This window comes from Diplotaxodon limnothrissa, linkage group LG6, assembly GCF_057381915.1.
Source record: "Diplotaxodon limnothrissa isolate DT_005_m linkage group LG6, D_limnothrissa_male_GT1.1, whole genome shotgun sequence".
In the NCBI taxonomy this organism is placed as follows: domain Eukaryota; kingdom Metazoa; phylum Chordata; class Actinopteri; order Cichliformes; family Cichlidae; genus Diplotaxodon; species Diplotaxodon limnothrissa.
The window spans coordinates 9,921,980-9,994,068 of record NC_140601.1 but is presented as its reverse complement, the minus strand read 5'-3'; the positions used below and the strand labels follow the sequence as shown (position 1 = coordinate 9,994,068).

Sequence of the window (72,089 nt, the reverse complement as noted above, 5' to 3'; positions counted from 1 at the left end):
AATTGAAGACATACATACAGACATAAACATTATAAGACATAAAAACAAGTCAAAGATATTTGCAACAAACAGACCTCAGTGCAAGAAAGTTACTTAACAGCAATTGAAGACATACATACAGACATAAACATTATAAGACATAAAAACAAGTCAAAGATATTTGCAACAAACAGACCTCAGTGCAAGAAAGTTACTTAAAAGCAATTGAAGACATAAATACACACATAAACATTATAAGACATAAAAACAAGTCAAAGATATTTGCAATAAACAGACCTCAGTGCAAGAAAGTTACTTAACAGCAATTGAAGACATACATACAGACATAAACATTATAAGACATAAAAACAAGTCAAAGATATTTGCAACAAACAGACCTCAGTGCAAGAAAGTTACTTAACAGCAATACAAGACATAAGTACAAATATAAACATTACAAGACATAAAAACAGGTCAAAGATATTTGCAACAAACAGACCTCAGTGCAAGAAAGTTACTTACCAGCAATACAAGACATAAATACACAGATAAAAAATTACAAGACATAAAAACAGGTCAAAGATATTTGCAACAAACAGACGTCAGTGCAAGAAAGTTACTTACCAGCAATACAAGACATAAATACACACATAAACATTACAAGACATAAAAACAGGTCAAAGATATTTGCAACAAACAGACCTCAGTGCAAGAAAGTTACTTAACAGCAATTGAAGACATACATACACACATAAACATTATAAGACATAAAAACAGGTCAAAGATATTTGCAACAAACAGACCTCAGTGCAAGAAAGTTACTTACCAGCAATACAAGACATAAATACACACATAAACATTACAAGACATAAAAACAGGTCAAAGATATTTGCAACAAACAGACCTCAGTGCAAGAAAGTTACTTAACAGCAATTGAAGACATACATACACACATAAACATTATAAGACATAAAAACAGGTCAAAGATATTTGCAACAAACAGACCTCAGTGCAAGAAAGTTACTTAACAGCAATTGAAGACATACATACACACATAAACATTATAAGACATAAAAACAGGTCAAAGATATTTGCAACAAACAGACCTCAGTGCAAGAAAGTTACTTACCAGCAATACAAGACATAAATACACACATAAACATTACAAGACATAAAAACAGGTCAAAGATGTTTGCAACAAACAGACGTCAGTGCAAGAAAGTTACTTACCAGCAATACAAGACATAAATACACACATAAACATTACAAGACATAAAAACAAGTCAAAGATATTCGCAATAAACAGACCTCAGTGCAAGAAAGTTACTTACCAGCAATACAAGACATAAATACACACATAAACATTATAAAACATAAAAGCAAGTCAAAGATATTTGCAACAAACAGACGTCAGTGCAAGAAAGTTACTTACCAGCAATACAAGACATAAATACACACATAAACATTATAAAACATAAAAGCAAGTCAAAGATATTTGCAACAAACAGACCTCAGTGCAAGAAAGTTACTTACCAGCAATACAAGACATAAGTACAAATATAAACATTATAAGACATAAAAACAGGTCAAAGATATTTCCAATAAACAGACCTAAGTGCAAGAAAGTTACTTACCAGCAATACAAGACATAAGTACAAATATAAACATTATAAGACATAAAAACAGGTCAAAGATATTTGCAACAAACAGACCTAAGTGCAAGAAAGTTACTTAGCAGCAATACAAGACATAAGTACAAATATAAACATTATAAGACATAAAAACAGGTCAAAGATATTTGCAATAAACAGACCTAAGTGCAAGAAAGTTACTTAACAGCAATTGAAGACATACATACAGACATAAACATATAAGACATAAAAACAAGTCAAAGATATTTGCAACAAACAGACCTCAGTGCAAGAAAGTTACTTACCAGCAATACAAGACATAAGTACAAATATAAACATTATGAGACATAAAAACAAGTCAAAGATATTTGCAACAAACAGACCTCAGTGCAAGAAAGTTACTTACCAGCAATACAAAACATAAATACACACATAAACATTATAAAACATAAAAGCAAGTCAAAGATATTTGCAACAAACAGACCTAAGTGCAAGAAAGTTCCTTACCAGCAATACAAGACATAAATACACACATAAACATTACAAGACATAAAAACAGGTCAAAGATATTTGCAACAAACAGACGTCAGTGCAAGAAAGTTACTTACCAGCAATACAAGACATAAATACACACATAAACATTATAAAACATAAAAGCAAGTCAAAGATATTTGCAACAAACAGACCTCAGTGCAAGAAAGTTACTTAACAGCAATTGAAGACATAAGTACAAATATAAACATTATAAGACATAAAAACAGGTCAAAGATATTTGCAATAAACAGACCTAAGTGCAAGAAAGTTACTTACCAGCAATACAAGACATAAGTACAAATATAAACATTATAAGACATAAAAACAGGTCAAAGATATTTGCAACAAACAGACCTCAGTGCAAGAAAGTTACTTACCAGCAATACAAGACATAAATACACACATAAACATTATAAAACATAAAAGCAAGTCAAAGATATTTGCAACAAACAGACCTCAGTGCAAGAAAGTTACTTACCAGCAATGCAACACATAAGTACAAATATAAACATTATAAGACATAAAAACAAGTCAAAAGATATTTGCAATAAACAGACCTCAGTGCAAGAAAGTTACTTACCAGCAATGCAACACATAAGTACAAATATAAACATTAGAAGACATAAAAACAGGTCAAAGATATTTGCAACAAACAGACCTCAGTGCAAGAAAGTTACTTACCAGCAATACAAGACATAAATACACACATAAACATTATAAAACATAAAAGCAGGTCAAAGATATTTGCAACAAACAGACCTCAGTGCAAGAAAGTTACTTAACAGCAATTGAAGACATAAATACACACATAAACATTATAAGACATAAAAGCAAGTCAAAGATATTTGCAACAAACAGTCCTCAGTGCAAGAAAGTTACTTACCAGCAATGCAACACATAAGTACAAATATAAACATTATAAGACATAAAAACAGGTCAAAGATATTTGCAACAAACAGACCTCAGTGCAAGAAAGTTACTTAACAGCAATTGAAGACATACATACAGACATAAACATTATAAGACATAAAAACAAGTCAAAGATATTTGCAACAAACAGACCTCAGTGCAAGAAAGTTACTTAACAGCAATTGAAGACATACATACAGACATAAACATTAAAAGACATAAAAACAACTCAAAGACCTGTCAAGAAAGTTACTTACCAGCAATGCAACACATAAGTACAAATATAAACATTATAAGACATAAAAACAGGTCAAAGATATTTGCAATAAACAGACCTAAGTGCAAGAAAGTTACTTACCAGCAATACAAGACATAAGTACAAATATAAACATTATAAGACATAAAAACAGGTCAAAGATATTTGCAACAAACAGACCTCAGTGCAAGAAAGTTACTTACCAGCAATACAAGACATAAATACACACATAAACATTATAAAACATAAAAGCAAGTCAAAGATATTTGCAACAAACAGACCTCAGTGCAAGAAAGTTACTTACCAGCAATACAAGACATAAGTACAAATATAAACATTATGAGACATAAAAACAGGTCAAAGATATTTCCAATAAACAGACCTAAGTGCAAGAAAGTTACTTACCAGCAATACAAGACATAATTACAAATATAAACATTATAAGACATAAAAACAGGTCAAAGATATTTGCAACAAACAGACCTCAGTGCAAGAAAGTTACTTACCAGCAATACAAGACATAAATACACACATAAACATTATAAAACATAAAAGCAAGTCAAAGATATTTGCAACAAACAGACCTCAGTGCAAGAAAGTTACTTACCAGCAATACAAAACATAAATACACACATAAACATTATAAAACATAAAAGCAAGTCAAAGATATTTGCAACAAACAGACCTAAGTGCAAGAAAGTTACTTACCAGCAATACAAGACATAAATACACACATAAACATTACAAGACATAAAAACAGGTCAAAGATGTTTGCAACAAACAGACGTCAGTGCAAGAAAGTTCCTTACCAGCAATACAAGACATAAATACACACATAAACATTACAAGACATAAAAACAGGTCAAAGATATTTGCAACAAACAGACGTCAGTGCAAGAAAGTTACTTACCAGCAATACAAGACATAAATACACACATAAACATTATAAAACATAAAAGCAAGTCAAAGATATTTGCAACAAACAGACCTCAGTGCAAGAAAGTTACTTAACAGCAATTGAAGACATAAGTACAAATATAAACATTATAAGACATAAAAACAGGTCAAAGATATTTGCAATAAACAGACCTAAGTGCAAGAAAGTTACTTACCAGCAATACAAGACATAAGTACAAATATAAACATTATAAGACATAAAAACAGGTCAAAGATATTTGCAACAAACAGACCTCAGTGCAAGAAAGTTACTTACCAGCAATACAAGACATAAATACACACATAAACATTATAAAACATAAAAGCAAGTCAAAGATATTTGCAACAAACAGACCTCAGTGCAAGAAAGTTACTTACCAGCAATGCAACACATAAGTACAAATATAAACATTATAAGACATAAAAACAAGTCAAAAGATATTTGCAATAAACAGACCTCAGTGCAAGAAAGTTACTTACCAGCAATATAAGACATAAATACAGACATAAACATTACAAGACATAAAAACAGGTCAAAGATATTTGCAATAAACAGACCTCAGTGCAAGAAAGTTACTTACCAGCAATGCAACACATAAGTACAAATATAAACATTAGAAGACATAAAAATAGGTCAAAGATATTTGCAACAAACAGACCTCAGTGCAAGAAAGTTACTTACCAGCAATACAAGACATAAATACACACATAAACATTATAAAACATAAAAGCAGGTCAAAGATATTTGCAACAAACAGACCTCAGTGCAAGAAAGTTACTTAACAGCAATTGAAGACATAAATACACACATAAACATTATAAGACATAAAAGCAAGTCAAAGATATTTGCAACAAACAGTCCTCAGTGCAAGAAAGTTACTTACCAGCAATGCAACACATAAGTACAAATATAAACATTATAAGACATAAAAACAGGTCAAAGATATTTGCAACAAACAGACCTCAGTGCAAGAAAGTTACTTAACAGCAATTGAAGACATACATACAGACATAAACATTATAAGACATAAAAACAAGTCAAAGATATTTGCAACAAACAGACCTCAGTGCAAGAAAGTTACTTAACAGCAATTGAAGACATACATACAGACATAAACATTAAAAGACATAAAAACAACTCAAAGACCTGTCAAGAAAGTTACTTACCAGCAATGCAACACATAAGTACAAATATAAACATTATAAGACATAAAAACAGGTCAAAGATATTTGCAATAAACAGACCTCAGTGCAAGAAAGTTACTTAACAGCAATACAAGATATAAATACACATTTAACAGCAATACCAGACATAAATACAGACATAAACATTATAAGACATAAAAACAAGTCAAAGATATTTGCAATAAACAGACCTAAGTGCAAGAAAGTTACTTACCAGCAATACAAGACATAAGTACAAATATAAACATTATAAGACATAAAAACAGGTCAAAGATATTTGCAATAAACAGACCTCAGTGCAAGAAAGTTACTTAACAGCAATACAAGACATAAATACACATTTAACAGCAATACCAGACATAAATACAGACATAAACATTATAAGACATAAAAACAGGTCAAAGATATTTGCAATAAACAGACCTCAGTGCAAGAAAGTTACTTAACAGCAATACAAGACATAAATACACATTTAACAGCAATACCAGACATAAATACAGACATAAACATTATAAGACATAAAAACAGGTCAAAGATATTTGCAACAAACAGACCTCAGTGCAAGAAAGTTACTTACCAGCAATACAAGACATAAATACACAGATAAAAAATTACAAGACATAAAAACAGGTCAAAGATGTTTGCAACAAACAGACCTCAGTGCAAGAAAGTTACTTAACAGCAATTGAAGACATACATACACACATAAACATTATAAGACATAAAAACAGGTCAAAGATGTTTGCAACAAACAGACGTCAGTGCAAGAAAGTTACTTAACAGCAATTGAAGACATACATACACACATAAACATTATAAGACATAAAAACAGGTCAAAGATGTTTGCAACAAACAGACCTCAGTGCAAGAAAGTTACTTAACAGCAATTGAAGACATACATACACACATAAACATTATAAGACATAAAAACAGGTCAAAGATGTTTGCAACAAACAGACGTCAGTGCAAGAAAGTTACTTACCAGCAATACAAGACATAAATACACACATAAACATTACAAGACATAAAAACAAGTCAAAGATATTCGCAATAAACAGACCTCAGTGCAAGAAAGTTACTTACCAGCAATACAAGACATAAATACACACATAAACATTATAAAACATAAAAGCAAGTCAAAGATATTTGCAACAAACAGACGTCAGTGCAAGAAAGTTACTTACCAGCAATACAAGACATAAGTACAAATATAAACATTATAAGACATAAAAACAGGTCAAAGATATTTGCAACAAACAGACGTCAGTGCAAGAAAGTTACTTACCAGCAATACAAGACATAAATAGACACATAAACATTATAAGACATAAAAGCAAGTCAAAGATATTTGCAACAAACAGACCTCAGTGCAAGAAAGTTACTTACCAGCAATACAAGACATGAGTACAAATATAAACATTATGAGACATAAAAACAGGTCAAAGATATTTCCAATAAACAGACCTCAGTGCAAGAAAGTTACTTACCAGCAATACAAGACATAAGTACAAATATAAACATTATAAGACATAAAAACAGGTCAAAGATATTTGCAACAAACAGACCTCAGTGCAAGAAAGTTACTTACCAGCAATGCAACACATAAGTACAAATATAAACATTATAAGACATAAAAACAAGTCAAAAGTTATTTGCAATAAACAGACCTCAGTGCAAGAAAGTTACTTACCAGCAATATAAGACATAAATACAGACATAAACATTACAAGACATAAAAACAGGTCAAAGATATTTGCAATAAACAGACCTCAGTGCAAGAAAGTTACTTACCAGCAATGCAACACATAAGTACAAATATAAACATTAGAAGACATAAAAACAGGTCAAAGATATTTGCAACAAACAGACCTCAGTGCAAGAAAGTTACTTACCAGCAATACAAGACATAAATACACGCATAAACATTATAAAACATAAAAGCAGGTCAAAGATATTTGCAACAAACAGACCTCAGTGCAAGAAAGTTACTTAACAGCAATTGAAGACATAAATACACACATAAACATTATAAGACATAAAAGCAAGTCAAAGATATTTGCAACAAACAGTCCTCAGTGCAAGAAAGTTACTTACCAGCAATGCAACACATAAGTACAAATATAAACATTATAAAACATAAAAACAGGTCAAAGATATTTGCAACAAACAGACCTCAGTGCAAGAAAGTTACTTAACAGCAATTGAAGACATACATACAGACATAAACATTATAAGACATAAAAACAAGTCAAAGATATTTGCAACAAACAGACCTCAGTGCAAGAAAGTTACTTAACAGCAATTGAAGACATAAATACACACATAAACATTATAAGACATAAAAGCAAGTCAAAGATATTTGCAACAAACAGTCCTCAGTGCAAGAAAGTTACTTACCAGCAATGCAACACATAAGTACAAATATAAACATTATAAGACATAAAAACAGGTCAAAGATATTTGCAACAAACAGACCTCAGTGCAAGAAAGTTACTTAACAGCAATTGAAGACATACATACAGACATAAACATTATAAGACATAAAAACAAGTCAAAGATATTTGCAATAAACAGACCTCAGTGCAAGAAAGTTACTTAACAGCAATTGAAGACATACATACAGACATAAACATTATAAGACATAAAAACAAGTCAAAGATATTTGCAATAAACAGACCTCAGTGCAAGAAAGTTACTTAACAGCAATTGAAGACATACATACAGACATAAACATTATAAGACATAAAAACAAGTCAAAGATATTTGCAACAAACAGACCTCAGTGCAAGAAAGTTACTTAACAGCAATTGAAGACATACATACAGACATAAACATTATAAGACATAAAAACAAGTCAAAGATATTTGCAATAAACAGACCTCAGTGCAAGAAAGTTACTTAACAGCAATTGAAGACATACATACAGACATAAACATTATAAGACATAAAAACAAGTCAAAGATATTTGCAACAAACAGACCTCAGTGCAAGAAAGTTACTTAACAGCAATTGAAGACATACATACAGACATAAACATTATAAGACATAAAAACAAGTCAAAGATATTTGCAACAAACAGACCTCAGTGCAAGAAAGTTACTTAAAAGCAATTGAAGACATAAATACACACATAAACATTATAAGACATAAAAACAAGTCAAAGATATTTGCAATAAACAGACCTCAGTGCAAGAAAGTTACTTAACAGCAATTGAAGACATACATACAGACATAAACATTATAAGACATAAAAACAAGTCAAAGATATTTGCAACAAACAGACCTCAGTGCAAGAAAGTTACTTAACAGCAATTGAAGACATACATACAGACATAAACATTAAAAGACATAAAAACAACTCAAAGATATTCGCAATAAACAGACCTCAGTGCAAGAAAGTTACTTAACAGCAATTGAAGACATACATACAGACATAAACATTATAAGACATAAAAACAAGTCAAAGATATTTGCAACAAACAGACCTCAGTGCAAGAAAGTTACTTACCAGCAATATAAGACAAAAATACACACATAAACATTACAAGACATAAAAACAAGTCAAAGATATTTGCAATAAACAGACCTCAGTGCAAGAAAGTTACTTACCAGCAATACAAGACATAAATACACACATAAACATTACAAGACATAAAAACAAGTCAAAGATATTTGCAACAAACAGACCTCAGTGCAAGAAAGTTACTTACCAGCAATACAAGACATAAATACACACATAAACATTATAAGACATAAAAACAGGTCAAAGATATTTGCAACAAACAGACCTCAGTGCAAGAAAGTTACTTACCAGCAATACAAGACATAAATACACACATAAACATTATAAGACATAAAAACAGGTCAAAGATATTTGCAACAAACAGACCTCAGTGCAAGAAAGTTACTTACCAGCAATACAAGACATAAATACACACATAAACATTATAAAACATAAAAGCAGGTCAAAGATATTTGCAACAAACAGACCTCAGTGCAAGAAAGTTACTTACCAGCAATGCAACACATAAGTACAAATATAAACATTATAAGACATAAAAGCAGGTCAAAGATATTTGCAACAAACAGACCTCAGTGCAAGAAAGTTACTTACCAGCAATACAAGACATAAATACACACATAAACATTATAAAACATAAAAGCAGGTCAAAGATATTTGCAACAAACAGACCTCAGTGCAAGAAAGTTACTTAACAGCAATTGAAGACATACATACAGACATAAACATTATAAGACATATAAACAAGTCAAAGATATTTGCAACAAACAGACCTCAGTTCAAGAAAGTTACTTAACAGCAATTGAAGACATACATACAGACATAAACATTATAAGACATATAAACAAGTCAAAGATATTTGCAACAAACAGACCTCAGTGCAAGAAAGTTACTTAACAGCAATTGAAGACATACATACACACATAAACATTAAAAGACATAAAAACAACTCAAAGATATTCGCAATAAACAGACCTCAGTGCAAGAAAGTTACTTAACAGCAATTGAAGACATACATACAGACATAAACATTATAAGACATAAAAACAAGTCAAAGATATTTGCAACAAACAGACCTCAGTGCAAGAAAGTTACTTACCAGCAATATAAGACAAAAATACACACATAAACATTACAAGACATAAAAACAAGTCAAAGATATTTGCAATAAACAGACCTCAGTGCAAGAAAGTTACTTACCAGCAATACAAGACATAAGTACAAATATAAACATTATAAGACATAAAAACAGGTCAAAGATATTTGCAACAAACAGACCTCAGTGCAAGAAAGTTACTTACCAGCAATACAAGACATAAATACACACATAAACATTATAAAACATAAAAGCAAGTCAAAGGTATTTGCAACAAACAGACCTCAGTGCAAGAAAGTTACTTACCAGCAATGCAACACATAAGTACAAATATAAACAGAAGACATGAAAACAGGTCAAAGATATTTGCAACAAACAGACCTCAGTGCAAGAAAGTTACTTAACAGCAATTGAAGACATACATACACACATAAACATTAAAAGACATAAAAACAACTCAAAGATATTCGCAATAAACAGACCTCAGTGCAAGAAAGTTACTTACCAGCAATACAAGACATAAATACACACATAAACATTATAAGACATAAAAACAAGTCAAAAGTTATTTGCAACAAACAGACCTCAGTGCAAGAAAGTTACTTACCAGCAATACAAGACATAAGTACAAATATAAACATTATAAGACATAAAAACAGGTCAAAGATATTTGCAACAAACAGACCTCAGTGCAAGAAAGTTACTTACCAGCAATACAAGACATAAGTACAAATATAAACATTATAAGACATAAAAACAGGTCAAAGATATTTGCAACAAACAGTCCTCAGTGCAAGAAAGTTACTTACCAGCAATACAAGACATAAGTACAAATATAAACATTATAAGACATAAAAACAGGTCAAAGATATTTGCAACAAACAGACCTCAGTGCAAGAAAGTTACTTACCAGCAATACAAGACATACATACAGACATAAACATTAAAAGACATAAAAACAACTCAAAGATATTCGCAATAAACAGACCTCAGTGCAAGAAAGTTACTTAACAGCAATTGAAGACATACATACACACATAAACATTATAAGACATAAAAACAAGTCAAAGATATTTGCAACAAACAGACCTCAGTGCAAGAAAGTTACTTACCAGCAATACAAGACATAAATACACACATAAACATTACAAGACATAAAAACAGGTCAAAGATATTTGCAACAAACAGTCCTCAGTGCAAGAAAGTTACTTACCAGCAATACAAGACATAAATACACACATAAAAAATTACAAGACATAAAAACAAGTCAAAAGTTATTTGCAACAAACAGACCTCAGTGCAAGAAAGTTACTTACCAGCAATACAAGACATAAGTACAAATATAAACATTATAAGACATAAAAACAGGTCAAAGATATTTGCAACAAACAGTCCTCAGTGCAAGAAAGTTACTTACCAGCAATACAAGACATAAGTACAAATATAAACATTATAAGACATAAAAACAGGTCAAAGATATTTGCAACAAACAGACCTCAGTGCAAGAAAGTTACTTACCAGCAATACAAGACATACATACAGACATAAACATTAAAAGACATAAAAACAACTCAAAGATATTCGCAATAAACAGACCTCAGTGCAAGAAAGTTACTTAACAGCAATTGAAGACATACATACACACATAAACATTATAAGACATAAAAACAAGTCAAAGATATTTGCAACAAACAGACCTCAGTGCAAGAAAGTTACTTACCAGCAATACAAGACATAAGTACAAATATAAACATTATAAGACATAAAAACAGGTCAAAGATATTTGCAACAAACAGACCTCAGTGCAAGAAAGTTACTTACCAGCAATACAAGACATACATACAGACATAAACATTAAAAGACATAAAAACAACTCAAAGATATTCGCAATAAACAGACCTCAGTGCAAGAAAGTTACTTAACAGCAATTGAAGACATACATACACACATAAACATTACAAGACATAAAAACAGGTCAAAGATATTTGCAACAAACAGTCCTCAGTGCAAGAAAGTTACTTACCAGCAATACAAGACATAAATACACACATAAAAAATTACAAGACATAAAAACAGGTCAAAGATATTTGCAACAAACAGACCTCAGTGCAAGAAAGTTACTTACCAGCAATGCAACACATAAGTACAAATATAAACATTATAAGACATAAAAACAGGTCAAAGATATTTGCAATAAACAGACCTCAGTGCAAGAAAGTTACTTACCAGCAATACAAGACATAAGTACAAATATAAACATTATAAGACATAAAAACAGGTCAAAGATATTTGCAACAAACAGACCTCAGTGCAAGAAAGTTACTTAACAGCAATTGAAGACATACATACAGACATAAACATTATAAGACATAAAAACAAGTCAAAGATATTTGCAACAAACAGACCTCAGTGCAAGAAAGTTACTTAACAGCAATTGAAGACATACATACAGACATAAACATTAAAAGACATAAAAACAAGTCAAAGATATTCGCAATAAACAGACCTCAGTGCAAGAAAGTTACTTACCAGCAATACAAGACATAAATACAGACATAAACATTACAAGACATAAAAACAGGGCAAAGATATTTGCAACAAACAGACCTCAGTGCAAGAAAGTTACTTACCAGCAATACAAGACATAAGTACAAATATAAACATTATAAGACATAAAAACAGGTCAAAGATATTTGCAATAAACAGACCTCAGTGCAAGAAAGTTACTTACCAGCAATACAACACATAAGTACAAATATAAACATTATAAGACATAAAAACAGGTCAAAGATATTTGCAACAAACAGACCTCAGTGCAAGAAAGTTACTTACCAGCAATACAAGACATAAGTACAAATATAAACATTATAAGACATAAAAACAGGTCAAAGATATTTGCAACAAACAGACCTCAGTGCAAGAAAGTTACTTAACAGCAATTGAAGACATACATACAGACATAAACATTATAAGACATAAAAACAAGTCAAAGATATTCGCAATAAACAGACCTCAGTGCAAGAAAGTTACTTACCACCAATACAAGACATAAGTACAAATATAAACATTATAAGACATAAAAACAGGTCAAAGATATTTGCAACAAACAGACCTCAGTGCAAGAAAGTTACTTAACAGCAATTGAAGACATACATACAGACATAAACATTATAAGACATAAAAACAGGTCAAAGATATTTGCAATAAACAGACCTAAGTGCAAGAAAGTTACTTACCAGCAATACAACACATAAGTACAAATATAAACATTATAAGACATAAAAACAGGTCAAAGATATTTGCAACAAACAGACCTCAGTGCAAGAAAGTTACTTAACAGCAATTGAAGACATACATACAGACATAAACATTATAAGACATAAAAACAAGTCAAAGATATTCGCAATAAACAGACCTCAGTGCAAGAAAGTTACTTACCACCAATACAAGACATAAATACAGACATAAACATTACAAGACATAAAAACAGGTCAAAGATATTTGCAACAAACAGACCTCAGTGCAAGAAAGTTACTTACCAGCAATACAAGACATAAATACATACATAAACATTATAAGACATAAAAGCAAGTCAAAGATATTTGCAGCAAACAGACCTCAGTGCAAGAAAGTTACTTAACAGCAATACAAGACATAAATACATACATAAACATTATAAGACATAAAAGCAAGTCAAAGATATTTGCAACAAACAGTCCTCAGTGCAAGAAAGTTACTTACCAGCAATACAAGACATAAATAGACACATAAACATTATAAAACATAAAAGCAAGTCAAAGATATTTGCAGCAAACAGACCTCAGTGCAAGAAAGTTACTTAACAGCAATACAAGACATAAATACATACATAAACATTATAAGACATAAAAGCAAGTCAAAGATATTTGCAACAAACAGTCCTCAGTGCAAGAAAGTTACTTACCAGCAATACAAGACATAAGTACAAATATAAACATTATAAGACATAAAAACAGGTCAAAGATATTTGCAACAAACAGACCTCAGTGCAAGAAAGTTACTTACCAGCAATACAAGACATACATACAGACATAAACATTATAAGACATAAAAACAAGTCAAAGATATTTGCAACAAACAGACCTCAGTGCAAGAAAGTTACTTACCAGCAATACAAGACATAAGTACAAATATAAACATTATAAGACATAAAAACAGGTCAAAGATATTTGCAACAAACAGACCTCAGTGCAAGAAAGTTACTTACCAGCAATACAAGACATAAGTACAAATATAAACATTATAAGACATAAAAACAGGTCAAAGATATTTGCAACAAACAGACCTCAGTGCAAGAAAGTTACTTACCAGCAATACAAGACATACATACAGACATAAACATTATAAGACATAAAAACAAGTCAAAGATATTTGCAACAAACAGACCTCAGTGCAAGAAAGTTACTTACCAGCAATACAAGACATAAATACCCATTTAACAGCAATACCAGACATAAATACACACATAAACATTATAAGACATAAAAGCACGTCAAAGATATTTCCAACAAACAGACCTCAGTGCAAGAAAGTTACTTACCAGCAATGCAAGACATAAGTACAAATATAAACATTATAAGACATAAAAACAAGTCAAAGATATTTGCAACAAACAGACCTCAGTGCAAGAAAGTTACTTAACAGCAATTGAAGACATACATACAGACATAAACATTATAAGACATAAAAACAAGTCAAAGATATTTGCAACAAACAGACCTCAGTGCAAGAAAGTTACTTACCAGCAATACAAGACATAAGTACAAATATAAACATTATAAGACATAAAAACAGGTCAAAGATATTTGCAATAAACAGACCTAAGTGCAAGAAAGTTACTTACCAGCAATACAAGACATAAGTAAAAATATAAACATTATAAGACATAAAAACAGGTCAAAGATATTTGCAACAAACAGACCTCAGTGCAAGAAATTTACTTACCAGCAAAACAAGACATACATACAGACATAAACATTATAAGACATAAAAACAAGTCAAAGATATTTGCAACAAACAGACCTCAGTGCAAGAAAGTTACTTACCAGCAATACAAGACATAAGTACAAATATAAACATTATAAGACATAAAAACAGGTCAAAGATATTTGCAACAAACAGACCTCAGTGCAAGAAAGTTACTTACCAGCAATACAAGACATAAGTACAAATATAAACATTATAAGACATAAAAACAGGTCAAAGATATTTGCAATAAACAGACCTCAGTGCAAGAAAGTTACTTACCAGCAATACAAGACATACATACACACATAATCATTACAAGACATAAATACACACATAAACATTACAAGATATAAAAACAGGTCAAAGATATTTGCAATAAACAGACCTCAGTGCAAGAAAGTTACTTACCAGCAATACAAGACATACATACACACATAATCATTACAAGACATAAATACACACATAAACATTATAAGACATAAAAACAGGTCAAAGATATTTGCAACAAACAGACCTCAGTGCAAGAAAGTTACTTACCAGCAATACAAGACATAAGTAAAAATATAAACATTATAAGACATAAAAACAGGTCAAAGATATTTGCAATAAACAGACCTAAGTGCAAGAAAGTTACTTACCAGCAATACAAGACATAAGTAAAAATATAAACATTATAAGACATAAAAACAGGTCAAAGATATTTGCAACAAACAGACCTCAGTGCAAGAAAGTTACTTACCAGCAATACAAGACATAAGTACAAATATAAACATTATAAGACATAAAAACAGGTCAAAGATATTTGCAATAAACAGACCTAAGTGCAAGAAAGTTACTTACCAGCAATACAAGACATAAGTAAAAATATAAACATTATAAGACATAAAAACAGGTCAAAGATATTTGCAACAAACAGACCTCAGTGCAAGAAAGTTACTTACCAGCAATACAGGACATAAATACACACATAAACATTATAAAACATAAAAGCAAGTCAAAGATATTTGCAACAAACAGACCTCAGTGCAAGAAAGTTACTTACCAGCAATGCAACACATAAGTACAAATATAAACATTATAAGACATAAAAACAGGTCAAAGATATTTGCAATAAACAGACCTAAGTGCAAGAAAGTTACTTAACAGCAATTGAAGACATACATACACACATAAACATTAAAAGACATAAAAACAGGTCAAAGATATTTGCAATAAACAGACCTCAGTGCAAGAAAGTTACTTACCAGCAATACAAGACATAAATACACACATAAACATTATAAAACATAAAAGCAAGTCAAAGATATTTGCAACAAACAGACCTCAGTGCAAGAAAGTTACTTACCAGCAATACAAGACATAAATAGACACATAAACATTATAAAACATAAAAGCAAGTCAAAGATATTTGCAGCAAACAGACCTCAGTGCAAGAAAGTTACTTAACAGCAATACAAGACATAAATACACACATAAACATTATAAGACATAAAAACAGGTCAAAGATATTTGCAACAAACAGTCCTCAGTGCAAGAAAGTTACTTACCAGCAATACAAGACATAAGTACAAATATAAACATTATAAGACATAAAAACAGGTCAAAGATATTTGCAACAAACAGACCTCAGTGCAAGAATGTTACTTACCAGCAATGCAAGACATACATACACACATAATCATTACAAGACATAAATACACACATAAACATTACAAGATATAAAAACAGGTCAAAGATATTTGCAATAAACAGACCTCAGTGCAAGAAAGTTACTTACCAGCAATACAAGACATACATACACACATAATCATTACAAGACATAAATACACACATAAACATTACAAGATATAAAAACAGGTCAAAGATATTTGCAATAAACAGACCTCAGTGCAAGAAAGTTACTTACCAGCAATACAAGACATACATACACACATAATCATTACAAGACATAAATACACACATAAACATTATAAGACATAAAAACAGGTCAAAGATATTTGCAACAAACAGACCTCAGTGCAAGAAAGTTACTTAAGAGCAATTGAAGACTTACATACAGACATAAACATTAAAAGACATAAAAACAAGTCAAAGATATTTGCAACAAACAGACCTAAGTGCAAGAAAGTTACTTACCAGCAATGCAAGACATAAGTACAAATATAAACATTATAAGACATAAAAACAGGTCAAAGATATTTGCAATAAACAGACCTAAGTGCAAGAAAGTTACTTACCAGCAATACAAGACATAAGTAAAAATATAAACATTATAAGACATAAAAACAAGTCAAAGATATTTGCAACAAACAGACCTCAGCGCAAGAAAGTTACTTACCAGCAATACAAGACATACATACACACATAATCATTACAAGACATAAATACACACATAAACATTATAAGACATAAAAACAAGTCAAAGATATTTGCAACAAACAGACCTCAGTGCAAGAAAGTTACTTAACAGCAATTGAAGACATACATACAGACATAAACATTATAAGACATAAAAACAAGTCAAAGATATTTGCAACAAACAGACCTCAGTGCAAGAAAGTTACTTACCAGCAATACAAGACATAAATACACATATATACATGATAAGACATAAAAACAAGTCAAAGATATTTGCAACAAACAAAACTCAGTGCAAGAAAGTTACTTACCAGCAATACAAGACATAAATACACATATATACATGATAAGACATAAAAACAGGTCAAAGATATTTGCAATAAACAGACCTCAGTGCAAGAAATTTACTTAAGAGCAATTGAAGACATACATACACACATAAACATTACAAGACATAAAAACAAGTCAAAGATATTTGCAATAAACAGACCTCAGTGCAAGAAAGTTACTTACCAGCAATACAAGACATAAATACACACATAAACATTACAAGACATAAAAACAGGTCAAAGATATTTGCAATAAACAGACCTCAGTGCAAGAAAGTTACTTACCAGCAATACAAGACATAAATACACACATAAACATTACAAGACATAAAAACAGGTCAAAGATATTTGCAATAAACAGACCTCAGTGCAAGAAAGTTACTTACCAGCAATGCAAGACATACATACACAAATAATCATTACAAGACATAAATACACACATAAAGATTACAAGACATAAAAACAAGTCAAAGATATTTGCAACAAACAAAACTCAGTGCAATAAAGTTACTTACCAGCAATACAAGACATAAATACACATATAAACATGATAAGACATAAAAACAAGTCAAAGATATTTGCAACAAAAAGACCTCAGTGCAATAAAGTTACTTACCAGCAATACAAGACATAAATACACATATAAACATGATAAGACATAAAAACAAGTCAAAGATATTTGCAACAAACAGACCTCAGTGCAAGAAAGTTACTTACCAGCAATACAAGACATAAATACACACATAAAGATTACAAGACATAAAAACAAATCAAAGATATTTGCAACAAACAAAACACAGCGCAAGAAAGTTACTTACCAGCAATACAAGACATAAATACACACATAAAGATTACAAGACATAAAAACAAGTCAAAGATATTTGCAACAAACAGACCTCAGTGCAATAAAGTTACTTACCAGCAATACAAGACATAAATACACACATAAAGATTACAAGACATAAAAACAAGTCAAAGATATTTGCAACAAACAAAACTCAGTGCAATAAAGTTACTTACCAGCAATACAAGACATAAATACACATATAAACATGATAAGACATAAAAACAAGTCAAAGATATTTGCAACAAACAAAACTCAGTGCAAGAAAGTTACTTACCAGCAATACAAGACATAAATACACACATAAACATTACAAGACATAAAAACAAGTCAAAGATATTTGCAACAAACAGACCTCAGTGCAAGAAAGTTACTTACCAGCAATACAAGACATAAATACACATATAAACATTACAAGACATAAAAACAAGTGAAAAATATTTGCAACAAACAGACCTCAGTGCAAGAAAGTTTCTTACCAGCAATACAAGACATAAATACACATATAAACATTACAAGACATAAAAACAAATCAAAGATATTTGCAACAAAAAAAACTCAGTGCAAGAAAGTTACTTACCTGCAATACAAGACATAAGTACACATATAAACATTACAAGACATAAATACACATATAAACATGATAAGACATAAAAACAAGTCAAAGATATTTGCAACAAACAGACCTCAGTGCAAGAAAGTTACTTACCAGCAATACAAGACATAAATACACACATAAACATTACAAGACATAAAAACAAGTGAAAGATATTTGCAACAAACAGACCTCAGTGCAAGAAAGTTACTTACCAGCAATACAAGACATAAATACACATATAAACATGATAAGACATAAAAACAAGTTATTAGATTATTCTGTTATTATATGTTACCTTATATATGTAATCAAAGTAGTTGAATTAGAATACTGCTGTAGATCACATTATACCCTTTAATATAGAGTGTGTGAGCTGTATGTAGTTTAGTTCTCATTATACTTTTGAGTTAACAGAACATATTCACATATTAGTTCATTAGATAAATGTGCATCACTCTGTATCCTTGATCTGCTGGGAATGTGTTACACTGTTTTCTTGACATGCTTAATTGTTGAATCATGAAGAGAAGGTTGTAAGCAGGAGACTCTGTGTCTAAAGACAGGGGAGATAGACAGACCACATTCCACACCCCCACCTTACAGAAAGCAGAGAAACAACTGCCGAGGTCATAACTTAGGCGCTGTAACAGAGAAAAAATGTGATGTTTTGGCTTTTACGACTAGCTGGGGGCCACTAGAGACTATAAAAAGCTGAGCAACCCGTCACCATTCTGAGACATGTGCCTGACCCTCTGGTAGCATCTCTCCCGTCCGGACGTTGTAATGCTCTTATTGTTGAATTGTATGGAAATAAATGATTGTTGATTGAGCATTGATACACCGAGTATTGTCCTTCCTTCAGCCCAAAGATTCAAAGAATTGGGAGAATTCAACAAAGTGAAAAATATTTGCAACAAACAGACCTCAGTGCAAGAAAGTGGGGACGGGGGACTGTGCCTCACTGCCCTCCCCTTCTCCAAGAAACCTGTCTTCAACCGAGTCGAGAGAGCCGGGAACTTGTGAGGTGTGCATGTCCTGGTGAGCCTCCACCGTTTTATGGGTGGGTGCAGCCTCGACTGTACAGAGACAGACCAGACCAGCTGCACCACACAGACACTTCAAACCTCATCTGTGGACAAAAAACATATACATATATATATATATATATATATTTACACACACACACACACACACACACACACACACACACACACACACACACACACATATATTCAAACCTCAAGGACAAAAACCAGAGGACAAAAACTACAAGAACAATATAAATATGGAGAAAACTAACCTTAGAAACATGCAGGGTGACAGGAGACAGCAGCACTGCAGACATGAGGACAGACAGACAGTTAAGGCTGTGTGAGAGTCAAGTTCACTCCTATATATGACCTCCTATCGCAGAATGCGTTACTGTGACAACGCAGGCTTTGTGCTTTGAAGTGTGGTGATTGGTGACGTCATTGGAACGGCCTGTGATCTTACGTCACACTAGGCCGGATCAATTTGAAAAAGGTGTTTTTGTCTGAAAATGCTCGTGTCCAAACTACCGTTTTGACAGAGTTGTTCCAGCACTGCGCATGCGTGAAACGCAAGGTGACTCGACCTGCCTCATTTCTGTCTGCCGTTTATTTACTTTCCGGCTCTTTGAAACATGCAGCAAAATGAAAAGGAAAAGCGACTAGTTTTTTAAATGGACTAACAATGAGGTGGAGTTGTTGCTGCAAGTAATACAAAAGTACAAAGTTACAAAAGCGATTGAGAATTAAAGAATTTGAAGAAAAGCTATCTGGAGGATGTACAAACTGATATTAATCTTTAACGGGGCTGTCACAATTTATCACATGATTGCATCACTTGACTAGGCTATGTCCACATGTATGGGTATTTTTGAAAACGTAGATTTATCTATGCGTTTGTACCTTTCGTCCACTGAAAACGGAGAGTTTTAAAAATTCCTGCCTGGGTGGAGATTTTCAAGAACTCCGTTTTTGCGTTTACTATGGACAAGGAAAACGGAGAAAACGCAGGGTCAAAGGTGTGCGCCTTTTTTGACGTCACACTGTGCGCCAAGTTATTGTTTCGGTGAAATTAATTTCTACAATGGCGGACTTAGACAAAATACTGTTAATTTTACTCTCTGTAGTGTTTAAATGCTTACATACACAGACAGTTACGGTCCCTCCACACATAGTACTCGGTTCTGCTTCTTTGCGCCGCCATCTTTGTTTACTCTTTCCCGCCCAGGCGTCTAGACATCTGATTGGCCAACATTTCTACACGGTTAGGAATATAGCGCCACCTGTTGCTTTGGCATGCTCCTGGCAGCATTTTCCTTCGTTTTTGGTGTTGAGGTGTGAATGGGATTTTAAAAAAAAACGAAAAATCTCAGTTTTCAGAAATACCCGTGTATGTGTGGACGTAGTCTACAATGTGTCATTGTTTTTAAAAAGGCTCCAGTTCGCTTTCCACAATGCTATGCGAAAACGGCGTCAAATGTATACGCTTTGGAGAGCGTTTTCAAAACGCTGCGCTTTCCTTGACCGAAAACGCTGTCTCAGTGTGGACGGAAGGCCAAAACGGAGAGAAAAAGATGCGTTTGAGTGATGAGTCATGATAGCATTATAGGCTGTTCACTTTTAAGTGTGGTAATTAGAAATATTGCAAAATAAAATACACACAAATATACTGTAAGAAAAGGCTTTATTTTTTAGTATATGCTGAATTATCAGTTTCAAAGCTACTCTACCAGAGTTTCACTAAAAAATGAAACAAAGGATATGTTTTAACCCTTTCATGCATGAATTATGACAACCTCTCAGCGAATAGCTTCTCTAAAATCAATAGAAACCCAACATTAAGTTCAGCTGAAGGTCAAACTGCAACAAAAAACTCTATAATCAACAGTTTACGTTAAAAACAGCTTCTTCTTTTGGAAAATAAAAACAAAAACGAACAGAAATCCCAGTACAGTACAGTTCCTTTGTATCGTGCTGCTGCCACCTGCTGCTCTGGGGTGGGAACAACAACACTTTGGATTTGCGTTCGTTATCAGCAACAAATGAGTTTTACTTTTGAGGCTGCAGTTTTTAGTTATGTTTATTTGTTGGATTCCATCAGTTTTTCTTCGAAGAGCCGAAAGACTTTCAGTTACTTATGATAAACTGTTTGTCTTATACAAACAGATAAATACAGAAAACAAGGAAGAAAACAAAGCTTGTATTCTATTTGATTTTCAAGATATTGAACTTTATTTTTTCCATTTCACCGAGTTCTTTTTTCCATGTACTTTTTGTCCAATAATTTTTTTTAATAATCAGATTAATGTTTATTTTAAAATTAAGAATTATTTATATTTTTTCTATTTGCTATATACTGAGCTGAAACATCCTTCTGTGTAGTCATGTAACACATTATTTTAAAATAATATATTTTAAACAGGTGGATGCAGGAATTAAGTGTTAAAACAGAGTCTTGTTCCATTTAAGCTATCTTTATTTCACATTTATTTGTACGCAATAAATACAGTTAAACATCCATGGGTGTGTAAATACGACGCCTGGCAGCCTCCGCATAGCCGACGCTGTAAAACGTGGGAGTTTTTACGTCCTTTTTAAAAAAAATGAATTTCAGATTCTGACTTGATGCATAATCAAGACCAGTAAACAGGTTAACAAAAAATTCTCTAATGGAAAATAAACTTTAGGTATTCTTTTAATACAACAGGGTAAATGCAAACTTCAAAAATAAGTTTGATGTCATTCAGATCTCAAGGAGATCAACGAGAACGCAGCGTCACAGCTGACGGATACCTCTTTTCCTCTGATCAGATTCAGCTACGGTTTAATTGTTTTTCTTTTCTTAAAATCTTAATTCTAAAAACAAAAAAGGGGAAAAAAGCTGTGCCATTACTTACACAGATATCCATCTCTAAGCTCTCCGTAAATTATCAATACGATCGATAAGTCATATCTCAATCAAAGACACTACAATGGCTATTTACGGCTAAATAACAGGAAGTATTGATACCAATACGGCTGGTAAACAAACATCAAAAAGGAAATATTGAACAAAACATCCACATTACTGAAAAGGAATAAGAAGACATCAGAAAGTGCTTCACTATAGATTTTAAACTGGACAGCTAGCAGCTCAGGATGGTTTCCTCCTTAAAAATAAAAGGCATCTTTAAACTGCACATGCTCAGTGTAAACTGTCCTCCCCAACAGCGACTGTTACTGGCATCATTAGTGTCGTAAAAACAGTTTTTCTCTGTATTATGCAACATAAAAACAAAAGAGTTAGACTGTGTGTTGCCTCTTTCATATCAGATTTTGTATGTTAACTGAATTTTTTTGTGTCCTTTCTTAAACCGATGGTGATTTGCTAATAGGGTCATTTTGTCTCAACTCAAACAATTTTTAGAATTTTTCCTGGTCCTTCCAACCATGAAATTAAATCAGGATCTGTCATCAGGGAAATGTACCACAAAAAAATTCTAGGTATGGTCTAGTTAAATTATATTATTAAAAAAAAATTATTTAAGGTCCCATATTTGAGCAAACACCAAAAAGAATTTGAAAAGTACTCTACATGCTTTATTTTGTCCATTCGTCCATTGTCTTCTGTGTATCCTTAATAGGGTCATAACTATAAACCATTCAGAAAAGATTACCAAATGTTTTGCAGTGTGGCGGTCCACGTCCATGTTGATTTCTTGTCTATGGAATTAATTTCTGTTACTGTCAGTCTCCTGAAAATTACAATACCACTACAATACAATACTAACTGGCAAGAGAAAATATTTTGTGAATGAAACATAATTCATGTTCATTATTATTATTATTATTATTATTATTATTACATGAATGCCTATACTTTCATTGATATTTGGAAAGTAGTAAAATATTTTTTACTACTACTGTATAGTTAAGAGTTTAATGATAATGTATTATCATATATCATTGCTTATTTATTTTTACAGTATCCACTAGAACAGCGGCATATGGAGCCTCTTGCAGAAAGGCAGAGAGGTGACAGTCATCATCCTGGCAAACTAACCACAAAATATCAAAGTTAACCTAATAATTCAAGAGGAAAATATTCCACATCAGTTTTATATGGACTAACATTACTGTTCTGTTATGAGTTTAAGATTGAGCTTCTTTTAAATGCTTTATATTCAGTTTAATCTTCAGTCGCACTGGGGATTAATAAAGTAAACAATCTCTCTGTATGCCTGTGTAGCTATCTATATTATAAGACATTAAACTGTATTAATTAAATAACAAATAAAATCACAGCTGAAGACTTGAGCACCATGTGACATGATTAACTGTTCGCAGGATTACTAAAATGATTGAAACATGAAGGTGTTTTGGCAAAAAAGCTGGTCAAACATTAAACTGCAAAACTGAAAGTGCTGTTTGAGTCTGAACATTTTCAACTCACCACCAGAAAAAGATGCTGTTCTCCACAATATGTAAATAAGGATAGAGTATAGGCGATATCAGCAGCTGTATCAAAATGAGAATTTTATATCCCCCATAGTTGAGTATAGGCATTCAATCCAAAAGGTCACATGTTGTGGAGAAATAATGTGAATCTTTTGTGCAATCAAATGTTTTATTTTTATTTTAATAGCACAACAAATAATACATTTGTTAATAAATCTTATTCAGACACAAGTTTGCTTGTTGCTTGCTTCCTCACAAACGACCATTTCTGCTCCTTACATTCATCACCCTGAAAACAGCACAGTGAACAAATCATACTGAAACACTGTGTTTATTTCAGTTACAAAAGTTATTTTTATTTTAGGTTTCATGAAACACATATATATTGTTGGCAGTACTTTAGATGAAGGCAGCATGCTGCTCTCAGACTTACACTTAAACTCAAAGGGTCTATAATCTCTAAACTGATATATTTTACAAAGAAATCCTGTCTGGGCAGCGTCTGGATTTGGACTTAAGAGCTCGTTGGCATTTCTAAAACAATAGCAAACCTGCACACCATACATTGTTTTGTTTTTTGTTTTGTTTAAAGTTGTAGATATACATTAGAGACATGGCAGATTTGCATATATTCTTCAGGGTCTGCAGTCCTTTTCTCTTCTTCTGTGCTCCTGTGAGAATCTAAAACAAAGGTCACATAAATCATGGGGTTAAATTGATGCCTGTGGGACAAAATTACTCCAACAATATTCAGGACAAATTTATTTTTCCTCTGCAAAAAAATGAAATTGAGTACAAAGCATGTGAAACTTTTCTGTCTTGTGTTGTGTTCATTTATGTCTTTTCTTTTCTCTTTAATGTTTCTGTCCATTATATGTGCAAGAATAAACTTCTGAATCACCTCTTAGTGATAAGTGTCTACAGTTTCCTTTCTCGTTTGGCTCTGGACGAAGGCAGTCGCACTTTTCTCCTCTCCCTCTTCCTTCTCTTTCCTGCTTGGCTTCTCAATGTCCTTGTCTAGTCTCGTCTACTTTTCTACTTTTGCCCTGGATGACTCTCACGGTCTGTTACAACCTAAAAGAGGAATTATGGATTTGAACAACTGGTCCCTGATTGCAATTGACACCCTCTTCTCAACGAGAAGCCTGGGCTTGAGTAAGTCCGAGTGTCCTTTCCTGCCGGATACACAATGGACGGGTGGAGGAACTGGAGGGTCGTGTGCCTGGCGGGACTGTCAATCGAGAACATTGTAGACATCTACCTTTTCGGAACCATGATAACAGGGTTCTTGTTGTTCGGAGTTGGCTTGGCCCTGGCTTATCAAAGATAGCAGAATTGGCTTTTCAAAACCCCACAAGGCTGCCCGCTATGATGGAAATGATGGGACGGGTCGTGACTTCTCAAAATGGGCTCATTGAACGCAGCACGGATAAGATCTTGGAGAAGCTCACGGCAGTCTCTGCTCTCTGAGCACAAGATTGATAACATCTCAGAGAAGCTCTCCAACGGGAGACTGAGAGACCAGTTAGACCAACTGTGAAATTGACATGCAGTTGTTCGCACTAAAGGAAAACCACCATCATTTCATGCAGCTACCATATCGGTGTCAGCTGTGGTCTCAAGGCTGGAGCTGATATGTATGTCTGTTCGGGGGGGGGGGTCCAATTTCACTGCAGATGTAAACATTGCATGTGACAAATAAAAGGCTTGATTGAATAGCTTCAGACTTATGTTCAAAGAAAAGAAAAGAAGCCCTCAAACCTCTACTCTACTTTATGTGTTGATTTAATGAGCGAGTTCACTTTGTTTCTCTCTTCTCTCAAACGTCTAATCTCTCCTCCTCCTCTTCCTCTGTGTTTTATTCAGTCGTACCGTTTACAGCAGCGAGCAGGGCTTCTTCTTGACCTTGGCGGGCTGAGGGCAGAGGACGGCACGAATGGCCTCATCAAACACAGTCTTCAGACCACGCTGGGTCAAGGCTGAGCACTCCAGGTATTTGACTGCATCTATACATGCGAAGACACATATATGTTAATAAAAGAAGAGAAAGAACTACAAAGACAAAGTAAGAGAAGAAAGGTTTGCTGGTAGTGGAGAAGAATAAGTTCAACTTTCAAAGAACACTATAGTCAACTACAGCTACTATACTTTTACTGTGATGCCAGGAAATGAGGGGAATAACAAAAATTTGCAGAGGCAGTCAGGCTACAAAGTTCTCTAGCATCTTCATCTGCTAGTTTCATATCTTCACTGGTGAGGAGAGCTTCAAATCTTAAAGTGCTTTTCAAGCAAATAAAGTAAGAGTGACTGACCTATCTCCTTAGCCAGAGCTAGGCCCTGTGGATAGGTGATAGGCGCCAGCTTCTTGTCCTTCAGTTTCTCAATGGTATCCTTTTCATCCCTCAGATCCAGCTTAGTGCCAACCAGGATGATGGGCGTGGAGGGGCAGTGGTGACGGACCTCAGGGTACCACTGGCAGAATACAGAGTAAAGGAAAACTAAATAAGAGGCAAGAAAGGGGAACACGCAAAATCAAGGAACGTGTTAGAGGCAAAAAACAGAATCAAAGGTGGAGGGAGATGAAGCTCTGATGCCAGGTGTTACAGAAAGGTGGATGAAGGCATGAAAAACAAATGATATGCTGTAGCTATTAAAGATGAGAGAAATACATCATCCAACTTTCACCCACAGCATCAATCATTCATTCACATCAATTATTAGACCTGTTTAGGCTTTTTCTCCATTTTGTAATCCAAGTACCTATTTTTTTTCTCTATAATAAATTACTGCTTTTGTTCTGTTTGTTCTTTTTTACATTTTGTTCCTCGGCAGCTGAGAGACAGGCCTCATAAAAAACAGCCAAAACTCACCTTAGCTCTGACGTTCTCATAGGATGCCGGGCTAACCAGGGAGAAGCAGATTAGGAAAACATCCTGGATGGAGAGACAAGGAGACAAAGAATTTGAATAGCTGCTGCAGTTTTAATTAGCTGACATGTTATATAAGTTCTGTCTCTGTAACTTTATGTCCATTAGTTACTGTGTGTGCCTGTGTGTGTATGTGTGATTCTGTACCGTCTGTGGCTAGATCAGTGGGCGGAGCCTGTCATAATCTTCCTGTCCAGCTGTATCCCAGAGGCCCAGGTTGACCGGCTTGCTGTCCACCATCACATTAGCTGAATATTTGTCGAATCTGTGGGGAGAGTAGAGAAGGTCAGCGATCAGCCAACAAGTCATAGGCAACCTTTCATTTCATTGGTTATTCATTCATTCAACAATCTTTCAATTCACTGATTGTTTAACCAGTGAAACTCCTGTAATGGAGAAAAAAACAGGACCATACTTGAAATACCACTGTTCACAAAAACATTAACAACAACATTACTTTGGTTAGTTTGACACAAAAGCCATCCTAACCATGTCTAGTAAGAGAGAATAATACATAATAAGGCAGGGCTGCCCCCGTGTGGTCTCATAGTAGAATAACAGTTTAATTTCTCATTTTTAAAAACTTGAGAAATTTCATCCAAAATGTATTCAGGCTCAAATGAAACTGATAACACAAATGTTTGCAGACACAGATGTTTTTTTACAGAAAGAAAGAGACTAGTGTACCAGATTAATCCTGTTTTATGGCCTGTCCGAGGTCTACCCCGCCCTTTGCCTAATGACAGCTGGGATGGGCTTCAGTCTCCTTAATGACCCAGTAGTTAAAAAGATGGATGGATTTCCTGAAATAGAAAAGTCACTGAAATAACGTAAACTGTCAAACATAGAACAACTATGACAAACAGTCAACACTATCTGAGATCCTGCTGGTGGTTAGGGAGGATATACGTGATTCTGTTTGTTGTTTAAACATATTTATAGAGTTAAGAGTTCAGATTGCTGGAAGAACAACATTCACGCAGTCTGATTGCTGTTTTTCTCCCAAAATGTAGAAACACCTGCTAACCATGGCACACTCTGCTTTTCCATTAGGTCTGTGCAAATACTACTTAAGTACACTCATCCTCCTGTGCCATTAGTGATATTAACAGAGTGTAGTCCATTTACGTTGGGCTTCAGCATCTACGCACATGTTGGCAGATTTTCTGAGTAATGTAAGTTTAGGAGGACGTCACTGTGGAGAGGAGTGAGGTTCTTTTTTTTAAACAAAAATAACCGAGACAGAGTTTTAGTGTGGAAGGAGCCATTATGTTCCCAAAGTTCATTTATGTTTCCCACAGATGCAGCAACATGATTCACAATGAGTCAACATGAGCAATGTTAATCATGACTGCAAAAAGATTAGCAACTGTGAAAGTGGAAGATGAAAAGTTATAACCTTGTTTACATATAAACAAGTTACAGTAACAGTGTACACACACACTCATGCAGATACCGATCAGGGATAACATTATGACCACAGGCCACAGGTCCCCCTTTTGATACCAAAACAGCCCTGAAGAATGGACTCCACTGGAGCCCTGAAGGTGTGCTGTATCTGCAACAAGATTCTAGCAACAGATCCTTTAAGTTCTGGAAGTTGCGAGGTGGGGCCTCGGAGCTTCTCAACCTTAAACATGTTGTTGTACTCTTTAAACCAGTCCTGAAACATGTTTGCGTTGCTGAAAGAGGGCACAGCTTTAGAGGCCATGTATTTCTGTTGCTCCGTGGTTCAGTTCTGATGCTCATGTGCCCATTTTTGGTGCTTTCATGAATGGACAGAGGTCAGCACGGGCACCCTGACTGGTCTGCAGCTATGCAGCCTCATGCGCTGCACATGACCCTGTTGCTGGTTCACCACTGCTCCTTCCTTGGACCACTTTTGATAGATACTACTGCAAGCCGGGAACCCCCCACAAGAGCTGCAGTTTGGAGATGATCCAGCCATCACAATATTAATATTATTAATATTGCAGACTTACTCAAATCCCTGTGCTCGCCCATTTTTCTGCTTTTAACTCATAAACTTTGACTACAAAATGTTCAGTTGCTCTGTAATATATCCCACCCACTAACAGGTGGGACAAGAAATAATCAGTGTTATTCACTTCACCTATCAGTGATCATAATATTAAGCCTCATTGGTGTATACTGTTAAAATTAGATACTCATGTTAAACATGGCCCAAATTTGTAAACCTTGTGGCCAATGCATGTGCAAGTAATCGCTGTGCACAGTGAGGTTTAGGACAGTGTTTACTGCTTGTTTATCTGTGTAATATGTAAGAGTGGGGACATCGTTAATATGGTCATCTCACAGCTCTGGCTGTGAACACAGCCACCGCCTGCTCTTTCAACCTGTTTATAATGAACAGAAGAAAGCTGGCTTAAAGTGAGGGTGGCTGTTATAACCCTAGCAGGCTCCCACAGGTTCAGCTGCCGCCCATTTCTCCTGAGGAGCCAGTGTATAGCTGGATACAAGCTTGTGAAGAGCTCCTCGGTGTACGCCAGTGTCAGTACTGTGGTGACCTTAGGTGTTTGTTTCCCAGCCTGCAGAGGCTTGTGTAGTGATGTGCTTTGACGTATTTGACGATGAGTTTAGCGCTGTGTTTGAGCTAGTAGTGAGCAGCCAGTGCCCTATGTGAGAGTGAAGTTTTTCTTTGATTACCCATTTCTTGTCTTTTCAGCAGATTCTAGTCTGTTGACATCCTTTGTTGGAGTGATATAACAGTATAGTTGACTCGTTATCTGTCCCCTGAGCTTATCATTGTTAATCCCCTCATCCCCTAGCCCTTTCCTGAGGGTGTAAGAGTGGCCTTAAAGGAAATGGCTTTTTTTAGACAGTGGATGAACAGTTAAATGTCAATCATAAAATGTCAATCAAGTACATCAACATTAGTTGACTGCAGCTACAATACTCTTAAAACAGTTTGCAGCCTCATACTTCCTCCTTTATCTTAAAAACTCAAATTATTTCAGTGTTACTCTAAAAGTCATACCTTGATGACGATCAGCAGGTAGCACAAGCAGATGACCAGCAGGGGGCAGAAGAATCCAACAGTGCACGTGTAGACAATAAACGATGTCTTCCACACTTCTGCTGGTTCAGGCCACACGATGCTGCAGTTCCCATCATCCTTCAGCACATCCGCGAACACCACTACCGGCAGCACCACCACAAAGGACCCCGCCCAAACGGTGCCACTGATAGCCTTAGCCACGTGGGGGCGCCGCCACCAAGAAGAGCGGATGGGATGCACCACAGCCAGGTATCGGTCCACTGACATCACAGTTAGACAAAAGATGCTGGTAAACTGGTTGATGGCATCCACTGTCATAACCACTCGGCACATCAGAGAGCCGAAAGGCCACGAGAGCAAAGCGTTCTGTACCGCCAAGAAGGGTAGGCCCAGCATGAAAAGCTCATCTGCAATGGCTAGATTGAGGATGTAGATGTTTGTGACTGACTCGTGTTTTGTGTAGTTGACAACAACATGGATGACCAGAGTGTTTCCCACCAAGCCAACGACACAAACGATGCCATAAATGAGTGGGATGAAGATTCCAGCCAAGCCAGGGAGGGATCCTGGTTTACTTTTGGTGCAATTTTGACAGGACCTGTTAAGGAGAAACGAAGTGTCATCTTGGTTGAAGCTGTGAAGCGGTTCGGAGGGAGTAGAAAGGAGCAGGAAATGAGAGTAGGAGGGGGCAGAGGTGTTGCTCCAGGTAGCTGTAGGGACTTCCTGAGGCAGCAAAGCAAACTGGACGAGCTCCATCGAGGCGTTAACGACTATCAGGCAACAGTTGTTGGTAAGCTCACATCAGTAGAAGATCAGCAGCCCTACAGAAAGCAAAGTTAATTAATTTAGCACACTTCATGTGGACATGAAATATAAAGCAATTAATGCATTAAAGGTGTATTCTAACATTTCGGAGATGTCCAGTTAATCAACTCTTCCAACAAATCAGCCGTGTTGGTTGTTCGTCCACTGAAATGTGTCTGTAAAGCTATAAAGTTTCTTCTGGGACCTTTTCTGAGTTCTGTTTTCAGTTTCTGTTCGAGCAGATCTGTTGTTGGAGAAAATGCTTCATCCTTTGTAGCATCCTTTACATCAGGGGTCCCCAATCCCAGTCCACGAGGGCCTGTGTCCCTGCAGGTTTTAGATGTGTCCTTGATCCATCACAGCTGATTTAAATGGATAAATTACCTTCTTAACATGTCTTGAAGTTCTCCAGAGGCCTGGTAATGAACTAATCATGTGATTCAGGTGTGTTGACCCAGAGTGAGATCTAAAACCTGCAGGGACACCGGCCCCCGTGGACTGGGATTGGGGAACCCTGCTTTACATGGTGGAATAGACACAGCACACAGTTTGCATGCAATTATACACACTGCAGCAAACTTGTTGCTTAACTTTAAAATATAAATATAGTACATAATAATAAGTATAGAATTTATGTAAAACCCTTAGGAGTAAGAAAGGTGCTCGGTGTTATTTAGCACCTGGATTATCATTAATGTAACGTTAATCCAGGTCCATGAAACTTCAACTAAACTGTTTTAGAGGAAACATCTAGGCTGACTGTGTAAAGGTAACAGATTTCCCATCACGTCTTAGATTGTTCTTTGCTAGTATGGACTTTGAATTTTTATTGGATAGACAGCAACTTGGGAAGTCTTGTTACCTTGAGGTTGCCTGGAGACAGCCGGCACTCAAGTGCTGTATTGTTCTTGGTTTCAAGTGGGCAGGAGACTTTTGCTGCATGTTTAGTGTTTATGTCTTCTCTGTAAAACTCACAAGTGACATTTTTTTGCATCTAGACAACAATACTATATAACTAGCTAATGTGAGCTTTAGGGGTATTTAAATGTTTTAACAGGCTTCTGTCAAAAATAGACGTGCAAGCACTATTACATTTTTCATCTGACTATTGGCAAGAGAATGAGTGAGCCAGTTTAATAAAATATAAAACTGTGTCTCTAAAAGATATGTAGCAAAGAAAGATAAAACATAGAAAACAATGGCATACACAGCAGTAAGAGAGAATGAACAGGCAACAACATGTATTGACAAAGACACACTTTTCTATGTACACATAACGTTGACTGCTGCTGATGTTGGACAACACCTAAAAGTTTCAAAAGTTTGGCCATATCTGCCCAGTGGCTTGATGAATACTAAGCTATTAATAAACATAACAACCTTCCTTCCGTCACAACAAAGCAAGCGAGCACCAGAACACAAACATAAGGTATTTAGTTTTATTAGTACGAGACTTGTTTATGAAGCCATCCCAGCTTCTTAATCACCACTGTTCCACACACAGGCACACCCTCATCCCTCACAGCGATGGTTAATAATTGGTGGAACAAAATGCACTGACCTATGGGGGAAAAATAGCAGAGGCATATCTTCTGCGACCTCAACTGAGTAAAGTACATTAATGCAGATGTGAAGATGAGCGGAAGAGCGGGGAAGGTAAGGTGAATTATATACACCACTAAAGAATCCCCCAGAGACAGTTACTTTAGATTAAAATAAGTACAAATATTGGCAGCACACAGGAAATGTACACACTTTGAAGCATGACTGAATTCTCTTTCAGTGTTTGGAGATTTTTTTTGCTTTGCTTTAATTACATTTCATTCATTACAACCTAAAGGGCACCAGTACCACCAGTGGAGAATAAGACCACAGTGTTCACTGGTCAAACACGTGATCAAATCATGGTGAATGTCAATCCTTATGTACAGTTTTTAGACCAAACCTAAGAGCCATCCATAGGTCATGACCTCAATTACTAAATGTGAATGCCAGAGGATGGTATATGCCGTGGATCTCAACTGCTTAATGCTGCTACTGCTTTTATGAAGCAACAGGGTAAAGACAAGAAGTCGATAAATATAGAAATATTAACTTGTACCTAATATCGAATTACACTTATACTTGGGGTTATTTAGGCTTTTAAAACCTCATGTTTAAATCAGAAATTATTCAAATGAAAGAAGGCTAAGATGGATTTTTTTATAATGTGTGCACATTGTGTAAGGAGTCTTTAGTGAAGAGATCCTATTGTGACATCATCATATAAGGGAGTAGTGATATATTGAGCTGTACTGGAAAAATCCTCTGGAGGGAGTCTAGACGGTGGTGATAGCAGCGCAGGGGTGAAGGATGATGCTGGAGATCTGGATGGATGTGATGTGAAGCATGACAAATGGTGAGATTAATGGATGGACCTGAGGACAGAGGTCCTGATTAAAAGTGAGGATGAATGGGGTGGAAGAGTTTTCCATCAATCTGACAAGGAAATGACCACAGAGAGCAGCAGAGGCTTAGACATTTTTTTAAATGACCACAGTGCAAAAAATTGGATAAGAGACAGAAACTATGATAAACACAGAGAGGAACATCATCAGTCAGTCGCCTTTATAAACTAGGTGCTGTGTGAGAGGGAACATGAATGGGTGGTATAAACGTGAGACAGTCTTCTTGACTAACCTTTGACAGGCTTCGTATCACAAACAGTGCTGTGATTGTGAATATGGAGTTGTACAACGTTCAGGTGTCACACTGTACAAAGACACGGAGCTAAAATGGTTCAACAGATTAAATCGAGGCACCAATTATTTCTCTGGCCTCAGTCATTGATTTTTTTTCCAGTCAGCGAACTTGAGTGACGTATAAAGTCTCAATAAGTCCTTTTCAATAAAGCGTATCAGGAGTACACAAAAGAAAAGAATGTTGTAATGCAGTAAAAGTGGTTCAGCAAAATATTAGAAATCAGCTGAGGCACAAGAGCCAGTGTTCACTCTTAAATCCTGTCTCCATAAATAAAAAATATAAAAAAAATTATCGTTCTGGTTTTTATGGTTCCAAAATTTATTTAAAAAAACAGTTTTGGATAGATAATGAACAAATAGTAGGAAACCAAAACCTTTCTGTGGTTACACATTGTGACTATTTGGAGTGCATTCTCTTTGTAATCCAACCTTGTGGCTAGTATGTGCATCATTTATTAAGCTTAAAAAATCCACAATTACCTTTAAGTTCTGTCCTTGTCTCTCTATGCTCCCTTTTCCTCCTTCTCTTTCCTCTCATTCAGCAGCCAGTCACAGCACAAGGCTGCCCCTTCCTGAGCCTGGTTCTGCCACATGTTGCAACGCCATTGTAAAGTTCGCAGATGACACTACTGTGGTGGGGCTCATATCTGGGGGAGATGAGTCTGCCTACAGAGATGAGGTGGCGCGGCTGTCTTCATGGTGCAAGGATAACAACCTTCTCCTAAACACGAAAAAGACCAAAGAACTCATAATTGACTACAGAAGACACAAGACAGAAATCCAACCACTAATCATCAGCGACGACTGTGTGGAGAGGGTGGCAGACTTCCGCTTCTTGGGAGTCAGCATAGAGGGAAACCTATCCTGGAGTGTGAATACCTCTGAGCTACTGAAAAAGACACAACAGAGACTGTACTTTCTGAGAGTGCTTAGGAAGAACAACATCACACAGAGACTGCTGGTGTCTTTCTACAGAGCCTCCATCGAAAGCATACTAACGTACTGCATAGGCATATGGTACGCTAGCTGCACAGTGGCTCAGAGGAAAGCACTCCAGGGAGTAATCAACGCTGCCCAAAGGACAATCGGCTGCCCTCTCCTCAAACTGAAAGACCTACACAGTTCCCGCTGCCTCAAAAGAGCCCATAACATCATAAAGGACACCTCACACCCTGGACACTCCATGTTCGAACTGCTGCCTTCAGGTAAACGGTATAGAACAACATACACAAGGACTAACAGACTCAAACACAGTTTCTACCCAATTGCAATATCATGTCTCAATGCTACTAAAAGTAGATGACTTTCATTGCCCCTGTTGTCATTTGTGCCCTTGATGTTGGAATGCTTTCAGACATGTTTTGTTGGATGCGCTAACAAATTGATTGAGTGATTGATTGTTTGAGTGATATATCAACTAGGTCGTATGTTGAGTGTCTGTATGGGGCCTTAGGCCTGGATTGCTTGGGTGTATCTACGGTATGAGAATACTGTATTTTATATGTATTTCTATCTTTTATATCCTATCATTATAGTTTTTAAGTATTTAATTATAGTTTTTAAGTATTTATCTTTTGTGATGTTGCACTGACCAGAGACATCTTTCAATTTCATTGTACCTGTGACAATGACAATAAAGAATATTCATTCATTCATTCATTCATTCATTCATTCATTCATTCATTATTAAAATGAGTTCTTCCTCCCCTCTGTTGCCATGTGGTTGCTCACAGTGAATTGCTGGGTTTTTCTCTATGATATTGTAGGATCTTTGTCTTGTGATAGAAAGCGCCTTGAGGCAACTGTGGCTGTGAATTGGCACTATAATAATAAAATGGAATTGAACATATAAAAACTATAGTAATGCAATTCACATCCATGGTTAGTGAAGACAAATGATTTTCTAACATATCACAGGCTTCACATCACTGTCATAACGAGAATATATGTTAATTAATATATAAAAGGGGAAATAAGAAGTTTAATGGTTCCATAACACAAACAGGAGTGGTTGCAGGTATCTTTTGTTTTGTTTTTTTTACTCACACCATACATTAGATAGTCACTGAATGTCCCACTGAGATGTGAACAGTCAGCAAGGCTAACCTAATCACACACACACTCCCCTACACTCTCCTCATTTTGCCTTTGCTATTGCCTCCCACCCTAATCTCTGATAAACACAATAAGAGCAGACTGACAATTTTTCTTCCTGAAGTGCATCACTTCTCTTATCTGCCATTGCACGAGCAGCTCTGTGAAAACCCTCCCAGGAGGTGTTGCTATGGTAACATAAGGTCAAGACAAGGCTTAAAGGTCCCTGCATGGAGCAAATTGACGAGATAAGTGAGAGTCTGAATGACTGCTGATTGAAGAGTCCTTGCATTTACATTCAAATACAAAGAGTATTGTGTGTGAGAGGCCAGGTGTGTGACAAATGCATTTGTGCATGTGTGTACACAAAACCTGCCCTCTGTGCATCTGCAGAGTGAAGATAATATAGTCTTAGAGATCTCAGGGTAAATTTATGTTAACTGGTTGTTATTTAAAGTCTGATGCTAGCTGAAGTGATGATTACAATTCTAAATGTTCACTTGTTTGCTATACATATCTATATTTATGTGCCATTTGTGGCATAGAATGGAATATGTATAGTTTTCAAAACAAATCTTAAAATAATAGGTTCAACACAAAATATGATTGAGCTGCTGCTTTGGCAAATTTTGCATAGTCTGTTCTCTCCTAATGCAGACATCCGGAGAAACAGAAGCTAGAAAGTTTGTTAAAAATAGGAAGGTACTTACTTTTTTATTATTTCACATCTCAAGGATTACTCTATCATTCTAGCAAACAAGGTTATCCAGTCATATGGCTTACTAATTCAGTGTTCTGGTTCACTTTCCCCACTTTTTAGCTCATTTTGTGGCTGCAGCAGGGAAAAGCAAATGCCAAGCATACAAATTTGAATATCAAACACATTTGGAAAAGACTCAAGACTGGATCGAGGGCGTGAAACGGTAATCTTCTGTGGTTTCGTAACCTTATCATTCTGTGCAAGCAGGAAAAAACTTAAATGACGTTGAAGCTGTGCTGAAAAAAATAAATATAGAAAAAAATCTCATGTGTAACTGAAATATGTATTTTGCCTGATCATTAAACTTTAATGGTAACTTACTGGTTGTCATTTACAGTAATTTAACTATTAATAATAAGTGAATGCCATATGCCACATATGAGACTGAATAAAAAATATAATATATATTAATTTTACAAAGTGACACAATGAAAAAGAATAAAAAATTTAATTTAAAACCTTGATTTGCAGTTTTGTTTTTTTTTAATTAATAAATTGAATGTAAATATATTTAAAAAACTGAAAAAAGTCTAGAAAAAACCCTGTTTAAGTGAGACAGCACAGGGTTTACAAATGAACTGGTGAAATTGTACCTATTTGCTGAGGCAGTACAATGAGAGGCCTGGGTGGGGTGACTGCAGCTCCGGAGGTAGAGCAGATCACCTACTGATCGGAAGGTTGGTGGTTCGATCCCTGGCTCATGTATCCTTGGGCAAGATACTAACCCCAGGTTGCTCTCGATGCATCCATCGGAGCATGAATGTGTGTGAATGTCGATAGAAAGCACTCAGTTTAGAGACAGTGCTTGTGAGATTGGGTGATTGTGGCATGTTGTATAGAGCGCTTTGAGTACTCCGGGAGAGTAGAAAAGCGAAAGCTATGTAAGAATCAGTCCATTTGTACAGTATAATGTGAGGCAACAGCAGCAGTTCATAACCTACCAAAATTATGCAACGCTTTCAAACTGTCGGTGGTCTAAGCAGCAGTCCTTTCTATCCACTTGTTCACTACACACTTTAACGACATTACAGTTCAATGTGTTTTTTCTTAATCTCATCAGTCCCATGTTTTCCTGTGCTGGCTTGAACACCTTTAGGCTTTCACGTCAGAGACTTTCTCACTGCTCTAATTCAACTCTGACTAAACTCAATGCTGCAAACTCAGTTTGTGATTACCAACAAATGCATGTCACTTTGTTCCTCATGAATCAGTAGAAAATAAAATCCACTTTCACTGAAGCCTCAGTGTATTTCAGCATAGGCTTTACAGTTAGCCTTTGAATTAGCTGAAGCCAAGATGTCATCTTGAGATTTTCAGAGCCTTTTCCAGAGGAAAGACTATTATACTGAGTCATGCACCACCTCAGCAGTTATTGTCCCTCGATGGAATTCACTGAAGGTGTGTGTACTCATAACTGGATGCCACGGCTGACACTGCAGGACAACACACTTCTCTACTCCCATATCGATCATTCCAGCTGTTCATCCACAACATCACTGAATCCCAAATTCAGTTATTTCCATAATGATGCTTGCTCATAACTGCAAAGCGACACTAGCAGTATTGTTCTGAGAGATTAGCTGGTGAAGCGACAATTGCTTGGCACATAATAACCCTGGATACTATTGTTATGGTTTCTGCTAATGAAAATAGCTTGCACCTGCTGTGAGCTTCAGCTGTTGTGTCTTTCAAAGGAACAAGCTGAAAACTTTCAAAAATCCACATTCATGCTGACAGCGGTTTGGTGCACGATGCTTTAATAAACACTTTTAACATCAGTTTCCATGGTTTTTTTTTTAATGTTTTTGTTTTTTTCCTATCACCATTACGTGTTGTACAACCATCAATTTGGCTTTAACCTCTCATATTTCTGGTGTGATTAACCTCTCTTAAAGACAAAAGAGAGCATAAGAGATGGAAAAGAGATGTCCTTGAATAAAATTCAATAGTTGAATTATTGGAAAGCATTTATACTAACATTAATGGTGACTCTCTTTATAAGAGGCCTGGTGATGATTACATGGTTGATACTGGTGGTAAATACATGTTTCCTCCTCACTGAAAACTCTGTTGACGCCTGCGTAATACCTCGTAATTGTTCAATCCACAGCTTGGAACAAACAACCTCCTGATGCAATCTAGAGGCCACAAGGTACCCATTAACACAGACGCCTGTCTGGCAACTGTTTCGTTGGGGAAGTGAATGCCTGCTGATTGCCCAAAGGGCCGCTCATTATTGTTACATTCACTAAGTGCATTTTAGGGCATTTCTATTGTTTCTTTTAATGTCAGTCTGGTCTTTTCTTTTTTTTGCCACCCTTATTCCTAGCATATAAAAAATAGGACAGGAAAAAGCAAAGACTGTTGGTGGTGTGGCCACCAGGCTGCAGAGGGTATCTCATAAAGGGTCATGGGGAAGAGTAACCATCACTCACTGCACAAAATAGATTTCAAAGCCTTACTTATCACGCTGTCATTAAGAAGGTGCCAAGGAATTGCAGCATAAACTATATACATTTATGTGCATCTGTCCATTTATTTCATATGGTCTATAATGTTAGTTATAATTGTGGATACAACTGATCATCACACGACGATGATGCTGCACAAAATCATCACTTGAATTCCTTGCTGCGACGCTTTGAGCTTGGACATGAACACACCTAAGTATATGTACACTTCGTGTAGACAAAACATTTAGAGACTGGAGCTTGAAACACACTCCTGCATCTGTGAATTTGCATTGTATGCCAATAAAATACAACAATAATGTTAATGACACACACATTTAAAAAAAAGCTTACCAAAGTCAGTACATTCTAGGTTGGCAGCAGTCTCCAGGGTTAGGGTCGCTAAAGCTGCTAGCAAATGCTAGGTAACGCCTCAGCTAGTTAAAAATCACTGAAACACGTTTGTGCTCTTTTGGACCATTTTAACGAGTTTATCCGGCAAATTATATGTCTTCTGTCACAAAAAGGTCTGTGACTTAAATTGTAATACTGTATGAATATGCTTCAGTCTATGTATGCAAGTTGCTAATCAAGATAAACCACATTAGCTGCTAACTAGCTGCTAGCACTACAGCCTCTCATCCAAATATGGCCATTGTTTACTTCCAAAGAAAAACAATGGTGACAGCCAAAATGCCAAACTTGAAGCTTCAAAGCAGTAGTCCACAAAAGAGTATGTGCTCTTGTTGTGATTGGGTCCAAATTTTATATAGAGTGTTTGACTTTAGGTAACATTTAAATAGTGATAATATTATCAGTGTGAAATATTGTACTTTTTGTTTACTAAATTTAGCCTATTCAATATCTACAGTTACTAAAAATAGCCCCATCTTTGCAAGATAGACCAGTAAACATTTGTGAGTTACTTTAGCCCAAAGTACAAAGATCCTAAGCTTGTATTTTCACAAAAACACATATATGCTTTCAGCAAGGCAAATATTTGGACTATAAATATTCATTTGTCATATTTCTTTGGGGAAAATAGTGGGTTTGTGATGTGTGTACACTGTTTATGACATGTAATACACAGTAATGTTCTTTTTTTTTTTTTAAAGCAATTTCACTCGAAGCGGGAGAGCATAGATTGAGCAGAGATACACCATCAGCTAATTGGCTATCCATTAGTCCTACTCCCTCAGGGAATCTACTTCCTCTGTTGCGGTTTAATTAACAGATTTGGACTGGATCCAGTCACCTCCACACCGCTGCCCGCCTCCACACTTTTTATTACAAAGCTGACAAGTGCTCACAGATTGCACAGAGTGTGATCAATAATCTTACAAGCATGTCATGTGGATCAAAGATCTGCAAATGCAAACATGGTCACAGAATGGTTTTGGTTGTATTTTAGTTTTTCCGAACGACACATATGGATGGACTTATCTATGGATAGATAAACACGCAGGGAGGTGTTCGTGTGCACACATGAGTCATTTGGCCCTAAGGCAGTGACTGAAGTTAAAAAACACAGGAGACTCTGCAGCACCCACAGTGTCACACTGCTTGTGGAGGGTAGATTTTTGGGAAGGTATACAGGAATTTGTGGGGGGGTGCATTAATGCTTACATGCATTGCCACAGTTCTGCTAAAACCAATATCAGCAACACTTTTATCCTCTTCCTACACAGAGTGCAGGACACATGCAGTTTATGAAAAAAAAAACGTACCACAGGTGAACAGACGAGAATGAAAAGCTTTAAAAGCTAAAGAGTGGTGACCAATTAAATTAAAAGCTCTGTTTCCTCGGACAGTGAAAGAAAGAGAAAACAAAGGGTCACGTAGAGGTTAATTATTTTTTTTACCTGTTTCACAGCAGTCCATTAATTCAAGCAGCAGGGCTTCAATAACAGTGTTCTAAACCTTATCAGTGATAGTGGAGCAGATTTCATATTCCTTCCTCTTCTTTCCTCTTTCTTTTATTTCCTCTCTACCCTGTTGTTGTTTTCCCCTCATCTCTTCTTCTATCTCCTACACTGCATGTCACCCTTCTTCATCTCACTTGGTTTCTCCTCATCTCTTCTCTCGTGACTCCTATTCCTCTTAATTCTGCATTTTTTGTTTTTAGTTTGAGTTCAATTTCTATTCCAGTCCCCTTTTTGTATGTGTGACCCTTTAGAGCAAATCAAGGCCTCCACTTCCACCTGTATCGTTTTTAAAAGCCACATACACAAAAATCCTCATTTTTACAGTAATTCCAGGAGTTCTGTATCAGCAGCAGACAGATGAGCACCGTGACTGATAATGTTTTTGGCTTGCTGCACCTCCAGAGACACGGCGCGAAATGTATCTCACATTAATAAAGAGTATTAGAGATTAAAATAAATCCCACCAATACACAGCAACAACTAGGACAAAACAGAAAGACACGAGCAACACACAAAGCACAGACTGCTAAAGTGAACCTAAACACGACACCAGCCAGCTTCACCTGATGTATTTACATGTAAGCACGAGTTTATGGCTGTGTGCTGTCCGCTATCACAGGTGAATTCTGCAAATAAAAATGTATCCAGCTGACGGCAATGGCTGCTGTTGTTTGGACGAGCCATCAAGTTTATGTTACTAAGTAAGACAAACTTAACGACGCTTCATTTTCACAGGCTTGTGTTAGCGGCAGTGTGGATTAAAAAGGCTGTCCTGCACACTCTAAACAGAGACTAAAGACATGACGAAGGGAAAAAAATACTTACAACTATCCGCTCACTGTGTTTCACCGGTCTGCACTTCAGCTGAGAACAGACTCACTCGGAGCCGTGAACAGCGGAGACTGTCTCAGAGCTCTGAGAGCTGAGGGGGTTTGTAAGAACAGCCTCCACCTACAATACCCACGCGCGCACACACGCGCCCGTGTTTCTTTTTTTTTCTTTCTCTCTGTTTTTTGTTGGAATTTCGAGGACCCTGCAGACACGACGTATTAGCAACTCTCTTAACCAATAGAAACCACAACCCTAGTTCTAGAAACAGTTTTAGATGTTTTATATATACATTATATTATAATGGTTATGCTCGGCTTAATCACATCCTGTATTATCCTCTCTCGTAGCTGAGAGCAAATGTTGTGGAAATCTGAAATAAATCAGGTTTTCTCTGCGACTTTAATTTGACTTTGCATTGGTTCAAATTACCAGCAGGTCCATGTGCTTTTTTACAACCCAGCCAACATTTATATGTGGGGCCCATATGGTTTGGAAATGGGCTGAAAAATGGGCCCCATATAGGATTGTCCGCGGGTTCCGTAATGGCCCCATATTAAATGCCCATATAGGTGTTATGTTAGGAAAATCTGGGAACTAAATGGGCCCCAGCTGGGAAAAGTACACAGAAACCCACCTGGGCCCCATCTTTCAAGTTTTTGTGGGTACCATGTAGGCACCACATAGGCTAAAAAGTGGGTTTTAAGTGGGATTGTCCGCGGGTTCCGTAATGGCCCCATATTAAATGCCCATATAGGTGTTATGTTAGGAAAATCTGGGAACTAAATGGGCCCCAGCTGGGAAAAGTACACAGAAACCCACCTGGGCCCCATCTTTCAAGTTTTTGTGGGTACCATGTAGGCACCACATAGGCTAAAAAGTGGGTTTTAAGTGGGATTGTCCGCAGGTTCCATAATGGCCCCATTTTATAAGCCCATCTCGGTGTTATATTGGTAAAATCTGGGAACTAAATGTGCCCCAACTGGGCAAAGTACACAGAAACCCACCTGGGCCCCATCTTTCAAGTTTTTTGTGGGTACCATGTGGGCACCACATAGGCTAAAAAGTGGGTTTTAAGTGGGATTGTCCGCGGGTTCCATAATGACCCCATTTAATAAGCCCATCTCGGTATTATATTGGTAAAATCTGGGAACTAGATGGACCCCAACTGGGCAAAGTACACAGAAACCCACCTAGGCCCCATCTTTCAAGTTTTTGTGGGTACCATGTGGGCACCACATAGGCTAAAAAGTGGGTTTTAAGTGGGATTGTCCGCGGGTTCCGTAATGGCCCCATTTTATAAGCCCATCTCGGTGTTATATTGGTAAAATCTGGGAACTAAATGGGCCCCAACTAGGCAAAGTACACAGAAACCCACCCGGGCCCCACCTTTCAAGTTGTTTTGTGGGTACCATGTGAGTACCACATAGGCTAAAAAGTGGGTTTTAAGTGGGATTGTCCGCGGGTTCCATAATGGCCCCATTTTGTAAGCCCATCTCGGTGTTATATTGGTATAATCTGGGAACTAAATGGACCCCAACTGGGCAAAGTACAAAGAAACCCACCCAGGCCCCACCTTTCAAGTTGTTTTGTGGGTACCATGTGAGTACCACATAGGCTAAAAAGTGGGTTTTAAGTGGGATTGTCCGCGGGTTCCATAATGGCCCCATTTTATAAGCCCATCTCGGTGTTATATAGGTAAAATCTGGGAACTAAATGGACCCCAACTGGGCAAAGTACACTGAAACCCACCTAGGCCCCATTTTTCAAGTTCTTAGTGGGTACAACATGAGGAAAACATGAGCTAAAAAGTTGGAATGGCATTAGCAGTGGGTTCTGTATTTGCATCTTATTTCTAGTTTGAATTGACTAAGTTCTGGCACTGAGTGGGCCCCATGTAGTAAAACAGTCACAAAATCAGTTTTTCAGACGGCTAATACGGGTTCTGTGACACAAAGACACCAAATATATTAAAGCTGACCGCAAACAAAATCTAGTTTGTAAATAAAACCATTTCAAAAATCACGAGGGTACACAAAACAACATTTTTCACATTTATTTTGTCCAACAACTGTGATTTTACGTAACTGTATTCCAAAGTGCGTAAACGTTTAAAAACTAGAAATGTCAAACTACAGCAAAATTCCTTAGATATTTGGAACTGTAGCAACATGGGGAAAAAGTCAGATGGAAAACTCAAAAGCTTATCTTGAATCAGCAGGGTTTGTTTTTTTACAGAGCCGTAAGTCTATTTTGTACCCTTGCAGCCCTCGGTCCTCCTCTGTCTTTAGCTCCACTGAACCACTTGGACAGAGCCTTCTCTGCTTCTTGCAAGTTGACTTTTGATGTTAAATAATTCTTCAGTGCCTCTGCAAATGAAGAAGAAGAAAAACGGGCAAGCCAAAGTAAAGTTAATCTTAGCTTACTTCATTTGGTGATGATTTTCAAAGAACAATGTTTATTTCACTTTATTGCCTCAAAAAATATATACAAATTGCATGATAACCAATCTCAGTTACACTTTCAAACACTTTATTAAAAAAGTTTAGTTTTCTAAAGTTCAAATGTCTCAAGTGAAACTAACTTACCATACACAACATTAAAAAGACGCAAATCTCTGAACTTTTTTTCCCCATGTCGGCCAAGCATGTTGTACTCCACAGCCAGCTCAGGTGATATGAGGAATTTCATCATCCTTCTTGTGGCATCGTCTACACTTGTTTCCCCTGTATCTGCTACCATGGCAACCTGAGGGGAACATACAAAAAGGACAGATTAGATACTGGCATCTGGTTAGGTTGCCTCCCTGGTGAGGTGTTTTGGGCACGTCCCACCAGGAAGAGACCCAGAACACCCAGGACATGCTGGAGGGACTATGTTTTTCGGCTGGCCTGGGAATGCCTTGGGATTCCCCCGGAAGAGCTGGGCCAAGTGCCTGGAGAGAGCGAAGTCTGGGCCTCTCTACTTAGTACCGGATTGGGTCGAGGGGCAGCAGCCTAAGCTTAAGATAATGGACCGGAATGGAGGATAAATGGACACTTTACATATTACTTAATGTTTACTGTGTGGTGATAAAAAAAAAATGGTAGTAAACACAAGCTAAACTAAAAAAATTAATTGCGCTTCCTTAACCCTTTATCCCCAATAATGTTACGCAGGATAACTGGTAGGTCTGGTAGGTTTTTTCCTCTACTGTATACTATATGAATGTAATCAAGGATTAATAACAGAAAGAAAAAAGAAATTGAAATTTTGCCATTTTTACTAAAGGCAATCAAAATGTACATGAATAAAATATTTAAATTAGTCAATTCAAATTAATAACTCTAAAACACTGAACAAAATTAAGTATTTGACCCTGTGGTTTATTTTCGGACATCTCTTTTCTTCTAAAAGTCCAGGCGTGTTGGGCCCCTGGCAGAGCTCAGGTTTGACGAGACAGGTTTGGAAAAACCTGTCGCTGGCGACTTTTTGGGGGCTAAAGGGTTAAAATAAATAGGAATTGGCCAAAATTTGTATAAACTATGAAATAGCAGAACAAAAGTAAAAAAAAAATCTTTATCTGTTATCAGAATCAAATATTTGATTAGAATAAAAAATTTAACTTTCTGGAAGATTTCTCGTTACATCTGTCATAAAAGTAACAACATCTCAGAAAAGAAACATGATAGCAACAGAAAAATATGATAGCAGTGTGATGTGATGGTCCCTGGCCAGATTTTTACACATATTATAAGCCCTGTGACACAAAAACCACAGAACTCTGACACGCACAGACTGTTTTCCTTCGTGCTAATGAAGAAAAATGCTGGTCTGGTATGTAAAAGGGAATTTATTCTTCCAGGACCTGAAGCTCCGCAATGCAGCCCTCCAACAGCCAAACCTATCTGTTCTCTGATTGTCTTGATGCATGCTCAATCATCCAGGTAAGTAAATCTCCAAAAGTTGATTCTGTTCATCTGGACGTGGCGCTTGCAGCATTTTCTCCCACTGAAAATGCTACGTCCAGATGAACAGAATCAACTTCTGGAGATGTTCTCTGATTGGATTGTTTAATTGGTGATTGACATGAAATTGACCAATCAGCTGAAAGGAAGAAAAATAGGGTCAAAATTTGGATGTGTAAGTATAAATCCACACACAGCCAGGAAAGCCGAGCGCAGAGTTGTTTGTAGCACCAATTCAGCCAGAGTGGAGCCAGATGGATTTTCCATCCATCCACACTGTAAAGTCTATAGACCAGCAAGTGATAAATTAACAGTGTTGTTGGTATTTTCTAAAACAGTTGTATGCAATAGGAATTGCTGTTTATAGTCCTCCTGTATATCTGCATGTTCCCTCCCAATTAAAACCTGTGATAATGGAGATTCAAATTCATGTCATACCTATACCAACAGTTATCAAGTATCCAGATCGACCTTTACTGATGTGCTCTGTCAGTGCGCCCCAGGGCAGCTGTGGCTACAATGTAGCTTGCCATCGCCAGTGTGTGATTGTGTGTGTGAATGGGTGAATGACTGAATGTAGTGTGAAGCGCTTTGGGGTCCTTAGGGACTAGAAAAGCGCTATAAAAATGCAGGCCATTTACCATTTAAAGGAAAATTGTTATTTCCATGTATTTTCCTGTTCTGCCTTCAACTTTGAGGACTTCCCCCCACATTTCTAGTTGTGACAGTGCACCTACAACAAAAAAAATCTGCTGTGATTTACATTTGTTGAAAGAGCAATTTTGTAAAATAGTCTATTTTTGTATGCACAGTTTACAAATCTGTCCTGTACAGCATGGACTGATTGCATGCTAAAAAGTTGTTGCTTAAAAATAAAACAATAAATTTTTAATTAATAACATCAGCAGAAAGCCTTGTTATTAATTAGATGTACAATTTCTATAGAATACGAAACAACTCAGTTCATTTTTGATCATATCAATACCAGCATATTACACAACTAGTGATGGGATTTTCGTCTCTTTTTAGAAAGCCGGCTCTTTCGGCTCCCAACCGGCTCTTCAGGTTGTTTTGTTGCTTTAATTAATTTATTATTAACAACAATATAAAATTATGAACAAAAGGAATTACTAATGTAAAAAAAGAAACGTGGTTTTATTTATATATGTTTATATATAAATATATATGGTGGCCCCTAGAGACAAAGCATGTACAAACTCCAAAACCCATTTCTAGCGTCAACTGAACTTCCAAAACAGAGCTATCTAGATCACTTAATTTACACAATTGAAATCATATGTGTATTTTTTGTGTATTTATACACAAGCACTCATATATATTCATAAAAAATTCCAAAAGCTGTTCATTTACCTGTTACTACCACACACCAAATCCGGTCGTTGGTACTTCCTGGCTTGTGTAGCCACTAGGTAACAAAATCTCAACACTGCGCCTAGCATCCTGGAGCACTTCTGTTGTGTTTTTTGAACGTGCTTTGGAGTTTGTACGTGCTATGGAGTTTTTACGTGTTTTGGGGTTTGTACGTGCTTTGTCTCTAGCAGCCACCGTAAATATACTTTTATTTATTCTCTCCACATAAAATGTAATAAATAAATCATATAATACAAAAAAAACAACTATTTACATTTCAACTTTTAACTATTTAAATTTTCAGCTTTTTCCTTTTAAACAAATTTAAAGTGAAACAACACAAAACACTGCAAACCACAACACAATTAAATATAAATTATAATATGAAAACAAACAGAAGATGCACATTCTCTGTCATATGGGCCTGCATGAATAAACTTTCTGAATCCTTTATCATCCGCAATTGAAAATAGTTGTGGATGATTACTATACCTTTCTAATGTGACGTTGTTGTCCCTGGCTCTCTTTCTCTCTCTCTCCCTCCTGCTCTGTTACTGTGCTACTGCGTGTGTAACAACCGCCCCTCCCCCCTCTTCCCAGCGCAAAGCACAAGGCTCGCGTGCAGAGTGAAGCGGAAAAAAAGTGCGAGAGAGAGGGTGAGAGAGAGAGAAAAAACACGCTTGTGTCGTTCACTTCAAAGAGCCGTTTCGTTTTGACCAACACATCACTAACAACCATGATGAAAAACGCTCATCTGCTTCCATCACCATCAGCTGATTAACATTGAGCTGCTGCAGTCAACACCATCAAACTAATTTACTGTTTAATGTTATGTTATTGAATGCTTTTATTTTTAAATCTTTACCAGCGCTTAAAGACTGTAGATGTTCACACCTGGTGTTAGAAAACCGAGCTCACTGCAGTATTTTTTTTTTATAACAGTAAATTTAAATTTTTATTGGTTACCGTGTTTATTACCACTTTTATCAGTAATGTACTTCCTATAAAATATGGATTTGATAAGTTACCGGTTTATTGAAATCAGCTAGTGAACACATCGATCACTTTATTGAACTACACGCCTTACACTCTTGTGAGCTCTGGTTACTAACAGCAGGTGTGAATGTTTGGAGTCCAAAACGCAGATAAAGATTAGAATAACAAGGCAATGTAAAATCAGTTTAATGCAGTTGACAGTAGCAGCTCAGATGGAAATCAGCCAATTGTGAGGAGAGCAGAGGACCAAAACTGTCAGAGTTGTGGGTCAAGTGAAGAGAACACTGTTGGCATTATTGTTAGCATAAAAGATGAAAATTAAATAAATGTTAAATTTTAAAATAGATCATTGCCTCCTGTGCCTAAATAAATATATATACTTAATACCAATAAAAAAAAAAGGATGCCCCAAAGACCATCACTTTTCAAAAATAATAATAATAATAAGTAATACAAATAATATGAAAGTTACTTACATGTCAAAGATGGTGCTTGTGATCTTGAAGAATCTAAACGTGATAAGGAAATGAAAGAAAGTGCATGAGAAAATACAAACATTTTTGTTTTTTCCCAGGATAATTCAATATAAAAGATTCTCTTACTAATGCACAAAATGAACAGTGTAATTAAAAGTTTGAAAGGCACTGCATGTGTTTATATGATAAACTGACTAATTCAAGCAGCAAACACTAGCAGTGCAAAAATGTATCTAACTAGCTGACAGACTTTAAAGTCACAGGAAGATATATCAAAATGGTGACTTATGCCAGAACAAATGACTTGACAGACATAAATCCTAAATTCCTTTAAGTAAAAAAGGAATTACTTTTTTATAAGTGGTCCCTAGTGGTTTTCAAATTATTACATGGCTTGTTAATTTTTTATTAAATTATTAAGAAGCCAGATGAGTTCAAAACATTTACAAATGACTATAAAGCACTATCCAAACTTCAAATCAAGTGGCAAAATCTCCAAATTAAAAGTACTCGCAAACTATAAAAATTTGATTATACTTAAAAATATGCAAAAACTAATTTAGTGGAATTTTTACCTGCTCAAGAATACATTGAACATGCAATATTTAATTGAAAAGAACAAAATTTGTGTACTTTTAGAAAGGATTATTAAATATTTGGGGATACTAGACATAAAGAGGGTCTCGTACATTTACGGGCATCTAATTTCCTGGATTTAATGGTTTAAAAGTTTAATAGGTCTTTGAAGTTGATAATAAAATTGAGTCCATTATTAGCAAAAAGAATTTAAAAAAAAAAGAGCAAAAAAATGCTTAATATATAATAATTGTTTTAAACTTAAGCTTTGTAATTGTAGCAGATTTCATTATGTCTGTAATTTTTTATTTAGCCCCACAGTAGTAAAAGCCATAAATGGGAGTTAGATTTATTACTAGTATTTTACACAGCATTCAGCTATAATAACATGTTCTGCATTTTCCTACTTCACCATCTGATCTGAACAGCTGCACTCTCTTAATTAATTAATGACCTAACATTTCTCAGTAACCAATAACTAGATGGAACAGCACAGTATCTAAGAGAGTGATCAGACAGTGTTTGAGCTAAAGACGCTGTGTGTTTCTTTTGGGGGCTTTTTACACACTGATCCACCACCGTTTTCCCATAGTACAATGCATATCTGGTAACATTACCGTATTCAGATCAGAAAACCGTTTCAGCTGCAGGCATCTACTCCTGTAATTTAAACAATCACCTTGCTACACTGCACATGAATATTACGTAACATGGTATGACTAGCTCATGTTCAGACATTTAAGATACTGTTCAGCCATTTTGTTTACTGGGTAGTGCATAATGGCCGAGTTAGCTGAGCAGGAATCCACTAAAGCCAAAAAAAATAATATAAATTTTTTAAATTAATTACAAAAACCTTATAGGAAAACCCAAGAAACAGTTGCAGAAGCACAGAAAAAAACTGCCGTGTACGTTATAGTGTGTAAATTCAAAAACTGTATAGAGAGAATGGTGCAATGAAAACAGAATAAGATAAGATGAACTTTATTGAGTAGAATATAGGCAGTAAGAGTTTTTTAATTAACTTTAAATTATGTTTGCCAAAGACAATGCAGCAAATTAACCCAGTTCTACCTGCTAGCTAAAGATGTTATGCTTCTCCCCCTTATACCGTTTAGGACGACTATAGAAAGTTACTAAAATAACCATTGATGAAAACGTATCAAACTTTAAGTATTTACCTTTGTCATAGTTTTCGATTCTTTGGTATCCTTTTGTCCTCCACGTTCTTAAACACCAGGGAGAGAAAAGGCCGCAACAGACGAAAGACCGCGAAGACTAGACGCTAGGCGGTGCAATCTGCTCCTCCCTCTTTTTAAACGAGCCAATAGGAGCTGCTCACATTAAAAACAACTTTATTTAAAAAGTCGTTTTACACCTGATACAAAAATTTTAAAAGTCAAACAATGCACAAGTTTAAAAGAACAATTTTATTTTTAAAAGTTTTTTAAGCATAGGGATGGTTAATATGTTTTAAAAAGTAATATATAATATTTATCAAAAAGTGTCACCCAAATCAACATCATAATAAAAATATAATTAATAAAAATATAATAATGATAAGAAGAAGAATAACAGTTTACCTAAAAGCTCTTCTAACATTAGACTGGTTTTGAAAAGTTTCAATAGTGTCAATACACCATAAGGACAAGGGAGTTTCACAGTTGAAGTGTGACTGCTTGAAAGACCCCATTCCCTCTCCTTTCCACTAGTTCAAAGAAAATATAAATTATTTCTGGTTATATAATTTGAGGGCACAAGTTTGAAGAGTAACATTTTAACAGATCGGTAATATACTTCAGGAGCTTTACTGGATCTGATTAACCAAAACTTCCATCTTCCATGTAACTAACTGTCTTTTCTCTAATACAGTAGAGTGTGTCTGATCTACTAAAAATCCTCAACTGCATGTTTGCTCAAGTAAATAGTCTTAATTGTTTGAACAACCAGTAATCCTTAATTTGCAAATGCCAAATCTGGATTTTGTCTGTGTAATTCACTTTTATCTTAGGTTTTTTATTCGTATTTTTTGCTTTTCTTTTTTTCTACTCTTGTGTCCGTTTTAATCACTTATTATTGCTGCTGTGACAAGTGAATTTACCTAAGAAGAATCATGAAGTCCTTATTTTATCTTATCTGAGCCTCACCATGCAGCCTACCATGCAGAGTTCACATTAAGTACATAAAATGAAATCTAAAATTAAAAAGTAACCAGTTTCAAACCAGTTATTTGGAATAGTGTGCAGAGTGTTTTGAGTAACATTGAATGTTCAAAAACACCAAAGTTCCTATAGTCTCACTTGACAGCTGGGTTGTAGTGTCTGATAACACATAACATCTTGAGGTCTCAATGTGGACTTTGAGTACATTTGCTAGCCAAGGCTAAATACTGAGAGGGTCAAAAATGAAGGGTCAAGAACATCTGACTGTACGTAAGGGTAGCAAAAGTGATAGACTGAGGTTGTGCCAAATATGTTAAAGTTAGGGTGATTTCTTAGAGAATGGTACCACATGGGTGCCGTCTGCAGGTTATAAAAGAGAGTTATGTTCATACTTTCTTTTGAGATTATTTTTACAATTTGACTTTCAGAACTCCCTGGGTTGTGCGCAATCTGTGATGGGCTTGTTTGGAATAAATCCTCCTTTATTCAAATAACACTTTCTCAGGCTCTTCACAGAAGAAGAATCCTCACATAAGCATGTGCTACCATTTTGAACCAATGTACACATTTACCATCACTAACCCAACTAGGACCTACATTGGATGCCCACCCATATGGATTTGATGTTAGAAACGCAAGTGGGTCCCATATATACTAAACAATCTTGAGCCCATGTAAAATATATGCCCATATTAATTTAACACAACCCATTTGGGGCCCACATAGACATGTTTTCAGGGTCTGACTTGCATTTGCCCATGTGTGACACATATAGTTTGACCAGGTGGGCCCCACCTATGTCATCAGTACCAAAAAATATATACCGATTACCTCACTTTGCCCCACCTGGGGCACACAGCAAATGCTTTTCTTTAAATGACTGTGTTTGCCCATGTCTAACCCAGGTGAAAAACCCAAGTGGGTCCTACGTGTGTTTCCCATTTTGAAACAAGTGAAGTGTTTCCCATGTTTGACCCAGCCAGGACCTACTATATGTTTCCACTCGGTTTTGCCCATATGGCTTTCATGTGAGAAACCTAAGTGGGTCCCATATATACTAAACAATCTTGAGCCCACATAAAATATATGCCCATATTAACTTAACATAACCCATATGGGGCCCACATAGACATGTTTTCAGGGTCTGACTTGCATTTGCCCATGTGTGACCCATATAGTTTGGCCAGGTAGGCCCCACCTGTGTCATCAGTACCAAAAAATATATACTGATTACCTAACTTTGCCCCACCTGGGGCACACAGCAAACGCTTTTCTTTAAATGACTGTGTTTGCCCATGTCTAACCCAGGTGAAAAACCCAAGTGGGTCCTACGTGTGTTTCCCATTTTGAAACAAGTGAAGTGTTTCCCATGTTTGACCCAGCCAGGACCTACTATATGTTCCCACTTGGTTTTGCCCATATGGCTTTCATGTGAGAAACCCAAGTGGGTCCCATATATACTAAACAATCTTGAGCCCACATAAAATATATGCCCATATTAACTTAACATAACCCATATGGGGCCTACATAGACATGTTTTCAGGGTCTAACTTGCATTTGCCCATGTGTGACCCATATAGTTTGACCAGGTGGGCCCCACCTATGTCATCAGTGCTAAAAAAATATATTGATTACCTAACTTTGCCCCACCTGGGGCCCACATAGACATGTTTCAGGGTCTGACTTGCATTTGCCCATGTGCGACCCATATAGTTTGACCAGGTGGGCCCCACCTATGTCATCAGTGCTAAAAAAATATATTGATTACCTCACTTTGCCCCACCTGGGGCCCACATAGACATGTTTTCAGGGTCTGACTTGCATTTGCCCATGTGCGACCCATTTAGTTTGACCAGGTGGGGCCCACCTGTGTCATCGATACTAAAACATATATTGATTACCTAACTTTGCCCCACCTGGGGCACACAACAACAGCCTATCCTTAAATGACTGTGTTTGCCCATGTCTATCCCAGGTGGAAAACCCAAGTGGGTCCTACATGTGTTTCCCATTTTGGACCAAGTTAAGTGTTTCCCATGTTTGACCCAGCTAGGACCTACTAAAAGTGCTCACTTGGGATGGCCCATATGGGTTTAATGTGAAGAACCCAAGTAGGCCCCATACAAAAAGCCCAGTTTGAGCCCATGCCCACATGGTACCCATCCAGCCCGAGCAAAAACCAGGTGGGGCCCATATATACATGTTGGCTGGGAAAGCACCTCCAATATTTACACATCACTGCCACGATCACACAATACGGTCAGAACGCTGTGTGCGAAAGATAACTGATGCATGAGCGTGTGGTATACCTGAAAGATTATTCTTTGCCCTCATAACAATAAATAAAATCTGTTTATTTATTCAAATTATTAGGAAGATATGCTCATAATAAATTGAATACATACCAATCAAGTACATTTCTTTTGGCCAGATTCCATTAAACTTTTTTTCATGGACTTAAAAAAAAACAAAGACACAGAAAGTTGACATGTAATTAAATTAAAATCAGCATTTTGAGCATAAATATTTTCTGAGTGCATGAAGACAGAATGACAAAACATGGAGCCTTTCACTGAGTCAGGTCAGCTTCACACAGTCTTAAAATTTCCCATTACACTAATCAGTTGTTAATACCTTTGCGGGGAGTGCACAAATGAACAAACAGCTAAGCACCTGAATCTCTGGAGCCATTACTCATAGCAGCAGCTTTGGAAAACCATCACTTTATGCTTTTTAAACAAGTGCCATTAACATAGGTTCATTTTTTACTTTTTGTGCACTTAAATTTGAGTCCTCAAGACAAATTGGCGGTAAGAAGTACTGTATAACAAAGTACAGGGATAGTGCAATCACAGTGTCACATATTTTACACAAAGCAATTTTAAAATGCTGTGTTTGTTTAGACATTTAATTCTGATTCAGAAATGCAAACAAAGTGTTCAAAAATAGAGATTCATACGAACATAGCAGGCACTTTGCTTTGCTCTCTCGTCTTTCTGCCTCTGTGAATAGCTGTAAGTAAAAATGGAGGGGCCATTGACTAACAGTCCATGTTCAGACCAGACTTTTTAACTGAACGAGGCAGTCACTTTACGACCGTCAGCCAGTGCATTTCACCTTCCTCCTTAGCAATAACTAAGGCAAAAATGCAGTTCAACCCAAGGCATAGTGAAAATGGGCTTCATGAACATGGCTGAAGCAAATGTCATGTTCACAGTGTGAGATATGCTGAGTGGTGCATAAGTAGTTTGGGTCTCCTTAGAGAGTACTCTGAAGGTGTGCCTGCATGTGTGTGTTCTTCTATTGTCTGTCATTCCAGCACACAGTTCCAACATTGTTACTTTTCAAGCACCTACACCTGTGCGGCAGACTCACACCCAAGCTCCTGCAGTGGGAACTCTAACCTTTAGTACGTGTGTCCCCACTCAGCCAGGTGAGATATAGCAGAACAATTCAGAGTCTGACAGTAAGGGTGAAGACGAGCCTGACTGTTGGTCTGCTCCAAACAAGCCCATAAGCAAGCTTTGAAATATTATGTCACAAAATTGTGAAACTGGGACATGAAATTTGATTTGAAAATGAAATTCATCCTGATCAGGAGCTGTTATGATCTAAATGGTGTTCTAGATCCAGTAAGCAAACAGGAAGAGCTGCAATGTGTGTGCTTTTTCAAAATAATACAAAGCTATAGTGCAGACTACAGCGCCATCCAGTTGGTGTTCGCTCTCTCTGCGGTAGAGTATCACTTCCTGTTCCAACACATAGTGGTGTTTTTGTGTAGCTTATATGCGTAGCAGTTTAATTATAACCTTATAGATAACGTCCTATTTCACAGGGTTAGGGTTAATCGTCCTGCTTGAAAATGACGTGCCCAAAGTGAATTGACTATTTCGCTTTGGACGTCTGCTTTCAGCACCTGACGGCATGTCCGGGTGAATGAGCCGCGCTTTGTGTTTACATCTTTTTGCGGATTCTGTTTACACATTCAAAATAAAGAGAGAGAAGTTTGTTTGTTAATTTCCCCCAGGGATCAATAAAGTATTCTGATTCTGATTCTGATTCTGATTGTTTGTTTTTTGTTTCTTTAACTTTCATCAAAGTCAGAAGTATGCATACACTTCCTTATTATTTGGTAAAATTGCCCCAAAACTGTTTCACTTGGGCCACACGCTTCAGGTGTCCTTCCACAAGCTTTCTGCAACAGTTTGCTGGAATCTTGGCCCACTGCTCTTTACAGAACTGGTGTAACTGGGTCAGGTTTGTAGGTCTCCTTCCTGAGCGGTATGATGGTTGTACGTTCCTGTACTTTTTATTCTCTCGTATTATTGTCTGAATGGATGAATGTGGGACCTTCAGGCATCTGAAAATTGCACCTAAAGATGAGCCACACTTGTGGAGTCTACAATTCATTTCCTGATGTCTTGGTTGATTTTCCTATGATGTCAAAGAAAGAAGCTCTGTGTTTGGGGGTGTGGTTTTACATGCATCCACAAGTGTGCCACAAATGAACTCAAATGGACTTAATTAACCGATCGAATCATCTTAAGCTCAAAATAGAAAATATCTGGAGTTTAGCTTTTGTTTAAAGACACTTGCTTTTACTTTACTTGAGAGATACTGACCTCAACAAACAGCTTGGGTTCTTCAACTGTATCTTATGGACACTTAGGTGAAGAACAGAGCTGAGCTATGAACTGATGGTCACCTGATGGTGAGTTGGGTCAGGTGGTGGGGGAGGATGCTGGACACCCTTTAACTGCCAGTTTGACAGCATTCTGAGGGAGGTTTTGGACACATTCAAAATCCTGCTCCTCACATACAAGGCCTTAAATAATCAGGCCCCATCTTAACTTAATGACCTTGTAGTACCATATCACCCTATTAGAGCACTTCACTCTCACACTGCAGGCTTACTTGTTGTTCCTAGAGTATTCAAAAGTAGAATAGAGAGACAGCCTTCAATTTTCAGGCCCCTCTTCTGTGGAACCAGCTTCCTGTTTGGACAGACACTATCTCTACTTTTAAGATTAGGCTTAAAACTTTCCAAAATATATAATTAGGGCTGGACCAGGTGACCCTGAATCCTCCCTTAGTTATGCTGCAATGCGGTGGGCTGCTGGGGGATTCCCATGATGCACTGAGTATTTCTTCTTCAGTCACCTTTCTCACTCACTATGTGTTAACAGACCTCTCTGCACTGTATCATACTTGTTATTAATCTGTCTCTCTTCCACAGCATGTCTTTATCCTGTCTTCCTTCTCTCACCCCAACCGGTCGCAGCAGATGGCCCCGCCCCTCCCTGAGCCTGGTTCTCCTGGAGGTTTCTTCCTGTTAAAAAGGAGTTTTTCCTTCCCACTGTCGCCAAAGTGTTTGCTCACAGGGAGTCATGTGGTTATTGGGTTTTTCTCTGTATGTATTATTGCAGGGTCTACCTTACAATACAAAGCACCTTGAGACGACTGTTGTTGTGATTTGTTTTCTGTATAAATAAAAATGAAATTGAAATAATATAATAATATAGTTTAATAAGATTACAGTCACATGGAGACATAGGGCACTATTAATTCCTTTAGTACGTTTTCATGACAATATAGTCATATTTTTAGTTTATGTGCAGAGAACAGAGACAGTTTGCTGAAGTACAGATGATGGTGTTGGGCCATCACCAGAAGAGCTTCACTTCATTTGGCTGTGATTGGTCCAACTATCAGGAACTGTAATTATATGATGAAACAAAATTCTTTCACGCTGGCCTGAGATCTGACATCTGTGAAGACTATATCATATAAATAAATCCTTTTACGAGTCCACAAGAAACACCACAAATCACAGGGCAGTCTGTGATCTTTCAGGACAGAGACATCAACAACAGTGACAGGACCCTCAGCGTCTTTCTACTGAAGCTGTCAGGCCCTGCTCAAATTTGAGCCACAAGCCTTTGGATGAAATTTAATTCAGGTCTTGACCAAAATACATTTATGGTCAGTTCATACTGTAGATCTTCTATAAAATCGACGGTTTACACAATACTCAAAGTTTCATTTCTCAGCTTCATTTCCCTCCCAGCACTTTATGAAAGGCAAAAGCAAAAACTGCTGATGAGTAACTTTGCATCAATGTGTGGAGTATTGCAGCTTTTCATGCAGCATGATAAGGCTTCATCATGACACTGGTGACTATACAATGGTCACCATTCAGACAGAAAGGCAGTTGTTAGAGGGTGAATGGCAGGAACACTGTGTCTGCTGCCTCTTCTCTTGCCTCTGTGTATCAGTGAGTATTCAACAACAGTTTCTATATTTAACTGCTGGTTCTTACTGCATAATTCTGTCTGTATAATATAAAAATGATTCAATGCATCGAGTTATGCCAAACCTCACAGAAACTGTGCACGGTGGGTATTCTGAATTGCTGCTCGGCACATATATGCAGACCACAGTCAGAGCCTTACCCTCTGCTGCTTGAAGTCACACAGAGGTAACCCACTCGCTCTCTGTCAGCACGCAGTCGCAGACTCGTGAGTGAGGTTGTTTTTTTCTCTTGTTTTGCTCTTCTACTCTTAAGAGCTCCATTAGCCACACAGAGGGCACAATATGTTCTGCATTGCTTCTCAAAGTTAGCATTGGTTAGTGATCATGAGCTGTTTTAGGTTTATAAATCATTGGTTTACACCACATTCCTCTGAATTAATGTCACAAATTGACAAACTGACAGTGAGATACAGTGAAGTGTGTAGAACATGTAATTCAAATCAGAGCACGAGCAGAACAAGAGCATGAAGCTGAGATCAAACTTCATTTGCTTCCATCTATAAGGTGCAGGTCACTGAGGTCTTCTGACAGAAACCTGCTGGTGGTTCCTCGTTCTAGGCTGAAAACCAAAAGAGACTAAGTGTGTCTTCAAGGCTGTTGGCTGATAATCTATGGAATGCACTAATATTACATTTGATCTCTGCGGTCTGAACATTTTTTTTTCCATTTTTGAAAGTTACTGCATGCACAGGTTTTTATTCCCACTTGTAATACAGTTAAATATATTGGAAATATCAGATATCATAGAAGTTGTTTTTAGTCAGCATATAGTTCAAAGTAAAAATTCACTGTGCTTTTATATTAAAATTCATAGATCGATAAGGCTAAGCTAGACAGGCTTTGCCTTCACATAGTTGTTTGGTAGTTATGTTGGTTGGCCTCCTCTATTTCATTGCTCTGGATAAGTGGTTGTCTTTCAGGGAGAGCAAATGCATGTTTCCAGCTTCTAGCACGCAACCAGGATGATCCTTTGTACCATCGTTTTGTAGTTAGGACCGCAGCAGCTATGGCTATTGTCAAAATTCCTCCACAAAGCCCTGCAAGAAGCAGCCACGGCCACACGCAACTCATCGAGGGAAGGGTGCAATGATTCTGCTAGCTTTTGACTAGCATCTAGCAGGTGGGTGTATTCATATCCCAGGTCTTTGCTGGAAATGAAGAAGTCTCTGTTCCTATGCAGAGGTAGGAATGGTGCCATGTGGTATTCACTGCTATGGCCTATAGGAGCATTTGACTCTGGATACTTGCATTTGCAGAAAAAAGAAAACAAGCAGAAGAAAACGAGAGCAATAGAATAAACAACATCACGATGATATATGGGAATATAACTGTAAATACTAAATATTAAACATTACTGTGCAGCACGTAAGATCGACAGCGCACAGTGTGCTTTGAGGTAGGAGCCAAAAAAGGTGTAAAACACCAGTCAGTGTCACGCCGCCGGGTATATCAACTTCTCTTTTAAGCTGTGCTTTCTGCTTCACGCTCCGTGCCCACACATGTAACAAGGGCTGCTACAAGGCCCTTTAAAACAGGAAGTAGCATGTGCTGCAGTGAGCTTGAATGGTGTCCCAATGCGCTGAGCAAGCACAGTCCAAGCATGCTAGCCAGGTGTGGTGCGTGATGATAAAGTGGTGACTAAAACTCTATAAAGGACATAACTAATATAACAGCAGGTCAGGGTTACTCTTACAATTTTCTCTGGTAAGAAGTCAAAATCCTTCATATAGAACTCTGAAGTTACCTGGAGAGATGAGATCCTGCTTCATAGTACAGGCCTCAGGGCAACATTTCAAAGTTAACGTGCAAAACAATCAATATATGTATTTGTATGTAACTGACAAAAAAAGGAGAGAAAAGTGTCCAAACACTTCTTGTGTCATTCCAGAGTTGAGGTCGCAGGTTATGGTGCCACCACTGGACTAGCTAATGAGAAAAGAAGGAAGATGATTTTTAACAAATTTGTTGTATTAAGAAAAAAGAAAACAAACCATCCAAACTGTTACTTTATTAGTAAAGAGATGTTGCAGATATTTGTACTGAAATTGTATTTTGCTTCATTTCTAATGTGTTCAAAGTAAAAACAAGCTTTTCCTGTGAGCTCAGACCATTTTATTTCTTTCTGCTGCATTTCTGCATAAAATACAAATCTGCATCATTTTTTAAAAAAGTGCTTTAAGCTGAACTAATTGTCCCTTTTTTCTAGAACCTGGTGAATCACCCTCTCTTCACTGTGCAGAGACTGAGGTTGTCAGCTGTACAGAGCTCAATGATATTTTACAGAAATAATTCCCCGAGGTCCACCGAGTCAGGAGCTATCAGCACTGGTTCTGTGGACAAAGTCCTGGGAAAGATATATGTCGAGTGAGTTTGCATGATCCCTCAGCTCACAGCTGCATTTATTAAACATTCAAAATACAGAAAGATTTTATAAAACTGGGAAACTGTATTTCTGTCTTGCAGGGAGACTCTGGTGGAGGAGTGGTTCATAATGGCAGGATTTATGGGGTCTCTTCTTTTGTGGGAGATCCAGACTTTGTATGCAGAGCACCGGCTGCCTTCATGGACCTCTGTGATCCTGAGTATGCAGATTGGATCAGGAAAACTATCAACCCATAAAAAGCTGTGAGGTGTGGATAACTGTAAACAAGCTGAAATAAATAATCTTTTAGAGTTTAGCTTTGGTTTCTTTTATTCTCTTTGATATAAGCAGTAGAGGATTTCAGAATTTCTGTGTTATTTGCCAAAAGACGTTTTTTCAGCTGCACCCACACACAGTTTCTTTAGATAACTTCAACTGCAGAAAGTAAAAACTCAGCATTAAGTTTCAAATGCAGTTTTAAAGATAATGATAATATGGTGGCCCTGAAGAAAACACCCGTCAATAGAAAAAGCTGCAAAATCCTGCAAAATGTAACAGAAGTTGAATAAAACACAACGGAAATAGAAAAAAATGCAACAAGGCTGAAAAACTGAACAAACAAACAAAAAACAAACACAAATTACAACAGAAATAATAACAACGATATAAAAAAAAATAAAGTAGAAAAAAAACGTTCTCATCCTAAAACTTGGTGACAAAGTGGAATATGGTAAGGAAACACTCACTTAAGTGCTGTCATTACTCAAAGGTTCCTGATAATCATGCATGAAGTGATTTCTGGAGGGGAATGAAACTTAACTGAACTGCTCCCTGTGACATTTTGACCTGTCAAACGCAGGCGTAACTCCTGTTATTCATCGTTGTATTGCAGGTCTGCTGTGCACGACGTCTGTGAATCTGAGTAATTTGGTACAGATGAAGGAATAAGACTGCTCAGATGCTTTGGGTGTCACGTAATGATCCCTCAGGTTTGGGTGTCTTTGGTACCCTTTGATTTCAATCTACCTGCACATTGAACAGAAATCCTGCCATGACAGAACACACTAATGCCTTTTCAAGGGAGAACCGATCCGAATCGGAGCTGTCAGCCCCAAGTTCTCTGCAGTCATCAAATCAAGCATAATCTGGTTTGAACAGGCTCCCTGCCTCACTGCAAAAGCCTTTTTACCAGCTGCTGTTTGACAAATTGCAAAGCCTCTGAAGAGACTTTAGAAAGGGGGAAAAAGGATACGAAGAAAAAGCTGAACAAAAAGCTATCCATGCACTGTTTAACATTTCACTTGGAGTTTATTGACTGTATTCTATCTGTGGATTGCATTATAGCTTCTCTGAGAGCTTTGCTCCCTGAAGATTTTATGATCTGTGAACACTGAGTCTCTCTTGTGGCTGTAAACCAGTCTGCTCAGCATGGCACTGCATGGCAGAGTTTCTCTCCATTTTTTTGAATCACCTTTGCTCAGTTGTGCTCCTAACTGGTCTCCTGAGTTTGGCTGTATTCCTGGACTTTGCCCTTTAGTTACTCTTCAGTCTCTTTGACACACAGGCTGCCAAATTTGAAATAACATTTTTAGTTTTGGAAAAAGAAGAGCGTGTCTAGCAAATTCTTGCACATCCTTGTTCTTAAATAGCACTTTTCTACTCAAGCACTCAAAGTACTTTATACACCTCATTCACCCATTCATACAAGCACTTTTCTGTACCTAAGTTCTTTCTATCTAACATTCATACTCTGATGGACACATGAAAGAGCAGTTTGGGGTTCAGTATCGTGTCCAAGGATACTTTGAGATACAGATCAGATCAGTCCCTAAGGACCCCAAAGCGCTTCACACTACATTCAGTCATTCACCCATTCACACACTGGTGATGGCAAGCTACATTGTAGCCACAGCTGCCCTGGGGCGCACTGACAGAGGCAAAAGTTGAGTTAAATCTGATTTATGTTCATTAATGCCCCTCACACTGTAACTTAAAGTAATAAATCGGTCACTGATTAATTACAGAAGTACGTCTGTGAGCATAAAGATTTAAGCCTTGGACCATCAGGATAAAATGTGGTTGGGAAACTTAACAAGCTTTGATAAAACTTCATCAGTAGCTCAAGCAAGACCTCAAAACCTTCGATCACCACGGGTGGTTAGCAGACTGTGGTTGTACCATGCAGCCTAACAACATGCAGTAAATTGCAGGTTAAAGCAGTCTGCTTACACATTGTTAAACGAGGGAAGGGAACTAATGTGGCTGTCACATTACCCTTTTGTCCCATTTCATCCCAGGACTTGATTCAATTGCTGCTCACTTTCTACAATACTTAAAACTGATCAGTAGGACCTGAAACTGCAAACATTCAAACATTCAGGCCAACAATCAGTTGGTGAACATATTAATCTACTACAATTAGCAAAAATGAATAAATAAACAGAAGAAAGTTGGAGTGATATCAGAGTCATGCAAGTTTTTGACCAGCAGGTTAAACTCATGCAAATTAGCTTCATCCAGGCTCATGAAAACACTGTCCTGCTTATAAACAGCAGATCATTTGTGTCAGTGTCAGGATGGTTTATATTTGAGCTTTTAGTTCACACAGAACAATTTTTATTAATTGTTTTTAGCGATTACGAAAGTCTGTGAATCCCCAAATTGTTCAGTTGTTCTCTTTGCTCCCCATGAGGTCACTTTCACCATGTGACAAAAACAACACCCCACTCTACACACTCGGGCCACCAGCAACTTTCTAAATCCTCAATAAAAAGCTGACAGGTTGCAATGATGTTCCAAAGAACCTATTAAGAAAACAACTAAATACACAGAAAATGTTATGAAAATTGGCTTATTTTATATCTCATAGTTTTAAATGATGCAATAAAAATATGTACAAAACATCACAAACTGTAATATTTTACAAATGCTTACGTCCTGCTGATGCAATGGAGACATCTTCCAGTGACAGTCTTCATCAGTGTGAGTGTGAGGAGGATCCTAAACCCACCGACACAGAAGTGCATGTTCACAACTCCCTCTGTGCAGGCGGGGTCAGGACCCTCCTCACCCTGGGTGAGGAGGGTTGGTGCTGTGGCCAGTCAGGTATGAAGTGCTGAGAGTGGATCTTTGGTCCTCTGTGCAGCTCTGTCCACTCTCAGCTGCCCTGCAAAGTAATAACACAAGAAAGACGTCATTTTAACACAAAACAGCATTTTCATTGTTGGTAGCTGCAGTATGTTGTTAAAAAGCAATTTTAAACCCAACGTATACACATGAAAAATATAAATAAAGCTAAACCTACAGTGCTGCTGACATAGGATGATGATTTATACCAACTATTGGAAGAATTTTGTCTTCAATACAGTTTGTTGTCAATGTGAGGTGATAACTTACATAGTTGGAACACAGCACCACTCTCCCGTTTTTCACTTGGTCATCCATCCTTCTCATCGGGTTGGTCGGGGTAAGGCTGTCTTCTGGGTGGGGTGTTTGCTCCATCTTGGACATTGAGTGTCTGAAGTGTTGAATTCTTAGCCACAGGCTATACCTTATGTAAAAACAAGAGACTACAGTCAGTTCACTGCATCATTTTTAAACCTTTTCTACTTATTTGTGTTGAGATTAAGTACAGACTTACCTTTGTCCTGCATGGTGAATTAGGGCTTGGGAAAAACATATATTATTCAAGAAAAAAACAATACATTTCACATGTGCAAGTCAGATGTTCTTATATCTGTAAAAACACAAAGGCAAAGTTTAAAAACACATTCTAACATAAACTAATCAGAGTCACTGTCATCAAGGGAAAGGTTAAAAAGCCTCTCCCAGAAACATCTGACTCCAAAACTACCTGAGGATGTTGAAGGGGCATCAAACTGGTCACTCACCTTGCACCTCTTTGCACTTACCTCTTCGGTGCAGATGTCTTCTCTGCTTCTCTTTTCTGAGGAAGGAGCAGCAGAGGGAGCAGAAGAGGAAGGAGCAGCAGAGGGAGCAGCTGAGGAAGAAGCAGCAGAGGGAGCAGAAGAGGAAGGAGCAGCAGAGGGAGCAGAAGAGGAAGAAGCAGCAGAGGGAGCAGCAGAGGGAGCAGCAGAGGGAGCAGCAGAGGGAGGAGCAGCTGGCGGATCACCAACTGGGGCAACAACTCGAGGGAAGAGTGGGGCATTGGCCTGGCCGAAAGGCGGCATGGCGATGGGGGCAGCACCTGGAGCAATAGGACGTTGCCAATCGTGCCAAAACGGCTCTGGAGGGTGCTCCCGGATGAGAGGGGAATCATCTCTCTCATCCATGGTGTCATACCCAGAGTCATCGCTAAGCCAATCCCCCCACTCTTCTGAGTCGTTCCAGTCAGATGAACTGTCAGTCTGTTCACTCACCTCTTCATCATCTACAGGTAAGTAGGGGCGGTACTCACCATACTCACCTTGCTGTTCACCGACATCTGCATCTGATGCTTCATGAGAAGAAGGTGAGGGTGAGAGAGGGATAAAATACTCACCATACTCACCTTCGCTGATACGCTGGGTATCAGTGTCCTGAGCTTCTGCAGGGCGTTCAACCACATAGTCAAGACGCCCTGTGAGGAAACAATTTTAAAATAACATTAGGAATGTAATATATATATATATATATATATATATATATATATATATATATATATATATATATATATACACACAAAGCTATTATATATATATACACATAAGCTATTATATATATATACACATAAGCTATTATATATATATACACATAAGCTATTATATATATATACATAAGCTATAATATATATACATAAGCTATAATATATATATATATATATATATATATATATATATATATATATATATATATATATATATATATTTATTTATTTATTTATTTATTTATTTATTTATTTTTTAAAATAAAAACACAACCTCCTTGGCAAGAGTAAGAATTGCACACACAAAGCTCTGCAGGTATGTCTGAAAATGATGGTCAAGTCAAAAACAAACAAACAAACAAACAAACAAACAAACAAACAAACAGAAACTCTTAACTCAGAATCCACATATTTAGAAATGTGCCGTGAGGACAGATACATCTAATCTGTGGTAAACATGCTATCCCTGTGTAAATATCCCCGTGTACAATATCTCTCTCTGCTATCTAATAAGGTTAAAAGCATTACCGTAACAGAAGATGGGTCTTAATGCCATTATTACTACTGTTTTCATATTCTTTTGATATTATTTTATTTGTATTTTTTTATCTTTGTGTTTTGCAGCAGAGAAAAAATATAGTTTATGTCAATAAAGCCTTTGATCCGGAGAAGAAAAGGATGTCAGGAGGGGACCTGGATCTGTGTGTTTACGCCTGCGTGTTCTGAGGCCATGACATCTTGAAGATGCCGTTACCACAGAAACTGATTTTTGGGCATTTTACAAATTTTAGTCCATTAAGCTATTTTTAACCATTTCATTTTAAAGAAAAGTGTCAAATTTGAAGCCTTCAAGTCAAAGTAACACCTTTTTTCATATTCATACATCAGTCGTTAATAATTTCTACACCTCTCCCGGAAAATTTAAAACATACAAACAATTTACGGGAAACAATCTTGAATACACATATTTGATCACGTTAAAACTTGATATTCACACTGGAACTTGTTAAATTATTACAGTAATTTACATTTAAAGAAATTTTCAAACGTACCTGCAGCGAAGTCCAGGTGACAGTCGGGGAGTCCGGGTCCACGGTGAGCCATCTTCAAACTTGAAAAACAAAAACAAGTACAAACGATCCACAGATGAAGTACTTGTTATGCGTTCAAGTTATATCCGCTTCCAGTAAAATGTTTTGCAAAACTTAGCTTTCCACAGGCTGAGGTTGGAGCAGGTCGAAACAAGTCCACGAGCAAGTGTAAACAGACGTTTGGAACCTTGTGAAGCATTTATATACCCTCGGCGGCCATGGTTACGGTTGTCAACGTGTACACGTGCACGTGATAGAACTATCCGGTTGTTCAGTCTGACCTCACTAGCCTGTCTGGGTCTAAACTCCGCTGCAGGTCCATATATCAAACGATCACTATGGCATTACTGAGAGTTGAAAAACTGTCTAAAGTCTTTCATTTTTAATAAAATGATCAGCGTTCTGCTCTACCAGGTGTAACAATTGAGTTTAACATCCAGGCATCCATGAAAACGGAATTTATGACATTTAACAGAGTTAGAAGTTAGCAGGGCGTTAGCTCGCTAGCTTCTATCTAAATACAATATAGCATGTCCTGACTGCAGGTTTTGGAAACAAATTCAAACGTACAGCTCTGCTATCACTTCCAGCATAAATGAAGACAGAAAACTAAACAGCAGTGACGTTTGTAGGGTTACTGAAGTTTGGCTAGCTGGTATATAATGATGTGCTACGTGACCGCTAGCGACACAGCTATGTTAGCATAATATAAACAAGCTAACTTTTTTCCACTCCATAAACGTTAATGTGAGTGTTCTCGGTGATCAGGAACAAATGTAATCGCATGGCAGGATGCTGAGATAATCCATCCACAATACGAGGTTAGTCATTCATATACTGCTGCATGGGCTGGGCTGTAGTTACATACTAAGGTTTTAAAAACTGAGCTTAAATAAATGATTAGCGGTAATAAAAGCCGAGGGAGGTCAACAGTGATCACTGACTGTTTTAGGAGCTTTTTGAGATCAAATAGAAGAAAATACATAACATTAAACATGTTAACAATACAAAAGCCATATTAAACGCAGACTACTTTAGACCCGGAAGTAGGATTCGTGCGTCACCACTGAACAGCTAAATTCGTAGGAATGTTTTAGCTTATTATTTGGATAACCACCGTCATTACAATAAATTAAATTTGTAGTCATTTAAAACTCACAGGCCTACAATCAGCTGGCCTATATAAAAAACAAAAACAAAATTTGAACACAGTGCTGAGCTGCATCTCAAATTAATCTTACAGCTCTCAGCTGACATGTACCAGAGCCCGATTGATGGATCAGTTGATCAGGATCATTGGCCTGATATAGGTCTATCATAGTGACGTGGCTCTTAATCAGTAGGGTTATATGTTTCCCAATATGATATATTTTTCAAAGAACATAATGTGGATTGATTTTATTTGTTAGCTGTATGGGCAGCATTTTTGTGTATGTGATCCCTTTTCTTAAATTACATTTGCTATATACACATATTTTGCTCTCTTAGTATTTTTAGAACCTGACTAATACTGAAAACTTTAGGGTGATACTGATAAAAAGGAGTTAAAAATTTAGATACTGATACATTGGTCGATACTCTTTTTACAGATAGTATACAGATTACAGAACTTAGAATGTATACAGAAATTCATGTTTTTTGCAATGATCGTTCAAAATTGGTTTACATTTGTAAATAAATACAGCAATATATCTGCAAGATTTGACCAAATTCACCACTCTTTTATACTATGCTAAACAATCAAAGATTAGCTCATGTCTAGTTGAATGATGTTTTAAAAATGTGTTTTCCTGTAGTGTTAATCACAGTGATGTTATGAAGTAATGTATGAACCTGACGTATGATAATATTTATCTCTACAGAGGAAACATCCATCGAAGATTGAGCAGTACAATATCACTGTGGCATCAACATCTCGTCAGCGAAAGACCACAGCCACACCAAACAAGCTCTCAGCAAATACACAAGCCAAGTTACCAGACCTGATGTTGAGAGCTGCAAACAAACATGTTCCACAAGCAACTGTTGACATGCTTGTCATCAATTTCACATGTGAGGGTCTACAGCCATTTGCAGTGCTAGAACAGCCATCTTTCAAAGAATTGGTTACCACATTACAACCTCAAGCCAAAGTCATCTCCAGACCCACTGTCCGTGCCAGAATCTGTGAAGCTGCTGATCACATGAAGATGACTTTGGTTGCAGCATTGGATAAAGTCAAATTGGTTGCTACCACTACTGATTGTTGGTCAGCTCATCAGAAAAATTACCTTGGAGTCACATGCCATTGGAGGAAGAGTCCCTGGAAAGAAGATCTGCAGCACCAGCATGCAAAAGATTGAGAGAGTCTCACACATTTGACATGCTTGCTGGTGCGCTTGATGATATCCATTGCCAATACAAGATTAGAGGCAAAGTTGTAAGAACCACAACTGATAGTGGATCCAACTTTGTCAAGGCCTTCCACATGTTTGGGGCACAAAATGATGCAGATGAAGCTGAAGATGAAGCAGACCCAGAAACTATTGACCTGACTGACCATATTGACTACCATGAGGCAAGTGCAATTCTTGATGAAGACTCTGGTTTGGAGTATCAACTCCCGCCTCATCAGCGATGTGCATGTCACCTGCTAAACCTTGTGGCAACATCTGATGCTGCCCTAGCAGAGAGCATGAATGAAACCTACAAGAGGCTCTCCCGTGCAACCTTTGCAAAATGCCAGGCCATTTGGAACAAAACTCATTTGGCTAATGAAGTGGTAGAGGACAAGTGTGAACTACAGATCATTCGTCCCAATGCAACAAAGTGGAATTCAGCCAACCTTGCCATTGAAAGGATAATACGCATCATTGATGAGAAGGGGGAAAATGCCATCAGGAGCATTTGTGAGGAGTTCAAGGTGAAAGTGTGAGTAAAATTGGACACCTACCAATATGGTTGCAAATTTTGTGAATTTTCCTTAATGGATGGTTAAAAACGTGAGCAGACTCTTAATATTAAATCAGAAGATCCCTATTATAGTCATGGTGGGTTTTGTTGTTGTGTCTTACAGGTTGAGTCCTGCAGAAGTTGCATTCCTTAGGGAGTACTGTACCACCATGAAGCCACTGGTGAAAGCTTCAAACATTCTTCAGTCTGAGTCCACTTCCTTTATGGGATGGCTCCTGCCAGTAATCCAACAACTACTGTCCAAACTTAGCAGGCTGGAGACATCAAGCAAGACATGCGTGCCACTCATCAGAGCCCTGCAAAATGGCCTTCAAAAGCGTTTTGGAGCGATGATGGAGGATCCAGAGTTGGCTGCAGCTGCAGTCCTCTTACCCAAGTTCAAGACTTCCTGGACTGACAGAGCAGATGTAACAGAGGCTGGTAAGGATTCATGTGATCCCATTTTTGTGTGTTTTTACATTTGAACACATGCTTAAGTGAGTATTTCACCTAATACATTGTAAGTTATTGATGGTCTGTCCTGAATACTAAACAATCCTTTTTGAGAATTTGCCGTTTTTAAATTTGTGTTCAGGAATAATCACTGAAATGTAAATAACAAAATTGTGTTATCTACTTGCAATTACAGCCTTGACATACATCAAACAACATCTTGAAACGACAGAGCATGAGAGTGAGGATCAGCAAAGAGAGTCATCTGATGAAGATGAATTCTTCTCCAGACCAATCTCCAGAAGGCTGCAAAGTGCAGTTGAGCTTGATGGTTACCTTGCTTGTGCCACAGACACCATGGAGCTGCTGCACTCCTTCTCAGGTATCAAAAACCTCTCTCTTAAACTGAACACAGCTCTGCCTGCTTCTGCTGTGTGTGAACGACTTTTTAGCTGTGCTGGTCTACTCTTCACAGCCAAACCAAGTCGGATTGCCTCTGTTAATTTAGAAAACCAGCTCTTGCTGAAACTGAACAAAAGGTTCAAGTGTGACAGAAATGCTAAGAGTTTAAGACACTCACCTGCCTGTTGTTCAGTGTATGGGGAAAAGTTTAAATGGTTCTACGCATGTTCAGAAACATATTTGTCATTGTTTTAACAAACAAAATTCCTTCTTTTATATCTACATTTATTTACAAAACAAGTTACCTTTCTATACCTTGTTCATCTGAGAAATGTGCTTTGAACATAAATATTTATACTGGTGAATCGAGTTGAATGCCTGCTATTGACGACAGAATAAAACATCAGTCTGTTAAAAAGTAATTAATACTCTGAGTAGTTTTTGAGAAGAGTACTTTGTACTTTTACTCAAGTATTTTTTAACACCAGTACCTTTTACTTGTAATTGAGTACAATTTAAGCAGTGTAACAGTACTTGTACTTGAGTACAAATTTTAAGTACAGCAGGTGGATGAGGGAAAGGGGAGGAAGGAGGAGGAGAGACCCGTGGTGGCCGCTGGACCGGCCGCGCTTCGTATTGAAAAGGAACCCGATTTGTCCCGGACTTCAGCTTGAATGGAAAAAAAAATACACAAAGCTGGAGTTCTTCTGTGTCTTTACGTGGCCAGCTGCCTCTTCTTCTCCCATTCTCTCTCCCTCTCTCTCCTGTTGCTACTTAAATCATGAAACTGATCAATGATCAGCTGATCGCTTTTCTCTTGGAGATACTATATAGCTCATGCTTACGGAGCCCCTCTGATGACATCCTCCAAAAATTAAATAGATTGTGGCGACAAAATACTACTTCCTGCCCTCGAAATAGTATAAGTGCCCACGAAATACTTATTTGTGGCCACAAAATACTATTTCGAGGGCACGAAATAACGTGCGCACGAAATGCTAATTTGTGGGCACGAATTGGGTATAACGTGGCAACGAATTACGCATTTGTGGCAACAAATAGATGACGTGCGCACATCATATTGATACATTGGACAGCTGTGTAGAGACATAAGCATAAGAGTAGGCTAAACCTGTACAACATGGCCAGAGACAGTATGATTGAGTTTTATTTTTGTCATGGTCTGCGTGGCAGACCTTGGGTGTGTGGGGAAGGAGGACCCAAAATGCGTTTATTTACAGTGGAGTAAACAATACACAATAATAGGTCTAGGTCCCTCAGACCCAGATCCCTGACAATTTTAGGCTGGGAATGAGCTACACATGCATTTTGAAAAGCCTGGCACTGAAAGGAACCATTATTATGGAGAGACATTTAAACAGGATATTAAGAGCCCAGTTGCATTGCAGACGTAAGTACGACCCGGACGTTGGGATAGATTCTATTGTCAACCAACTGCAAGGGCCTGGGAAGGATCACGGTTATTGGTCAAGTGTTTCGTGCTCACAAATAAGCATTTCGTGCGCACGTTATACCCATTTCGTGGCCACGAAGTAGTATTTTGTGGCCACAATTTATTTATTTTTTGGACCATGTCATCAGAGGGGCTCCGTACATGCTAATATCACATCTTCACTTTTTTTTTTAGAGGTAACAATAACTTTGCATTCTCGCTACTCACCATGCTCTAAAACAGGTATATGTTAGCAATGACAATATTTAACAAATGTTTTTAAAATTCTAGCCGTGCTAATTAGCCTTAGGATTGGTTGAGGTCTGTGAAAGCCTTTGGAACAAAATCAGTCTTGTAAAGCTCACTATTTTCCAGCTGAGCCTATAGCACATTTGTTAAAGTCAGTCCGGATTGTACAGCTTCTAATCAGAAACAATTAAAGTTTGTTTCTTTTTTTCTGCTCATCAATCTTTTTCTGTAACCAGGATACCTGGAAAGTCTTAAATAACTCATGTTAAAATGTTGCAGTGCTGTAGAGTGGGGTCATGTTAACAATCCATTCAAACTTGTGGTCTTCAAGGTCAACTTTATCAACTTAATCTAGAAACTATCATTCCTACAACTGTGCTGTGTATATGTCACAACATATAGCAGGAACCTATAAAGGTAACTGACCTTTGACCTCTCCTCTAAGAAGGTACATGTAATGTCCACAG

At 37.0% G+C, this 72,089-nt stretch overlaps 2 protein-coding genes, 1 long non-coding RNA gene and 1 pseudogene across 3 annotated transcripts; all 4 read right to left on the bottom strand.

The window, feature by feature from the left end:
* Positions 1–24,888: 24,888 nt before the first annotated feature.
* LOC146630105 (ras-related C3 botulinum toxin substrate 2-like) lies at positions 24,889–27,883 on the bottom strand (annotated as a pseudogene).
* A 2,683-nt stretch (positions 27,884–30,566) lies between these two features.
* LOC146630104 (somatostatin receptor type 3-like) lies at positions 30,567–31,349 on the bottom strand. Its single transcript, XM_085355594.1, has one exon. It carries the CDS (start codon positions 31,347–31,349, stop codon positions 30,567–30,569), a length of 783 nt encoding a protein of 260 aa, XP_085211720.1.
* A 12,784-nt stretch (positions 31,350–44,133) lies between these two features.
* LOC146630103 (uncharacterized) lies at positions 44,134–51,143 on the bottom strand. Its single transcript, XR_014906275.1, has 4 exons — positions 50,743–51,143; positions 48,986–49,018; positions 44,784–44,943; positions 44,134–44,564 (listed from the first exon to the last, which is right to left on the bottom strand). It is a non-coding gene; the product is annotated as an uncharacterized LOC146630103 (long non-coding RNA).
* A 13,037-nt stretch (positions 51,144–64,180) lies between these two features.
* On the bottom strand, positions 64,181–66,147 carry LOC146630102 (uncharacterized). Its single transcript, XM_085355593.1, has 2 exons — positions 66,096–66,147; positions 64,181–64,977 (listed from the first exon to the last, which is right to left on the bottom strand). The coding sequence occupies exons 1-2, from the start codon at positions 66,145–66,147 to the stop codon at positions 64,181–64,183; spliced, it is 849 nt and encodes a 282-aa protein (XP_085211719.1).
* Positions 66,148–72,089: the final 5,942 nt, after the last annotated feature.

Bases quoted from the DNA above. Each gene is read 5' to 3' on its own strand.
- LOC146630104 (XM_085355594.1), bottom strand. From the start codon at position 31,349: ATGGAGCTCGTCCAGTTTGCTTTGCTGCCTCAGGAAGTCCCTACAGCT.
- LOC146630102 (XM_085355593.1), bottom strand. From the start codon at position 66,147: ATGGCTCACCGTGGACCCGGACTCCCCGACTGTCACCTGGACTTCGCT. The intron at 64,978-66,095 runs GTACGTTTGAAA...GTTTCCTCACAG, and splicing joins TCACCTGGACTTCGCTGCAG to GGCGTCTTGACTATGTGGTT.